The following is a 72,089-nucleotide window of genomic DNA, read 5'->3' on the forward strand; positions in this document are numbered from 1 at the left end:
ATAGCGGTCAGGTTAAATAACTGTTAATATTTCTTCTGTTTTCTCTGCCTTGGAATGAATTATTCATTTGCACTGAGCAGCGTGCAAACAACAATAAAGCCAAATCCACATTTTTGTGACACTCCTGACAAACTGCTGCTGTATTAAAGAAATAAATTACAAGCTCTATATTGCTCAGCTTCATGCCCTCTTCCCTATTTTTGAGGCATTTCAATCAACCTTGCAATCGTCACCAAGCTGTAAGATGTTAAGCATATATTTTGTCTGCCCTAAAGTAGCATTGATTTTGAAAATGTGAGATCTTCTATTTTTTTTTTCCAGATAATGGTCCAACTGGCCATTTGGGTTATAAATTAGGTTTTTCATGGCTAATGTACTTCACATCGGCACTTATTATACAAGCAACAATTATGTCATCACAAGGCTCTGGTACAACATGAAGGGAGCGTAAATGTCAGAATTGATGATGATGGCTCAAAGCCAGCTCATTAAAGGCAATGGTGTGAATAATACAACTGTGTTGCTTTTGAAAGGACCGAATATGTATTATCCACCTATCAGTGCACCAAAGCAGCATCATAAACATAGATCTCTAACTGCAGCCCATTTAAATGATGAAAGGGTGTATATTAATCTATGAAATAGATTTTACCCTGGGGAAAAATTGTTCTCTCTGTGTATGAAAGTTAAAACATTCAGTGCACAGAGAAGCACTTATCAGATGAGCATCCATGACCGGCAGACGCATTTTACTAATGCTTCCTGCTAAGATAAATAGGCTATGGTCATAAAAGATGCCTACCATAATTTGCTAGAAATAAAGGAACTAAAAAAAGCAACATGTATACAGCTTTTTGTAAAGCACAGAGAGTAAATTTTCTAAATTGCTGGACCTCTGTGTTTGATATATTTAATTCAAAAGTCATTGATAAAACATGACAATAATTTTACACACCCGCAAGTGCACACGTGTGCATCCACACAGAACTCAGTGGTTTCGGGGTTTGTTTTTGTTTTTGTTTTTGTTTTATGTTTAGCATTCCCTACAGGTAAATTTGGGCATGAACTATATGCTTTGATCCACCTTCATTTTCAGGATTATAGACTCCAATAGAATGTTCCATGTTGGGAAAACTACTTAAATATTCAAATGGTTCCCTATTCTTTGCATTTTCAACAAGATCAGGAAATTTCAGTTTACATGTATAACTTCAAAACTTACCAGGACAACTCAGCAGACTTTCTTCCATGATACACATTATTCAGGTAACTTTGAAACAAGTCAACCTAACTAGTAATGAGCATCGCTTAAGCCAGTAGTGAGAGGATTTTTTTTCCCTGATATGGTCTTACAGATGTTTCTGGTCCCATCTCTTACCTGGTGTAGCCAATTTACAGATTGCAAGAGAAAATGAAATTTCAAATAGTATGAAAAAATAAAGCAAGAAATAACCACTTATATTTCAGGGGTGGGGTGGGGCAAGGGAAAAGGTAGCCTTAAATAATCCCACATACATTGAACCTCTACACCCCCACAAATTTACAGTGCACTTATCTGCTGAGATGCTAATCTGATTGTATTTATCTATATTTATCTGATCAAGACCCCAAGAATACAAAAGATTAAGATCCCTAAACTGACAACAGAAAGGAAAATATTTGAACCTGGAATTTTAAATAGATGCCTTTCTAAGAACCATTACTGCTCGCCAGAGCACCATGTGGGATCAGATACTGACTTCTGGGTAAGCCTGATTTCTTGCCACATCTTCCTAAAAGAGCACCTTCAACATCTCCTTACTTCCCAGTTTCGTGGGATGAAATCATCCACATAGGTGGTATGAAGTCCAGATGTCAACTTTCATTCCAAGCTCTCTCTACCAATTTATCAGTACCCTGTGTCAATCACAGAGTCAGTTGTTTCTCTGTCTTCATTGCTACTGCCCCAGTTCAGGTTTTCACTGTAGCTCACCTGGACTGTTACTCTAACAACTTAGGCAGTCTTCTTAATAACAATTTTTTTTCCTTTGCTACTTCCAATCCATTATCCATGGATAACTCTCAAAAATGCAAATGGAGTCATGTCATTCCACTGCTTTACTTATTTCAGTGTCACCTAAGTTTGGCCAGTGAATGAAATTTCAGAAAGCTTTGTATGGCATAAAGAAATCTTTTGATGGCCAGTCATCTACTTGCCTTTTAATTTTTTTCCCACCACAGGCCCAGATGAGCCCTACTGTGAGGTCGCACCAATTTTATGATCACTTTATCTATTTTAATTTTTTTAAACTCTTGTCCTCTATAATGCTATCCCCTGTCCTTACAATAGCCTCAATCTTTAGCCCTCCAAGTGAAATTTTGCTTATCGCTATGATCTGAATGTTTGTACCCACAACCTGCTCCCCACCGAATTTATATGTTGAAACCTAATGCCAGTGTAATGGTACCTGGAGGTGGGGTCTTGGGAAGGAGCTTGGGTCATTGGGGTGGAGCCCTCATGAATGGGATTAGTGTTTTTATAAAAGAGACCCCAGAGAGCCCCCTTGCCCCTTCCATCATGTGAGGATACAGTGAGAAGTAGGCCATCTATAAACCAGGAAGTGGGCTTTCACCAGACCTCAACTGGTTACCTGATCTTGGACTTCCAGCATCCCAAACTATAAGGAATAAATTTCTGTTGTTTATAAGATAGCAACTCTGTGGTATTTTGTTATAGCAGGGCAAATGAACAAAGACGCTCATATTTTAAAGTGGCTTCAAATAACATTCCCTTGATGAACAACAGCCTTCCCTGAGCCATTCCCTGCCCCCACCGAGTGTAATGACACCATGGAAGACTTTCAAAAATACAAAATTATTTGCCTTTGTTCCTTGAACTTTATTAGTTCCTTATTTGCTTGAGGATAAACATATTAACTTTTAGAATGGTAATCAAAGTATGCCTCTTATTTCTCTCTTCAGGATAATTACTCATTATTACATATAATATTATATATAATATATATTTTATTTTTATTATATACAATATTATATATAATATATTTAACATGTATAAATATTAAATATTTCCTTTCACATAGATTTTACCAAAATATATTTTCCAAATCTCTCATCCTTATCAATACTTCCTTGGATTTTTCTCATGCTGTTTTACATGATAAAAAACATTTTCTATCTTTGGGTGGAAAAATTTCAAACTCCAATTTACTTGGAACCTTTTTAATAACTAATTTTCAGAATATGATGGGTAAAGTTGAATAGTACAGAATGGGTCAGTCTTAGCACTGATAACAATCCCCCAGAAAATCTCAGTGGCTTACAACAACTTCACTCCTCAAGTCTTTTCTGTGAGCAGCTCAGGGGTGGCTGTTAAATGCCTTTCTATGTATTTTCTCCTTCATTCTAGGACTCAGACTGAAGGGCAAACCCTTATTTGAACTCACCTTTTTCCTGGCCAGAGAAAAAGAACTAAAAAGCTGATGGAAACACACAATAGCTTTTAAAATTGCCTCTTGGCTTCTTTACTCATCACGTCCAGTCACACACATCTGCGGACAAAGCAAAGTCACCGTGGACAAAGCAAGACACACGGACCAACCCAGCATCAATAGGAAGCCCTGCACGTATGATGGCAACGGTCGGTTGAATTCACTGGGGAAACGTTAATGCAATGTGACTCCTTTCACCCCTTAATTAATGTGAAAATTTTATCTCTAGGATTTTTCCCCTTTGAATAAAGGAGTCTTTGCATCTCTAGCCCACCCACGGCAGGACCTGAAACACAAGAGTGTTCGTGAATTGTTTGCTGAATAAATGATTGGATTTTGTTGAGTTTATTTTGTTTTGTTGTTGTTTTTATTTATTTTGTTTAGTTTGTTTGCCACTTATGAAATACACACCATAAATGTGTTTGATTTGCTATTTGTTATTAGCTGTATCTGGTAAAAAAAAATGAAATAAAATTTTGATGGTAAAATTTCTGCACACACTGAGCCAACAAGCTGTGAAAAAAAGCCATGATACAAAGTGAAATGCAAGCACCATAGCATTTTGCTTCTGTAATTGTTTTTTGCTGCATCAGTGTTTTCATGCTTTTTTCCATTGTTTTTTCCTTTTGTCCATTAAGCCTGCCATAAATTTTAGGACAAGATCTGTACTTAAGTAGATGGATAGTTAGACAAAATAAAGCATACGTTCCAGAAAATCTAGAACACCATTTACGGTTTATAGAAGGAAAATAATTCTAATCAAGCTTTTCTTATCACTTAGGGTTGCTTCATATGTTCAATAAATGATCACTTAAAGCCTATTTACACGTGCATTTTGACATTGCAGAGTACAAAAAAATATACATGAACAGAACAAGTTGATTATAATATTCCCCAAACTTCTGGAGCAACTTCATTTTTGTATGTCTATTTTTCTATCAGTCCAGCCTTCACCATGGGATAGAATTTCCTTCCATCTGATTATAGAACTCCATCATTTTTCCTCCAGTAATTTCCATCAGCTGCTTTATCAGTTTTCGCTCGTTAACCAACTGAAGTTCAGCTATAAAATCTGAGAAGACACAGGACCATGTTTATCTTTCTGGCTTAACTGGGAGAAAACAACATTTCTGTGTGACTAGATTTTCACTGTGGTTTTGTTCTAAAATCTTACAAATTTTCTTTCCGAACTGTAACTCCTGTAACACCCATTTCCATTATAGGATCATAAAACACACACACACACACACACACACACACACACACATTTTAAAAGAAAAGCTTCTTTTTCTCCTGGGATCTGAGTTAAGTGTTATACCAATGTAATTTATGACTCATAATAGAGGCTACTTTTTTTTTTATCTTAATGCTGTTGAGTGTAAGCTGGTATGCCTGGGCCTCTATGAACTGCCAGAGCCATTCCGTCTTGGTTGATTTCCTAAATTGGCTATTTTGTTTCTATCCTTCTAGTACAAAGGAATATCTGTTTGCTTCCCTTCCTAGAAAACTCTCTCTAAACCAGTTTGGTAAACAGGGCATCAGCCTTCTGGGTTCTCAAGGATCCCTGCCTGCTTGCTTTCATCTTCCCTACAACATGACATTAAGTGGCCTCTACAACAGACATTGTGTCTTTGGCATAGCACCTGTCCATTTCAATTGCAAAAATCCTTAGAGCAATTCTCTTGGCAAGAACCAGTCTCAAGGACCTATCACTCATGTTGGCCCACCTTGAACTCATTTCATCCCTGTTATCATTCTGTTAATGTCACCTAATGTGCCTCTAAAACACAACTTTAGCCCTCTGATATTTTTATTAGGTTGAAGAGGCTGGGTTGCTCTCAGAATATGAAGCCTTGCAACCCCTGGGGTCAGAAACTCGCCTGCCCCACAAACACGAATAAATTCAGCATCCGAAGCAAAACAAGCCCCCCAGATGCAAATTCTCTAGTCCGCGAGCATTCCCAAGATCCACCCCGGTTGATGTGGTGAGTGAGACTCCAGCTGCGCATCTGACAGCCGTTGGAATCGACAGCACTGGTGGCTGGAAGCCAAGCCGAGACAGATGGGACAGCCTTTTTTAGCTACGGTGGGCGTAATGTTGGCAAAGAAGTTCAGGCGCAATCTTCTCTGTCAACAGGTCTGCCCTCAGAAAAGAAGTAAGGTGCGAGCATGAAGATGAAAGATAATTTGACAGTGTCTGTGGGGAAAAGAAACTCTAGCCTTAATAGACAGCATTATAAATATTATAAGAGAGTTATTAGTGGGAGCAGACTGGAAGAAAGCCGCTGGATTGTAGCAGTCAAAAATGTTATAGCCTCAGGCTTGAATATGAGAGTACACAGCTGAAGGAACTCTGCGTCGAACGTTTGTTCTACAGAACCATGGGAGATGGAGAAGAGGAACGGTGTCTTCTGCTAATGACTTGAGGGAGAAGGGTGTCTCATTACTCAGAAGACTTATCCACTATTTGCTTCTTAGGAACAGTAGTGATGATATCTGAGTGACTCTCTTTGACAAGTGTGTGTCTGGTTGAAATATAGGGAAACGGTGGGGCACGTCTCTCCAGGGGAGAAGGGAACTTGAGAGATCTTAACAGTACCTTCTGGGATAAAGAAAAAAGTCCCCTGGGTCCCTCAGAACACAGCTGTGGGAGGACGAGTGAGAGGACCTCGCATAATTATCTTGCATTGACATTATGCTGACAGGCTTATACACATGTGTGCGGTGATTGATGAGTCACCGTACTAATATGGGGAGTTCAGCTACGTCTCAGGTACCCTAAGAAAATTCTGCAGGAAAAGAGGAGAAACAAAGTCCTATTCAAGACCACCCTCACACTTAGAAGTTACTAAGCAACTTCAGACAAATTTTCTGCCTTAATCCCTCTTAAGTCTTTCAGGAGTGAAAGACCTTGAAAATGAGTGAGATGCATAAGTCATCTGGGGGCTTCAGTGTGGAGAGGAGGCCATTAAAATGTAGACAGAGCCATGAAAAAAGTTCTCCACTAATAGCATACTTAGTCTGTGGCCTACATAGGATAACAAGTGCATAGTCACTCAGGTTGCTGTAATACATACATAGTAGGGAAGGATTTAAGGGCTGATGAATTAGGATATAAATTTTTCTTCTGCAATACTAATGTTTGAATTAAAGTGAAAATATTGGCCTATTAAATATAATCGTTTCAGCCATAGTTCTGAAACTGAGGGAAAAAAAGTGATAATTTCGAACGCAAAATTTTAGGAAATGCCATAGAAAAAGAATACCACTGTTCCTTGAGGAACAGTTTTCTTGGAAACAATGTATCCTGAAGTTATTCTTTTCCACTCAAAATGATGTCTTCATGCATGCTGACCTTTCTAGGAAGCTAAACTAACGACATTGGAGTTTTAGTGGATTTAAAAATTGAATGATGGATGTGAAGAAATTGATCAGTGAGGTTCCTAGTCAGTGTAGTAAGGTGGCTAGAGAGACCAAAGATATGTAAGCAGCAATCACATGAGATATATATATATATATATATATATATATATATATGGTAAGGAATATATAGTTATATACATATATAGTTATCTATAACTATTATATAATAGTTATATATATATATATATATATATATATATATATATAGTTAATCATGTGACTGCTGCTTAAATCCTAGGAGAGTAAACCATTGACACTTAAGTTCCCTTCTCACAAGTCTGGACGTAGAGGCAGATTTAGGAGAAATGTGTTAGATAATTGTAGGTGATGCTCCCCGTGACCAGCTCATACCTCTGCAGTGCCCACAGTAACCAGCCTATGGTGGGCTCTCTGGCAGCAGGAGCTGGCTTAGTCTCCCCGCAGCACTCATCAGAAGTTCAGGGGACTTAATAGCTGTGAAGCAGCCTACAAACAATGACAAACAGGAGGTGGTAGGCAAGCAAAGCAGTTTTTTACTCCTCTTGAGGGACAATTCTGAGGCTTGCTCTACACAGAGCTTTGATTTCCAACAGCAGCAACAGACTCATTAATGTAACACACACTGAGTTACATGGGAATGAATAGAAGTTGTACCAGGTAAAAACATACAAAGAAACAAGGGAACTGGAAAACAGGAATGATGAGAGAAGTGAACGGTGATGCCATAGGCCCAGGATGGGTAGAGGTATCTCTTAGGGTCAGGGAGAGACTGAGTGACCATCTTTCCCTTTCTGCACCTTTACTGCCCTCAGAAACCCTGTGCGACTATGTCATAACTCTGTGACGTGCATCTGAGATTCACATCCAAATGCCCCTTGCCCCAGGCCTCGGGGATCTTCGGATAATAAAGAAGTGTCTCTCTTTTTGAAATTCCATTTGATTTCTTGTCTGGTTGTGTGGCATGCAGTTTCTGTTTGTAATTTTCCACCTTCTAAAGAGAAAACCATCTTCATCAACACTTGGGAAATTGGTGACAATAATCAGGTGAAGGAATGTTTGGCCCAGACCACAGAGCAACTGGACTCTGGTTCTTCTTTCCTCTTCCCACTTCTCCAAAGCAGTTATACTGGCAGAGAGACAGGCACTCTCAGAATGGGTTCGAACATCACCATTCCAGGAGAAAAGACAAATCTTTGTGCATGTGGCAGATGGCTCCATGGTATAATTTCAAACACAGTGATTCAGTGTCCCTGAATTTGATTATCCAGAGGGTTCCAGATACTTGCGGGGAGCAAAAGTGTCCAACCCTTGATCATCTGTCCCCTTCCCATCCCATGTGGGGTAGCCAATCCTTTGTGTTCACGTTGATGTAGAGAGCAGTGTGGAGCCCCTGAGAGCCACTGATCAGAGGCAGGAGCCCCAGCTCTGTCCTGTAGGATTGCAATGCTGTGTCCTTCTTAAGCAGAGGAATACTGAGTGAAACAGCAATTGAAGACCTTGTAGAGGAAGAAATTCTTTGAGTTTTCCGAAGAAGTATTATAAGAAAATACTGTTATGCCCTTATAAATGAACAACAGGTAAGGAATGCAAAGTGCTAGTAATCCGATGTAGGAAGTCATGACTACCATTTCTACACTTTCTCCAGAAAGAGGAGACAGAGTTGAGTCTGAGTCCCTTATTCTTTTATTGTCTTTCAGAATCAAGGTAGAGACAGGTAGAAGGGGAAAAGGGGGATCATTGACAAGTTGGTTTTGACTTGTTTATCCCTGAGCTTTCTAAGGATTACCTGTCATCTCACCTGCCATGAGTTCCTTTGTCCATGGTCTCAGAGGACAGAAATTGCTAATACGAGTCTTTCCAGCGAAGCTCACACCAGTGGTGCTCCATAGGAAGGGAGCCTGGCATACATTGCAGGTTTCCTGTTCTGCCCATTGTTAGAAGAAGTCATCAAGAAGATACACGAGCTGGTCCCTGGTAATTGGAGGTTCTCCACTACCTCTCCTGTCCTTGGGATGTGCCCCCCTTATCTTCCTCACTCCCAGAAGCTGCTCCAAGCATATAGCCTTGAGATAGAAATGTGGTGTTGAGGCTATATGCATTGGATATGTGACTGAACTCCAGTAAGGCCTCTATATAAACGTAAGGATCAGGTAGGCAGGTGCAGAGATGTACTCATCTTATTGCCACTCAAGAAAGATGTCATCAGCAGGTTCCCTTGCTTATTAAACCTGCCTCCTACCAATCTGGAGTGGCCTGCCTCTTTCCTCCCCCTCTCTCTGCCCTCTGCGTAGGGAGCCAATTTCAGATTACACCCAGAAAGTTCCCAGGAGGTTGCCAGCCAAAAACAACCCCACCGCCCCCAAAAAACCAAGGAAGTGAATGAATAAATGGACACGGTCCATGGCTGTTGTCCAAAATGTGATCATGTAGGATGTAGTGGAAGGACTTCCAATTAGTTTTGGACACAGATTTCTGGTTAATGTCTTCCACCAAATGTGTCAGTCTCCCAGGTCTCACGTTCCTCTGTGAGATGGCTCTTAGGAGTATAACCCTCAGGGTAATTGTGAGATTCCTGGGGATAGTATGTGGAATCTACTGAATCAAAAAAAAAAAAAAAAAATCGCTACGTGTATGTGAACTTTACTGAACTTGCCACCAATCATTTCGCTTTGTACTCTAATTTCTGAGGGTCTTTCAGATTCTAATGTAGGCAAGAGTTGACAGACAGCACTGGACAGAAGACACCTCAATTTCTGCCGAGGGGGAACAGGCTCATCTCAAAATTCATTTGAGAACTAGGGTTCAGAGATGGTTTCACTGGCTTTTACCCCAGAGGAAAAACAAGGTCCAGAAGATCCCCTTCAACACATCATATCAGGGTCAGTATTGACTTCATGCTTGGGCTGCAGCTCAGCCAAGTCCAAGAAGATCCCTCAGATTCCTGCAGCTTTCCTACAGCCTCTAAGGGTGTGAGTTTTCTAGACAGAAAAAATCAGACACAGAGACAGCCACCCCAAATAACTTCTGAAATCCCAGGACCAATAACTGTGTCCAGGGCATCCTCCTTCCATGTCCCCCAGAAAGCCTGTGTCCACAGTCAGCACCTCACAAAATTGCACCAGCAGTCCAGGAATCTTAGCCCACTGCCACTATCTTCCACCGTCTTCGTGGATCTGTGTTTCATTGCCAAACAGAAAATGCTCCTCCAACTCTTTTTGAAAAGAAAAAAAAATTTACTCAAAGAATTATCTCTGTCTGGCCAAGAACTCCATTAATGCTCATAAGAGCACATCTTCTGGAGAGCTCTATTTTTTTATAATCAGTGATGTTTATCCTTCATAAATACATGTTTTCCTTCAAAGAGAAGAATAGAATCCTCCATCCATGCCATGGTTTGAGTTGAGGTTTGAGGCTTCCAGGAGCTTGAGAAAGAAAGTGTGACCTTTAGCTTTAACAGACTACATTTTTAGATTTCCAAAAGGTGGGCAGGTACATGGAGGCAGGTTGCACATCCACCATCACGCAGAGTCCTTTCAATCTGCTAAGATAACATAATTTTGAAAAATATAATTACCCTGTGTAATGTTCATTCAGAGAAAAAAGGAAAATGAGTATAAAAATATTCATTCATGGGGGCGCCTGGGTGGCGCAGTCAGATAAGCGGCCGACTTCAGCCAGGTCACGATCTCGCGGTCCGTGAGTTCGAGCCCCGCGTCAGGCTCTGGGCTGATGGCTCAGAGCCTGGAGCCTGTTTCCGATTCTGTGTCTCCCTCTCTCTCTGCCCCTCGCCCGTTCATGCTCTGTCTCTCTCTGTCCCAAAAATAAATAAATAAACGTTGAAAAAAAAATATTCATTCATGTATTCAAGGGCTTATTAAAGTAGAAAAAAATCAAGTGAAGAACCAGTCCTAGGACCTGGCTTAGCCAGTTCTTCCCCAATGACCTACCTTCCTTTCCGTCTCAACACCAGTGAGCCTGCAAGCATCTCTGAGTGACTAACACAGGAGCTTTAGCATATTTGTAGTAACCTTGGCCATTTCCTGGTGAGCTCTGTGCACCTTGGGGAGGTTACTGGGAAAAGCATTCTCCTTTCTCTTGCTTTCCCAATAGGAGGAAGCCAGAGGGTAAGGAGGGCAGAGAAAGGGGTTTGTCTGAGCTGGGAGGGGAGGGAAGGCATTCAGTTTTCAGGCTTAGGCAAGAAATCTTTACATACTTCTAACTAGCATTCAGGTCACTCTCCAGCCTCTGGATGCACACAGAATTCAAAGCCAGGAACGTATTAAAATCACCTCTTGGTCAGAGCCAGCTTGCACAACCTTTCACCCGTGACAACCAGAAGACAATCTGAAGGGGCTCAGGGACATTTTCCTGAAAGCAGGTCTTTTTTGTATTCTAGTAAATACATCCAGTGTACAATGAACATAGAGCAGGATGGGCTTTAAGTGAAGGTGTGGGTTGGAGGCTCTGAGTAGTGCTCTGGTGGTCCCTGGAGGTGGGGAGGGGTCAGGAAAAGGCATAGGAAATATTTGACTAAAAAACATTTTGGATGGTAATGCTCACAACCAAAGCTCACAATTAGGGATCATCATTCAGCTTGTACAGGGCTGTGCTTCAGGGGTGCCACGGATATCGAATGCAGTGGGAATGGACCTTCCTCAGCCCTACACCACACACCTAATAGCAGAGTAACCAAAATGTGTGAATGTTTAGACATCTGTTCTACAACCCTATCCAGGTTCTCACGTGGGAGGAAATTTAGCCAGGTATTCCTGGGACAGAAAGGGCAAGATGCTTCATTAACCGAGGAAGAGTTGCCCAAGGTTAACAGGGTAATTGAGAAACAGAATATGGCGATGTTTCAATCAGTGTCATTTTCCTGCGAGGATGTACCCATGGGTGCAGCTGCACTTCTGATGGTATGGACTGCTGTGTTTGCTGGAGCGACTAAACCATAATCACCATAGTTTAGGAGCTGCCCAAAGCAGGCTGGTGTCCATACTTAGCACAGAGGCTGTGGAACCGTCACACTTTAGTGGACCATATAGGCTTGTGCTAAGAGCTTCCATCACTAATAATGACGGGCCAAAGACAAGGTCTTCAGTAAACATTTTATTGAAGTGTATATCATGGTAAAGAGGAAATGTTGTCCCCAGTATTGACTAGTACCGGGTGTCTTTGACCCTAGTAAAGAGTGATTTCAAATCTGATAGAATTTAAGTTTGAAAAATTAAGTTAGGAGATGCTGCTTTCACCTCAGCATTGTGAAACACATTCATGATTTTCTATTTATTACATCGCTTAATATTTATAACTCCTTGAAGTACCACATATCATTTATTAATTATTATTATTATTATTATTATTATTATTATTTACAGACGAAGAAATAGAGGCACAGAGAGGTAAATGTATACTTAGTGGACTAGCATAAAAGAAGATTCCAGGGATGGAGAACCTTCTGTTATTGCATGGAATCGTCTGAGATAAAGTGAAAAATAAATATAAAGTGACTGTTTTAACCAACACAAGGGAAGTATTGACCCATGGGATTGACAAATCCGACATGAGGGCTCGGTTCAGACAACAGGGTTATTGCAGGGGCTCTACTGATGTCCTCAGGATTCAGTTTCCCTTGATTTCTTGGCTCTGTTCTTTTGAACTTCATTCTCAGGATTCATGTGATAGAAACATGCCTGGCAGCAAGTTCAAAGTGAAACCTTTTCAGGTTCAAATACAGCTGGCAACTCTGGTTTCTACTTCACAAGAGTCCCTACGAGAGTGTCCCTATTCCTTATTGGCTCTGGTTGGGTCACATGTTGTTCCCTAAACTAGTCACTGGAGATCAGATGCCTGTTTTTTTGTTTTTTGTTTTTTGTTTTTTTTTTTGCTGGGTCTTAGTCACATGCCCACCGTTGGACTAAGGGTGAGGGTAGAAGACAAACCCCCTTATACATGAACAGAAACTGAAAAATAGAGGTAATTCCCCTAGAAATGAATTTTGATACTTGTTTTCAAGTATCAGACAAATATAAAAAGAGGAGACATACTTGTTTTTCACTGTCTCAGTGAGCTGTGTTCCTTTTCAACAGCCACAAAATCCTTAATTGAATTGAACTCTAATGACACCTGACTAACAATCCAGATTCTCTGTCATCTCTCTCCAAACCAAAATTAGATCTCTGGAATCCATGAATCCATGTACAAAGATCACCAAATGTTTAGATTATAAAACAAAATTTCCAGTCATTGCTGCCACCAGTTGGGACTAACTTTTCATCTATAAACAAACCGATGATAGACACAAAATCCAAAATTAGCAGAGGGGAGGAAAATTGAGAGAAATAGAGTTTGAGCAAAATTCAAGTTCTATTGTCACTCACATTCACCTCTGCAAGTAAAGGAAAGACGTGCCTGGGTTTATGCAGCCCATCAGGTGCACTTTTCTGGCAACTCAGATAACCTGGCTCTCAGGTGAGTCCACTGCACATCTCAGCGAATGACCTCCAAACATGATAAATGATTATCTGTGAAAGACACCATAATCATGACTTTTACACATGTACAAAATGCACATTGTCGCAGGTTTATTTAACTCACTAATTAATGGGAAAACCAGTAAATGTTCCAACTGTTTAGAGGAGAATCCAAAGTACAACACATATATTAGGAACAAATGCTGAAACGAATTTATCAATAGAAGCAAATGAGTCTATCCATAGGGTAATAACCTATTGCATTCTACTGGGCGCAATTAATTTCCATATCTATGGACAAGAATCATTTATATTATTATCTGTTTTATATAACTCACAGAGATGTAAATAGCTCAAAGCTATGAAAGGTAGAGATAACATAGAAGGTGTTTACTATTCCAGAGAGTACATTTTTTGCCAGTTCACTCTTTCACAATATCCAAGGACACTCCAATATGGCCCCAACATATGTGATGGGTGATATGTGATGCCAATGTACTATAACTCTATTACACTGGGAACCAAAAAAGGGAAATCTCTCAATCTCCAAGTCTCACACTTTTTTTTAGTAAAATAGCTTTCCTAGTTTTTGTCTGAATTCCCTTCCCTAGAATTGTACTGTAAATCCATGGAGATTAGACCAAAATAGTATAAGTCAAAACTTTCCCTGCTCACTACAGTATAAGTATCTAAACTACATAATTCTTTAATTATACATTCTGTTATATTCCCTAGTAAGGCTCTTTTTAATAGTTTCTTGCTTTGCAGAAATTTTTTATAAACGTTATTTACTTATTTGTTTTGAGAGAGAAAAGGGGCGGAGGGAGAAGGGTCAGAGACAGAGGGAGGGAGAGAAAGAGTCCCTCTGTTTGACACTCAGCTCAGAGCCCAATGCAAGGCTTGATCTCACTACCACAAGATCATGACCTGAGCCAAAATTTAGAGTCAGATGCTTAACCGACTGAGCCACAAAGGCACCTCTGCAGAATTTGTTTATAGAAGTCCTTTCAATTACAGTCTGTATACCATATACATTGCATAGTGGCCATATCAACTTATTCCATTCTTTTTCCCCCTGAACATTCATTAATGGAAAAATATACTCAACATTAACATTAGGAGCTGGTATACTTGCTGAACATGTAATGGTATAAAGTCAACAAGTCTAAGAATTGTTTTTCCAGTTCGATTTGTTGCAATAGGTAATGCCATCTTTCATGACATAACTTGATTTTTCATTTTTAAAAACTACTTTGAATTTTGACCAACAACTCTTTAAAATGTTATCCATTGCAAAAAAAAAAAAAGGCATTAATATCAATTTTAATCTCTTTTTCCCAGTGATATACAAGGTGATACCACTGGTCCCCATGTTAGAAGAGTAATTAGTAACACCAATGCAAAAGAATTAGATTCTTTTTTTTTTTTTTTTAATTTTTTTTTCAACGTTTTTTATTTATTTTTGGGACAGAGAGAGACAGAGCATGAACGGGGGAGGGGCAGAGAGAGAGGGAGACACAGAATCGGAAACAGGCTCCAGGCTCCAGGCTCCGAGCCATCAGCCCAGAGCCCGACGCGGGGCTCGAACTCACGGACCGCGAGATCGTGACCTGGCTGAAGTCGGACGCTTAACCGACTGCGCCACCCAGGCGCCCCAGAATTAGATTCTTTAAAGAATGAAACCCATTTCAAGGGACAGTCATGACAATTGTCATAATTATCCACTTCAACTCAGAATTTCTTGTTCATAAGTAATGATCCCTTTAAGAACAGCTTTGACATTTAAAGGGATGAAATTTTGTTATTTCTCCCTAACACATTCAACAAGTTCCCTGAAGCAATTGAGTACTTCCCTAACACTGTTTATACGTCTTTCAATTTGCATAATTATGTTGCTAATGGGATAGTGAACACTATGAACAAGAAATAAATAGATTTCACTTAATAAGTTATTTAAAAAGTCAGTAAGGGTTTTGAGATCTTTTATTCCAAATTAAAGTATGATTTCAGTGTTTTAAATAAACGGAGAATTCTCCCAACTCCATTTGTTAAAGATACCAATGATTTTTAAAGGGAAAGAATTAAAAAATACTGAAATTTATCTGTTTTACAGATGTTTTATCAAATATTAGAGAAATAGCTAATCTCATGCAAGTTGTCTCATAAAACTTGCTACCCAGTTTATTTTGAAGGCTAATATAGCATAGTTTTAAGACCGAGTAAAGGTAATACCAAAAAATCACATATAAATATAGATGCAAGTATGCAAATAAAAAATTAGCTAAGAAAATCCGGCAATATATTTTTTAAATCATATTAAATTATTAGAGTTTATACCAGGAATACAATAATGGTTCAACATAAGCAAAAGTATAAACATACCTCATCACAACAATTTTTTCAGTAGATGTAGGAAAATATATTTTAGGGCATGAATGTTAATTTATGATTTAAAAATGTCTCAGCAAACAAGAGACTTCCTTAACTGGGTAACAGTTATATGCCAAAAATGTATGCCCAATACTCAAGGGGGAAAAAACTGAGGACACTTTTAGGTTGGCTACAAGAAAAAGAATACACATCTTAGAAAAACGTATTTTTTTTTTTTACCTTTAAAAAATCCCCCTGGAAATTTGATTGGAAGTTTATTATATTTATATATTAATTGGGGAGTAATTATACCTTTAGGCATTAAGCCATTCCAAATAAATGATAGGCCTGTCTTGTTTTATTTTGAACTTAGCTGTTATTATTTTATGCTATAAAGATACCTTTTATCATTTGTATATAAATCAGTATATGTTAGGAGATACATTGACACTACATGACAATCTTGTTTCTAAAATTTTTTCTCCAATAATTGTTAACAATCATTGGTATTCCTGCCAGGATTAATTATCACCACAGTGGTTATGAAATGATATCTTTCCTAGTACTTCTTTATTTATCAGTTTTTACTCTTATGTACAGAGGGCCTTTCCCCCACCTCTTTATTTTCTGTGCAGCCATTTTTTTCATATTATTTCTATATATGTTAATTCAGTACAATGCTATAATTTGTTTAAATAAAAACTGTTTTCTAAAGAAATGAAGGAGAAAAAAAGATAGGCTTGAACATTTGCCTTTTTATTCCTTTCCTATACCCCTTATCATTGTTAATTTTCATGGTTATATGTCACATGCCTATATTCCCCTTCAAAATTAAACATTTTGAAAGTAAAGATCATCTTTTTAAAAAAAATTAATGTTTTTGTTATTTATTTTTGAGACAGAGAGAGAGAGAGTGAGCACGGAAGGGGCAGAGAGAAGGAGACAGAATCCGAAGCAGGCTCCAGGCTCTGAGCTGTCAGCACAAAGCCCCACACTGGGCTCAAACTCATCAACTCTGAGGTCAAGACCTGAGCCAAAGTCTGATGCTCAACCGACTGAGCCACCCAGGCACACCAGAAATAAAGATCATTTTACCTGTTTATACCATCAGGGAAGACTTGTCACAAGTAAAGCACAGTGGGTGCTCACAGAATACATAATGAATGATTACGTTTCAAAGAGCTTTGATGAATGAATGGGCACCATAATAAAAACTCCCACTAACAGGGAGGTAGCAGTATTTTTTTACCTTTGAAATAGTTCCACGTTTCTAGTGAATAATAATAGTAGTAACTATATAAAAATTCTAAATAAACACAAAAGGAAAACATGAATTAGAGGTTGAAGAAACTAGTCTTATCATAGAAACCAAGGGCTTGCAACTGGGAAAATTACAAGTACTTAAAAGAAGATTCTTCATAAAAATGTCAGTCGACATAAATTAGTAGGCATAAGACGGCAGAAGAAAGAAAACAAATATTAAAGAGAAACATAGACGGTAGCATTAGAACAGAGCCTACAGCAAATTGCGCTTCCTAGGCTCACTGATGTAATATAAATATTAACAAAGAAAAAAGAACTATTAGGTTTTGAATTTGCATTTGCCTCTTAAAAACCAAAGAAAAAATATGTAAATTGGACATTAGTAAGAACCCCAAAGTAGATGAAATTGCACTGATGTTATCTGTAAATGTTAAATAAATTCAATTCTCTGGGTCAAGAATTCTGAAACTTTTTTAGTTAGGTCTGGTGAAGCCTATGGATCCCCTTTTTAGAATAGCATTGCTAATAAAATACAAACGTTACAGAGAAAATGATATAGAAATGTCATCAAATATTTTAAAATATATATGCATGACAGTAACAATGTGCTTGTTTGTTAACATGTTAGGTAATAAGAAATATAATTATTACATAGGCAAGGTTAATTTTTTTTTCAACGTTTTTTATTTATTTTTGGGACAGAGAGAGACAGAGCATGAACGGGGGAGGGGCAGAGAGAGAGAGGGAGACACAGAATTGGAAGCAGGCTCCAGGCTCCGAGCCATCAGCCCAGAGCCCGACGCGGGGCTCGAACTCACAGACCGCGAGATCGTGACCTGGCTGAAGTCGGACGCTTAACCGACTGCGCCACCCAGGCGCCCCAAGGTTAATTTTTTTTAAGTAGGCTCAGAGCGTGGAGCCCAACGTGGGGCTTAAACTCACAACCCTGAGATCAACACCTGAGCTGAGATCAAGACTTGGATGCTTAACTGACTGAGCTACCCAGGTGCCCCTAAATTTTATCTTTTCAGAGCGATCATTGTGAAAACTATAGGTGCTTATCCTAAATAAGAGCGTGAAACTCAGGAGCGACTTTTGACAAAGCAACACGCATGTCACATTGGACAACCAAAATTTTCAACATTTTCTTTGAAAGTTACAAGGCTTGAAAATATCTATTCCCAAGGATTTATTGTTGCAAATGTAATTAAAGCTTCCGTGGTTCACCTCATAAGATGAGGACTGACTCCTCTCAAGGAACATCAAAATTCTGCAAGACTTTTTGAATTCCCTATGGGACCATGTGACATAATCATTTGGTGGCTAAATGACCACTGGGCAAAGCATTACCAGAGTCGGCCAGTTGGAAACTGTAAGACTCAGATCACATAAAATAGCTATTTGTTTTTGGTTATAGTTATGAGCATAAATTATATATTCTATAATATATATATATTTTAATTATATATGTTAGTATATATAAAAATATATAATTATAAATACACACATGCTCTGTCCTTTGTATTTTATATACGCACAGGTATAATGTGCCAAAAAATATCAATGGTATCTGTTGATACCAATACCACAGGTAATGCTCAATACTAAGAGTTTTTGCCTACATTTGTAATGGAAGACAATGCTAAATTTCCCTTAAGGAAAGTAACCTTACAGATTAGTGAAGATGTAAATAATATTTATTCCATACAAGTTCACAAACATCCTAAATTCTATCTTCAACTCCTTGGCAGACCATGGGCCAAGATGAAAATCCCTCTGGCTAGCCCCAGATAATATATTATCCCAGGGTATTGATAGAACTTACACATGTAGTAATAATGATAGTAATAATAATAATGATAGTAATAATCATAACCACAATAGAAATAGAAAACATTTGAGCATATCGCATAGCTCATTAATCCTCACAATAGCACTATGAGAAACGTATAGGTATTACTTTCATTTCACAGCTGAAAGTGACCTTTAGGTGGAATAACTTATCTCAAATCACACCTAAAATTAGTGGAAATCAGAGTCATCAATATCAATATCCATCACGTACACAATGATGAAAACGCGAAACAATATTCAGATGCAGTATGTATGTGTGTTTGTATGAGCCTTTCAATAGGACCTCATACTGAATGTACGTTGGATGACTGGTCACACTGTAGGAAGGCTCGCTGGAGAACTCAGGATGAGAAGAGAAAAAAAAAAACAAAACCATTACATGAAGACACAGACAAAGGGAGAAGAACCAAGCAACTGAACGACAGGGTGAAAGCTGGTTCTTGAGTCAGGGGTTGTTGGATGATGGCAACAACTCAATACCTTAAAATTACGGGAGACAGGAAACCAAATGTTCTAACAGCAACATGGGGAGATGAACACTTTCCACACCTTCTGTGGGTCACTCATCTCCTACATGAAAAACACAGGTTCCATCGTTTGGAAAACAAGAGATCACACTTCCCTGTTGGACCATGACACGACGCTCTTGAGTTGCCCTGACAGTCAGATCAACGTTTCGAGTTTTGGATGAAAGCCTTTTCTGATTTTTTGATTTTTTTTGCTCACTTTCACATAATTTTATTTATCAAAATAAGATGAATATGTAATAACTTTCATAGATTTTTCTACCTACTATATATGTATTTATGGTATTCATTACCAAGATGCTGGATAGTTAAGCATGTGCCACATTCATTAAACATTTCACCACCTGCAGGAGATGTTAAAGAAATTACTCTAAACTTTGATGGAGTCAAAGAAATTACTCTAAACTTTGATAGAGTCACCTGGCTGTCTTCCTAATTTAGGAGTAATATAAAAAGTAATTTGATCATGACCATCACTTGAGCTGGATGTGTAAGGCAATCTTATTTGTTAGGAAAAAAAAAATAACTTAATGATAATTATTGTGTAAACAGACAGTACACCAATTTTAACAGCATACGAATGATATGCCTCTCTTGTTAAAACACCTGAACCTAGTTATGGCTCTCTCGTTATCGAATCTCCAAAGACCAAACAAAAATAGTGATGTTTTTCATTATCCTGATTACAACCCACACTAAATAAGAATGTGCCCCAGGATATGCATGATTTGTGATGTTTGAAGTCATTTAGAACCTCAATTTTAAATTCAGAGACCTATAGTTTTGCTGGGAAAAAAGAACAAAACTAAAAAGATGTGTTCCTTATACATCCCCAAAAGTATTGAATGTGTCTTTTTTTAATAAGTAATCTATTATTCACATATAAAAGAGTGCATGTTAAAATACAAAGGAGAGAGCATATATTTCACACATAGTGAAACACATTTGAGGCAAAATGAAAATGAAAATTTTAGACCCACATTTTTCATAGCTAATTTATATACCTAAAAAAATTTCTGCAAATAAAATATAATGCTTCAAAAATTCCAGATAGTTAGAAGAAGACTAGAAAATGGAATTATCTAGAATTATTGCCCCCACAAATATGAGTTGATAAATTACTGGATACACACATTATTTAGTAATGGGTATAATCAGCAAAAGAATTCAATTAAAAAAACTTTTTTTTTGGTTTAAATGATTCAGTCTAGGAATAGGGTCAAAAAGTAAAAAAAAGAAAAGTGAAAGAAAATTCAAACTCATTTGAACACTGATATTTTTAGCCATGTGCATTTATAACTTTTGATGTTATAAAGTAAAAAATAATAAATGTGCTAAATTCCTCTTCTTAAGACTTCAGTCCTAAATCTTCCTCTTCTGGTGACATGCCCTGATCAACTGTATTGCCAGAGATTATCCTTTTCTTAAACACAATCACCTAGAGCTATAGTTAGGGGATTTGAGATTTCTTCAGTTGTCAAGAACACACAGATGTTGACACCTTATACCAGGATAGTAGCTGTGGGGTGGTAATTAGTAGGTAGAGTATGAATATATTTTGAAGGTATAGCCAACAGGATTTTTTTTTTTTTTTGAGATGGGCTGTGAGAGAGAATAACAGCAGGAAAGATTACTTACAATGTTTTGGGCCAAAGTGATTGAAAGAATAATTTTTCTGGGGTAGAAAAAGTTGTGGAAGGGAAATTACAAAATAGGAAACTGTAGCAAACTTTTTATAGCCCCCCAAACCTCCTTGGCACTTCTGCCTTTGAGAGGTGGGGCTATGCCCTTCCCCTCGAACCTGGGTGGTCTCTGTGACTGTTTTACCTCATGAAATATGACACATGTGATGCTGTGCCAGTTTCTGGGCCCATACCTTAAGAGATTGGCAACGTCTCCTTTGTCCCTCAGAACACTCAATCTTAGGACTAGAATCCCCGTGTAAGAAGTATGTCTACTCTAGGCTACCATGCCACAAGGAAGCCCAAGCCATATGGAAAGACCATGGAAGATGAAGCACCTTGGAGTTGGATGGAGAGACAGAATCAGAGAAAACAAAGGTGCCAGACATAGACATAAGAGAAAAAGCTATCTTGGGAGAGGATCCATCAGTCCCAGACACCCCAGCTAATGTCATGTGGATCAGGGATGAGCCATCCGTCTGATGATCCCTTCCCAAATTTCTAATCCACAAGACCCTGAACAAGATAAAATGGTTGTCTGAAGACACTAAGTTTAGGAGCAGTTTGCTGTACAGCAATAGATGATCAAAATAAGAATCGAGAGTTGCATTTTACACATGCTAATTTTGAGATGCCTGTAAATACTCAGGTGTCAATGTATTTCAGCCTTTAGATATTGGACAAACATTTTTCTGAAGGCTAAATGAGATAATGTATGCAGAAAGCCTAGTTAAGAGCCTCTTTATTATAAATCACTCAACAAATTTTAAATGGTTTTCAATTTTTTTAATTTTTTTTTTTTTTCAACGTTTATTTATTTTTGGGACAGAGAGAGACAGAGCATGAACGGGGGAGGGGCAGAGAGAGAGGGAGACACAGAATCGGAAACAGGCTCCAGGCTCTGAGCCATCAGCCCAGAGCCCGACGCGGGGCTCGAACTCACGGACCGCGAGATCGTGACCTGGCTGAAGTCGGACGCTTAACCGACTGCGCCACCCAGGCGCCCCGGTTTTCAATTTTTAAAGTCACCTAATAGCTAAAGGAGAGAGGAGATTAACTATGTTGCTAATCAGGATGCTATATGCATTTTATAATAATTAAATCATGCAAAGAGGTAGAGGGAAAAAGAAGAAATGAAATAAAGGATGTATATATTAATGTCCTCTTTTATAGTGGATAGTGAGTTAATGTGATAATTCATAAAATTAAAGTTCATGTATATTAAGTCTTTAAAGTTAATCTCTAGAATAACCTGCAACAGTATTTCTAAAATAGGGAAGAAAAAGAGAACAAAATTGGTGGCTTATTGAAAGCATGATAATTCATTCTTTATATGGCAGAGAATCAATGTGTTCGTGTAGTTTTCTATTGCTCCCAAAATAGATGATCGCATAGGAATGAGTGTGTGTCTAATAGGAAACAATATGTATTGCATAATCCATTTACAGAGAACATATTAAATATACACAGTTGACCCTTGAACAAACAGCTTTGAAGTGTACATGTCCACTTACATGGGGGTCTTTTACAGAACAGGACTCTAAGTGTGTTTTCCTTTTCTTATGATTTTCTTAATAACTTTCTTTTCTCTAGCTTACTTCATTGTAGGACTGTACTACATAATACATATAACACATGCAAAGTATTAATTGACTAAGTAAGGTTTCCTGTCAACAGTAGACTATTGGCAGTTACACTTGTGGGGAATCAAAAGTTACCCTTGGATTTTCAACTGCAGAGGGGTGGTCAGTGCCCCTAGCTCCCGCATTGTTCAGGGTCAAATGTATTTTTCATAGGCTAGAAATAAATTTTGAAAAGAAATGCAATAAATGAGTGGGTTATAGGGGAAAGAGCAATAGGGAGCTTCCCACTTTGACTTTCCTAATGTTGAAATTTCAAAGGAATTCTTACAAAATGAAACAAATATACAATTGCAGTTATTACTGAACACATTTCCAAAACATATAGCAACTGTCATCCAAAGAGTAAATAAAAATGCCCACTTTCTACTTAAAATCATGGAGTTTTATTTAGTTATAAATGTATCTTTAAACTAACCAACTCTGGGGGCACCTGGGTGGCTCAGTCGGTTGAGCGTCAGACTTCGGCTCAGGTCATGATCTCACAGCTCGTGAGTTCGAGCCCCACATCAGGCTCTGTGCTCACAGCTCGGATCCTGGAGCCTGCTTTGGATTCTGCATTTCCCTCTCTCTCTGCCCCTCCCCTACTTGTGATCTGTCTCCCTCTCTCTCAAAAATAAATAAACATCAAAAAGATTATTAAAAAATTAAACTAACCAACTCTGTGATAACTAAAGGCTTCTATTCTTCTGCCTTATAATGATTTCTGATTCCAGTTTATCCAAAGTTATTTTAAGCCATCATGATAGAAATCGCCTCCGTTAAAAAATTAAAAGAGCATAATATGCTATATTTGACCTTTCTGAACAGACTGGGTATCTCAACTCTGTCAGAACTAGAAATTCGGACAAGTGGAGATAGTGGATTCATTTTCTCCTTTCCTTCTTAGTTTAACTCAAAAACTTCCCTTTTGACCACCATTGTCACCCTCAGCCATGAGCAATACATCATAAATCATATATAAAAAGAGAGAAAGCTTTCCCCAGGCTGCAGTACTGTACCAAGGCAAGTCTATGCTAGCATAATGAAACAGAGAACTATTTTCATTATTCAAATCTCGTGGGTCCCCAAGTATATTTCCCACTAAAATATTTAGATAACTGAGTCAAAATCGACGTGTATTATTGTTTAAAGTGCCTGAAATGGCATACATTCTCTGCTTCCTGTCCTGTCTCACCTCACATCTTAGCTCATGTATAAAAATTAACCTCCTTTCAGTACTCATGTAATCTCATGCAAAACTTGTACCTTGTGCCATCGCTCATCTTTTATTTCCATTGTAAATACTATTCCTGATTATTTGGTTTATGTTTTCTAACCAGAAGGGACTAGAAACAAACAGACAAATAGATGAATCTGCAGTCTTTACTGGTGAAATGCCCTGAGGGAAGAATCACTCAACAGTCCTTTAGTGGCACCTTCAGAATTGTTTTTCAAAGAACTAAGTCTTTGAGAATTCTGTCACTAGCTCAAAGTCTAAATATATTTTATGAGGAAAAATAGAGTTAGGCAAAGGAAGGCTAAGGCATTTTATTGCACTGAAAAAAAAAAAGTTTAGTTTCAGAAAACACCACACCGTCAATGTTTTATTAAAATTCCATCAAACTCACATTGTCTTTCTCGGCTTCGCCTCCCTTATCTTTGCAGCATATGCCTTGTAACCTACCATGTGTCAGATGAACTCCATCTGTCAGCGTCCTACGGGAAGTTTGAGACATTCTAATTCATCACCAGCAAGAAACCATGAAGCATTTAGTGCATCCTTCCTCTGGGGACTTGACAAGGGGGTAGAGAGACTGACCAGAAAGGTCATTTCCATTTCTTGCTTTTATGGTAAAACATTGAATGTTGGTTGTGTTTGCTTTCTTGCGAGTGTTAGGCAGTTTAACAGGCAGCCATTTTGGTATAAAAAGGGTAATAACTGGCCACTCAATATAGAGAGTAAAATATGAAAGCTGTATGAGTCTCTGATAATAGATACCATCCATTTCAAGTTTATGGGACCCTGACAGAGGTTCCATGACTTGCACAATCATGTTAAACTGTTGCTCAAGTTAGGGAGACTAAACACTAGGAAGGAAAAATAACCAGAAAGAGAGTCTGAATTGCTTTCATAATTCTTGCCACTTCAAAACAAACCACGGGAACAATCCCCATGAATTTACTAGCTTCAGGGTTCTGATGGGAGCCGTAAATGGAGATTCTGACAAGGAAGAAGAATCACACGTAGAATCACACAGCAATTACAGGCATTACTAACTTGAAATAGAAAAATTGAGCCCAGCTGCTGGGCGCTGACCACTGGGGAAGAATCTGGGTTTCTGTTGTGTACAGCAATTCTTGGCAACTCTCATCGACATCTAATGCATGTTTCTATGGCCAGTAATTAGAAACCAACACTTTCCAAGCAATTGCACTGAGGCTGGGGTCAAAAGACCATGTTAGGACAGCTGAGCTAGCTCGGCTGCCTTTCCCGAGGACAATTGCTTTTCATAATTAAGCTTTGAACAGTATAATTCGAAAAGGAACTGCCCCACTTCCTAAGGCTCGTTCTGCTACAGTCAAAATTTCTTTTAATGGGATTTTCTTGGAACAGAGACAGAATACTAGCAATATGACCAGGAAGCCATATTGGAAAGATTGGAAAATCTATTTTCACTGTTTTTTTTTTTTTTTTTTTAATGTATGTTCCTCCCTCTCTATCCTACCATTTATTGCCAATCTTTACCTTGTAGGTTAAATTTATGAGAAGCACTCCTCACCACCACTTACTATCACCAAGCAGATGCATCTTTTCTATTACCTACTGTGTGAATTTAATTAACAACTACACTTACTTTGTATCTACCATGTACCACACACTGGTCATATGCTGAGAAGAGCCTGGTCCTTACAGGTAGTTCCAGAGTCCAGCTCCACCAGGCCCAGGGGTTCCCGAGGAAGGACGGCGTCAGTGAAAATAAAAGAAAACTAAAATAAAAAACTAGAAAATAAAAAACTAAAATAAAAATGGACACAGACAACCGCTGTGAGTTGATCTGGCCGATTTATTGTAGCAAACGTGGCATTATATTTGCTAGTGATTTCCTTGTAGCATACGTCATCCGTGTTTTTCTAACATTACCTAATTTTAAAAATGTTCCTATGTGTAATCAACCTTTAAGAAATAACATGGCGATTTTCTCATAATGTTCCTGCATACTCTTTGATTATTGATTAATTTCTTACATTATTCCATTATGCATCTGCGTTTATCTATAATTATCTATAGTCTATAAAGCATTTGCTTTGCTGTTCGCATGAAAGGCCCTCCATTTCTCAACACCTCAAGTGGAAGAGTTACTGGGACATGACCTCCTAACCACATGAGGCCAGAAGAACAATGTGTCTGCCTCGGTCCGAGGTGCCAGGAAGGGGCTGAAAAAGCCTTAGAAACCCATGCCTCACACATTCTCAGAGAAACAATGCACCTAGGAATTAATGAAACATTCTGTACCTTAACCAACTAGGTTCAGTCATCATCTGAAATGCCTCCAGGGGGCCAGGCGGGCCTAGGGGTTGAAGTCACCTGTGCCCAGAGATACACTCCTTAGTTGCCGGAGTAGGGCTTTCAAATCCATATGTCTCTCCTTTGTTGGCCACTTCTGCTGGCAAATGCATGAGGTTATCCTTCCTGTAAGCAGAGGAGTCTCCATAAGACAGGCAAGGGCTAAATGTAAGGCCGCTCAATTTCTCGCGGAACTTATTTTCTTCCTTAATGGTTCTTTTCCCAGGGGGCCTGCTGAGGTCAATTCCCCAACAGACAATACCCCAGGTACTTTTATTCAGGCCAAATTACCTAAAAGCAGGAGTACAAGAAGCTTCACTGTCGGCGGGCCACCTTGCAGTCACCAATCCGTCCACAGCCTGGGCCTTGCCATCAGGCTGGGAGAGCTCGGCTTCCAGCACGGTAGGATAGAGAGCTCACAGTGGGACACACAGAGAAGTCAGCATAAAATTATAACATATAAGCACATGCAACGTGGTTCACACAAGGTTGAGGGCACAGGCACATTTTGAACGTCAGAAAGGGTTTCCTGGGAAGAGAACATTCAACTCTGAGACAAGGAGTAATGAGTTAGAATCGTCTGGGTGAAGCAAGTGTGGATCCTTTCTCAGGCATTTTGAACAGTATGTATAAGACACTGAAGGTGAGTGAGAATTGCCATATTCCAGGACTCACTCTGTTAGGACTTTTTCTCAAATATCTCTCTTGCAATTAGCACTTCTTCTGTTTCATCCATTTGTCCCTCCTTTGGAACCATTTAATCCATCACACATACCTTATATTAACTCACAAAGAGAAAAATGAGAGAGAGAGAGAGAGAGAGAGAGAGAGAGAGAGAGAGAGAAACCTTCTGACTTCCACACTAAGGCATTTGATGTTTTATCTTGAGTCTGGACAACCAGTGAAGGCTATTAAGCAACTAAATATCATGAATTTGACCCCTTGAAATTTGACCCCTGGCTGCTGTGTGCAGCATCGCTTAGAGAGGTGAGATGGAGAGCAAGAGGACTTATTAGAGGCTTAACTGTGGCCTTACCTAGGCAATGGCAGTGGGGACAGATACTAAGCAGAGAGCAACGAGAAACATAACAGGACGAGGGGCTCGGTCAGATGATTGGGTCAGCCTGTTGCGCTGAAACGTTAAACGTGGACATCTGATGAACTTTCAAGTATAGTTGTTAGACATGGGTATCTGGGGAAAATTTGGTTGAATACTTTAATTATTTGGCCTGTGAGGTCCAACCTTTAAATATTGACAGTTTGCACACAGACACATACACACATACACCCTTGGAGGTACTAGAAACAAAACCGGGGAGAAAGCTATATGAATAGTATCTATTAAAAATGCTATTATAGGGGCACCTGCGTGGCTCAGTCAGTTAAGCACTGACTCGATTTTGGCTTAGGTCGTGATCTCACAGGGTTCATGAATTCAAGCCCACATCGGGCTCCATGCTAACAGTATGGATCCTGGTTGGGATTATCTCTCTCCCACTCTCTGCCCCTCCCCTGCTAGTGTGCTCTCTTTCTTTGTCTCTCAAAATAAATTAAAAAAAAAAAAAAAGAGTGCTACCATATACACCAAATTATATGTTTTAAGTTAATTCTTCTCAGTTCTTATGCTGACTTGTCGCTATTTTATACCCCTGGCTTCCCTAGAAAACAATTTCCATGAGCATACAATAAAAAGATTTGACTACACTTTGCAGCTCTAAAATTCTAAGTGTCTGATTCTCAGACCAAATTTTCAATCCAGAGAGAAAATCCTATTATTAATTTAATAACAGGCACTCCTATTAATGAGCACTCCAACCTGAGTTACCTGTCAAACCCCATGATTTAAAATTCCAGGCAAAATTGGGCCCCTGTTCTTAGAGAAGAGTAGGGGCTCCCTTCATGGCTCTTTTTGGATTCTCCAAAAGTAGTCCCTAAAATAAGGTTTTGAGAGCATGTCAGTTATTTGGAAGGGAAAGAAAACACTAAAAAGGAAACAAGCAAAATCAGACAAAGAAGGAGAAAGCCAATAAAGTAGATGGTTTAAAGCCAGCTCCTACTGTGGTTCACCAGAGCTTAATCCCACTGAGGAAACATGGGAGACAGGGCCATCCCATCGGGAGAGTGAGAGAGCCAGGACAGTCACACACTATCTCCTGTTCATCATTGCTTAAGGGCTATGCCTATAACACATCCAGCCAGATGCGTGCATGCCAAAGGGTTCTTCCACAGCCACAGAAAGTCTTCAGACAAAAAGAAGTAGGTGCTGGAAGTCCGGAAGTAGCCAAGTCACAGAGTGTGGGGCTAAAGGTAAAGCCAGTTGTTATCTGCTCTACTGAATTAGTAGGGAAAGTCTAAAGTAAAATCTTCGTGAGGCCAGAACCCTAAGAACCCCATGTCCTTAGGAAACCGCAGGGTAGTTCCTGTCAACTGGAGACCCTAAGATTGGCTAAAATGTTCCTTAGCCTTTCACAGGACAATACATAGTCCTGTGACTTACATATATTTCTTGGTATTTACCTTTACCTTTTCACAAGTGAGAATGGAGAGATCTGAATGGTAATTAAGATTTTTTTAAAAAAAGAATATTATGACCAATATCTGGAAGGCAAAATAAGACTTGTTTGGATGATTCACACATTTTTCAGATATTTCATCAGCACTATACATTTCGTTTCTTGGTAATTTGTTGATGGAATCATATTGTGATATAAATACATTTGTTTCAAATTTACCTAACCTATAAGCCTAGTTTGGGGATAGAAACCTGGCAGACTAATTAGGAATGTCACTTTTACTTCTCCAACTTGTGAAGTTAATTTAGTCATTAAGAGAGAAAAAAAGAGTTTTTGCTAGTCTGAAATGAAAAAAAAATGTAACAAGTTCAAAGTCTTTAGTAATTTTGCTGTCACTAGTATAAACAGTTTTCTTCTATATTTAGGATAAAGTAAATATTTTCGAATAATTTTCTCAAATCTCTTAGAGTTCTCAGGATAAATTATATTTGGTCCTTTTTCAAAAACAGGAAATAAATGATGGACCCTCTCTTGTTTGATTTTGAATATCACTGGTTTTTTTTCCTTTATTTTTTAAACATAGTTACATAACAAAGTCATGTCTCTAACAATTTTTTTAAGTAGACGTGGAAGAGAAAGATTCTCATTTTTTACTATGTCCTGAGTACCTAGCCTGGTGCCTTATGAATGGAGTTCAAAAAGGTTTCTTAAAATAGTGCTAATACTTTCAACTTTTTTCTCAGTTTGGGCTCTCAGAGGTTTATGTCTGGACAGTCTCTGGTACAAAGAGATGACTGATGGCAGTGTCTCATCTCTGGGAGCCCAGTAATCATTTATTTGTACATGTATAACTGAGGAAGGGGAAATTTGTTATGTAATTCTCCTATAAAACAGGGGCTGGCAATCTAATACATCTGTTCAGTATATGAAATAATGGTAATTGATGACCATGGCTTGACCTATTGATGACCAATGTTCCTGTAACATTGTTTTAAAAGCCCTTGGTTTTGTAACTATAGTGAATTAAATGACATTACCACCCCCACTGCCAAAAAAAATATATGTCCACCCAAAACCTATGAATGTGACCTTATTGTGGAAAAGGGTCTTTGTAGGTACAATTAGATTAAATTAAAAATCTCCAGATAAGATCATTTCAGAATATCTGAGTAGGTCCTTATTACAATAGCCAGTGTCCTAGTAAGAGAAGAGAGAAGAGAAACACACAGAGAAAAAGTCCCTGTGAAGACAGAGGCAGAGTTATGCAGCCACAAACCAAAGAACATTGGAACTACCAGACCTAAGAGGGACAAGGAAAAATTCACCCCAGAGCCTTTGGAGGAAATGTGAGCCTTCCGATACCTTGATTTCAGACTTCTGGTCTCTGGAACTCTGAGAGAATGAGTTTCTGCTGTGTTAAGCCACCAAGTTTGTGGTCATTTGTTAGGGCAGCCACAGGAAACAAATACAGGCATTATCTTTTCTATACAAGCTATTTGCATTCTCACCAGTGACCTTTTGACAGGATTTTCCATTTTCATAGCCCTGGAAAGCTACGGAAGGTTGTTACTGTGATGCTGGCTTTGACCTTTTCGATCTGAGAAAATATGGCAACATGAGCAGTGCTCCCTGTATCTGTTTTCCTTGAATTCTCAGCATAGAGTATTTCACTCCCTTGCCCACCTTCAGCAAAGAATGCCCATTTGGCTGGGTCTACTGATAGGAAAAGGAACAGAAGGGAGGTACCAGGAGACAGTCCCCTGTGTTCTTTTTCACTGTTCCAGTAACCAGGCGCCTTGGCCAGCTTGGGCTACTATAACAGAATACCACAGACAGGGTGTTTCAAACAAACAGACATTTCTCATGGTTTTAGAAGCTGGAAAGTCCAAGATAAGAGGGCCAGCATGATCGTATTCTTGGCAAGGATGTTCTTCCTGGCGTGATGACAGTCACCTTCTTGCTGTGTTCTCAAATGGCAGAGAAAGGCAGCTCTGGTCTCCCCTCCTCTTCTTACAGGGGCACTAATCCCATCGGGGGGTCTGTCCCTCATGACCTCATCTAAACCTAACCACCTCCCGAAGCCCCTATTTCCAAATCCACACTGGGGTTTTAGGGCTTCCACATTTGAAATTCGGGGTGTGGTGGGGGGGGGGGACACAAACATTCAGTCTCTAACATCAAAGCAAGCAAATACTGGAATGAAGGTGCCACTGTACCAAAGCAGTAGATTACAGCTCTAGATCAACTCTCTTGGCCAGTAATGAACTTGATAGGAGCAAGGAATAAATGTATTTATTATATACTGTGTTTATACAGATCATTGTGAGGTTTGCTACCACAGTATACGTTAGGTCACCCTGACTAAGTGAATATATGAAGCTAACCAATATATATATTACTAACCAATATATCATGCATAACATATAAAAACATAAAATATGGAAAAGTTTAAACAAAAGTGAATAATCAGTCGCTACCAAGGACCTGAAAATTTAATATTTCTTAAATGTTTTTATTATTATTTGGTTCAATACTCGGTTAACATATTATGCTTTCGAGAAAACATAACAAAAAACCTTACTATTTCCACATTCTAATTCCTGGATCCTATGAGGATGTTACTTTATGCAGCAAAAGGGAAATTGCAGATGCGAGTAAGCAAGTATCCTGAGAAGGGAAATCATCCTGGGCTATCTGGTGGCCAATGTCTTCCCAACAATGCTTATAAGAGGGAAGGAGGAGGTCAGAGAAAAGAGAATATGCCCCGCTACCTGTTTTGAAGATGGAGGGAGAGGCCACCAGCCAAGGAAGGCATGTGGCCTCAAAAGGCCAGAAAAGGCCAGAAAGTCTCTTACCCTCCTAAAGCACCCAGAAAAAACTCAAGTCTGCCAACACCTCAAGTTTAGCCTAGTGAAACTAAGTTTGACTTCTGACCTATAGAACTTTAAGAAAATAGGGGCGCCTGGGTGGCTCAGTCAGTTAAGCATCCAACTCTTGATTTCAGCTCAGGTGAGATCTCATGGTTGGTGAGTTCGAGCCCTGTACCTGGCTCTGTGCTGACAGCACAGAGCCTGCTTGGGACTCTCTCTTTCCACTCACATGTGCTCTCTCTCTCTCAAAATAAATAAAACTTCTTAAAAAAGAACTTTAAGATAATAAATTTGTATTATTTTAAGCCTCTACATTTGTAGCACTTTACCAGAGTAGCAATAGGGAGCTAATACAGATTTTAGCTTTTTTTTTCTCTTTTCTTTTCTTTCTTTTTTTTGTTTTTTCTTTTTTTTTTTTTTTTTTTTTTTTTTTTTTTTACTTACATTGCATTTAGTCTTAAAAATTCTAGAACTTTGCCTACCCTCACCTTCTGAGCAGTTTAGTATTTCAGTTCACTCTGTGTGCTTAAAATGTTTTAGAAACTTTCACTTTAAAATCCTTCAATTGACAACCTATAGCGTATCATGGAAACATTAGTTCTAGGATGATTTAAATTCCACCCATCTCATGATATGAAGGAGGACTGGATTGCCACTGATCTCACTCTGTTCCATATGCATAGAGTTCCTGTAATTTTCCCGTGTTTTTTTTTTTAATGTTTGTTTATTTTTTAGAGAGAGAGAAACAGAGCATGAGCAGGGGAGGGGGAGAGAGAGAGAGGGAGACACAGAATCTGAAACAGCCTTCAGGCTCCGAGTCGTCAGCACATGGCCCAATGCAGGGCTTGAACTTACAGCCGTGAGATTGTGACCTGAGCCGAAGTCAGATGCGTAACTGACTGAGCCACCCAGGCGCCCCTGTAATTTTCCCATTGACAGCAGAAAATAAGGGGCAGGTGGAGAGATACCAGGCTATATGCTCAAGGGGGGCTAAAGCTAACTTAATATTGTAAAAAATAGTCCACTGACAACAATCCTTTATTTTAACCAATTTTCCCCATCCTTATAGGAAATATGTAAAATTAAAAAGGAATCGGTCTTGTTGTGGGTTTTGATGTTTGATTATATTTTTTAATTTTTTAAAGTTTATTTATTTTTTTTTTAATTTTTTTTTTCAACGTTTATTTATTTTTGGGGCAGAGAGAGACAGAGCATGAACGGGGGAGGGGCAGAGAGAGAGGGAGACACAGAATCAGAAGCAGGCTCCAGGCTCTGAGCCATCAGCCCAGAGCCCGACGCGGGGCTCAAACTCACGGACCGCGAGATCGTGACCTGGCTGAAGTCGGACGCTTAACCGACTGCGCCACCCAGGCGCCCCTTAAGTTTATTTATTTTGAGAGAGAGAGAGAGAGAAGGAGAGAGAGAGCAAGCAAGGGGAAGGGCAGAGAGAGGGAAAGGATCCCGAGTAGGCTCAGAGCTATCAGTGAAGAGCCGATGCAAGACTGGAACTCACAAACTGTGAGATCAAGACCTGAGCTGAAACCAAGAGTTAGAGGCTTAACCGACTGAGCCACCCAGGCACCCCTGATGTTTGATTATTATTTTTAAGGACGGCTTCTTTTTTTTTTTTTTTTAATGATCCCTGACAGAGACAAATATCAATGACTGCAAGGAACGAGGTACCTGGCCGCTGTTTTTAAATGTTCGAATCCAATGGATTTTCATATGAGCTGGATCTTTCAGACTGAGAAGCTACAGCCACTTTTGTTGGCACTTCTGCAGGTGGCCATGTGGTGGCTCTGCCTGTGACAAAGCCAGTGGCACTGTCTGGAAGCTAGGTAACATGTCTTCCTGGCCCCACTGCCTTTCTTCTGCTGTCACTTTCCATTGGGAGACACTATCAGGAAACCAACGAGCAAGGCAGTCACTCGCCTGGAGTTTTGTCCTCAGGACTGAGAAGGAGTAGCGAGGGTCCTGCTGATGGTGAGACACAGCGAAGGTCTCCGCGGCCAACAGATCACATTTACAGACAACGATAAGCTCTGTCTAAATTAATTGTATAAGTTTCCCCAGTCCTCATGTTTACTTTGTTTCTAAATCACCCATAGAATGGAAATGGGACAGAAGTATTTCTTCAAAGCTTTTACAAATCTTAAAGAATTTTTTTTGGTGGGAGGAGGGCACCTGGGTGGCTCAGTCGGTTAAGCATCTGACTTCAGCTCAGGTCATGATCTCACTGTTTGTGAGTTTGAGCCCCACATTGGACTCTGCACTGATAGCTCAGAGCCTGGAGCCTGCTTTGGATTCTGTGTCTCCTGCTTTCTCTGCCCCTCCCCTGCTTGTGCTCTCTCTCTCAAATAAATAAATAAATAAATAAACATTAAAAATAATAAAAAGTTTTTTTTTTATTTTATAAAGATAATATTGAGGATATTTGATTTAAAAAATAAGTTGCTTTCAAAAGTTTGTGCTATTGTTAAAATTCCAGATATCACTGAAAATTTATGGGAATTATCCAATCATATAATAAAAAACTTTAAATTACCACTTTGATCATCCGCAGCTACTTAGACCAAAAAACTTGATCTTGATAAAATAATGAGTTAATTAATCACCCTGACACGTTTATTAGGGAGTCACCACCAACCAGACCCACCAAAATGGTGTCAGCAGAGGCACCCCTGGTGGTGTTTCTGGCAGGCTCTGATATTACAAAATGCCAGGATGAATGTCACTTTCCTGTTTTGGTCTCCCAAGATGCAGACGTTTTGACCTAAGAGCATGGAGAGTATTACTGTACCATATTTTATTTCAAAGTTAATTTCACTCTTTTCTAATGCTTCTTTAAAGTAGAGACTCCAAAAAATAAATCAGGTTACTCAGAGGATAGTTTCAAAGCTACTTAGTACTGCTTTTTCATTTAATAGCATGGCATTGCGTTGAAAGATAAAAATGAATATGTGTTGTTCATTTCTTCACCACAATATATGTTTTGAGAATTTTTGCATTATAATCGACAATATCATTTTTCAGACAAATCCGGATGGAACATTTGGACTTCTAGGCCGCATTCATTTTTAGGCTGACCTCCTAAAATCAAATTTTAATAAATTATGAAGATCAATCTTTATAGAGATATGCTCCAAATCATGCCTCACCTGACTTTGAAAACAGGAAAAGAGGTCTCACATAAGTACAAGAATTATAAACCACAATAAATGTTCCACAAGAGTCATTAAAATGGGAGTTTGGGTTTAGTTCTAAACAATTCCCCATTGTCCCTAGTATTCTCTCAATTTTTTGGATTATAAGCTCTACCCAATTTGTAAATAAAGCTATGTACCAAAAGCTATCTCAGATATTAGTTAATTTGGGGGCCTGGGTGGCTCAGTGGTTAAGCGTGGACTCTTGATTTCTGCTTAGGTCATGATCTCATAGTTCATGAGTCTGAACCCCACTCTGAGCCCCACATCGGCTTCTGAGCTGCCAATGCAGAGCCTGCTTGGGATTCTCTCTCTCTGCACCCCCCCCCCTTCTCAAAATAAAGAAATAAACTTTAAAAAAATCAGTTAATTTGAATATGTCCTTATTGATGTATATAACAGAGTTTAGGTACCTCTTTGACCTAGTTAACTTTATCAAAAGTACAATGTAACAGCTTAAAAATTAAAATTTCAAATGTTATACCATTTGAAAAATAGCATAAAGTGTGTTGTCAAAGCAAATTATATATATAAGTAAATTTTATACAGATATTTTATACAGATAGGTATAATTGATTTACTGAGACATAAGACATTCTGAATTGTTTAAACCTCAGTATAGAAATCACAAATAAAAGCACAAATCATTTTAATGCCTGCTGAATTAGCATTTTCTAACTATTTTCCAATACAAATAATACAAGTAAACATTTAGTCTGTGTCCAATCATAATAAAAAAAAAATACTTCTATCTGTATCACCTTCTTTGCTTACTCTTTAGCAAAGATTATATTCTGGACCCTAAATTTAATACAAAGTTCCCATAGTACTTCACCTGACATTGCACATGAGTATATACCTATATATAATTGGATCACAAGAGCCTGAGATACTTCTCTCTGGGGAATATTCAATGGTACTTAAAGGAGCCGTTAAAAGCCAAGAGAAAGGAGCAGGGCCCATCGCACTGAGGGTTCAGGAAGTGTGTGTAAAAAGGGACTTTACTTATGAAGACATTTTTAGATGTTCTTCCCATTTCTGCGGCTCACAGGGAACACTAATTCAGTGGAAGCAACACAACTCCCAAAGAGAATGAAAACAAAACGCACCAATTTGCTGCAATGCAAGGTAACTGTGTCGGGAAGTTGTTCTGAAGTTAACTAGAAACTAAAACAATCTGTGATTAGTAATGAGCATCCTGTGGCAAGAACCTGGCATCACATTGTCGAACGCTTGAGAGAAAACAGTGTAGGACATTCAAGGGTATATTAGGCACTGGAAAACCAAATTTATTTCAGACCAAGAACTCTTTGCCTAGCCAAAATGATTACGTGTCAGCACAAGCTATTTAAAGAGAGGAACAGAAGAGTGATTTTTAAAAACCTAAACATTGTATATCGTGCTGTTTCTCAACATTTCTATCTACCTTTTTTGTGATAAATTAGACATCTCAGCCCTCCTCCAGCAACGCCTGGATATTCTGATAACTCTAATGAAGATTGCACTTACAAATCATTACACTGTGTCTCCCAGCCAGAAAAAAAATATTTCTGTCTAGCTTTACTTTCCGTATTATGAAAACTATCATTTTTTTAATTTATTTTTTATTGTGTATTCCTTTTTGAGAGAGAGAGAGACACACACACATAGAGCATGAATGGGGCAGGGGCAGAGAGAGAGGGAGACACAGAATCTGAAGCAGGCTCCAGGCTCCCAGCTGTCAGCACAGAGCCCAAAGTGGGGCTCGAACCCACAAACTGTGAGATCATGACCTGAACTGAAGTCGGATGCTTAACCGACTGAGCCATGCAGGCGCCCCTAAAACTATCACTTTTAAGTTTTGCAAATACAAAGTTATAATATTTAATATGCTTTGAGAAATTTCAAATGTCCCTCTTCACCACTGACTTACAGCCCAATAGACAGCTCTCCCCCACACACATATAATTTCTTATCCAAACTCTTATCCTTGGCACATAGTGTAATAGCTGGTCCCAAAAAATGTTTGATCAGAGTAAGAATGTATAAAGATTAGAAAGAACAGGTCAGGGGTGCCTGGGTGGCTCAGTCGGTTAAGCATCCGACTTCAGTTCAAGTCATGATCTCACAGTTTGTGGTGTTCGAGCCTCAAGTCTGGCTCTGTGCTGACAGCTCGGAGCCTGGAGCCTGCTTCGGATTCTGTGTCTCCCTCTCTCTCTGCCACTCTACCGCTCACACACACACACACTCTCTCTCTCTCTCTCTAAAATATAAATAAACATTAAAAAGTTTAAAAAGAAAGAAAGAAAGAACAGGTCAGAATATATGTGTTTTTCTCCCAGTTTGCTATTAATTACTCACATGAAATTGGCCTGTTTGCCTTTTGAAAAATGAGAGGATTGTACCAGAAATCTGTAAGATCTCTTTCACCATGAACATTCTGTGAGCTTGGGCTCATTATTCATCATTACGATTTTGTGTGAAGCACACCTCTTTAGAGATGGGAAAATGTATACCTTGATAATTGTGTGAAGTTTAGAAGAAAATCTATAAAAATTCCAGTTATACATAGCAGATATCCCATACCTACTTATCTTCTTGCTGTCAAAAGTCTTCTACAATGATAGTCAAAAAGTTACGATACATAAATCCTCAGAAACAGAAAGAATGGGAGCAAAAGCACCAGTGAACAAAAGATTTCAGCAAGTATTTGAAAGGCAGCAAGCTGATAAAGTGGTAAACTTTTCAGAGATAAGAAACCTGAAGTACATCCAGAGGCCAGAACTGGAGTAAAACAAGCTGATTTGCCTTTTGGAAGCATTCAGTTCCAGCAAAGTGTAGATGAGCTCTGTGTCTGAAGACAGAGAAACTGATAGAAAATTCCCTAATGGATATATCAGACTCCCCAGGCCTTTTCTAGAAATTGTTGTTTCAAAAATTGAGAAAACTGATAGAGACTACATCAATCAAACATGCAAAATATTTACATGCTATGTGTGTCATATTACACATCAGATGAAGAGGGACAAGTCAAAAAAAATGGGAGACTGATAATCTATCAAACGAGGGATTTAACAAACCAAAGTGGCAAAGAGGAGTTTCAGGATAATAACTTTACATTTCAAAAGAGAAGCCAGTCTAGATGGAATCAGGAGAGAAGCTTGTGCCAAGCAGTACATCTCCAAAGGGAAAAATGGCTTCAATAGATTAGATACTATGTTTGAATATATGTGAGAAAAAAAAAAAAAAAAAAAACACAAATAGGCATATGGTAAATTTTATATAAAATAAATAGAATAGGTACATAGAAAACTAAGTAAGTTTAAAAAAGCAATTTTATGTCAAAAAAATTGAGCAAGAAAGTAAATAAAATCATAGCACACAACCTCAGGCTACACTGAAATACATGTCATGATGTTCCCAGGGGCATAATAAACAAACAGCAAAATATGGCATCTCTTCACTTTATAATTAAAAAAAATGATCAAGAGCTGAGGAGCAGATGGTTGATGTCCTCCACTGAAATGGAATATCGTGGTCCTTCGAGGACCGCACACCCAAATCTCCATCATTGGAAGAAATTAGGAATACTGCTCCAACCCTTTTAGTAAAGGACACAGAAGGATGAGCCTTTCAAGAAAGACATGGAAAGGGCTTTGCAACAGGAACCGTTTGGGGTACCAGCTGCCGCACTACCTAGTCTCTGTGACCGCATGGATCCAATGCTGCCGGATGCATCCATCAGGCATGGATAAAGATGCTGTATACTATCTCTGGAAAACCCCAGCAGAAGAGGTGCACAGAGATGCCGGAGACCAGCTCCAGCAAGCAGGGGTTCCCGAAGGAAGAACGGCATCGGTGAAAATAAAACAAAACTAAAATAAAAAACTAGAAAATAAAAAACTAAAATAAAAAACTAAAACTAAAATAAAAATGGACACAGACAACCGCAGTGGGTTGAACTGGCCGATTTATCGTAGCAAACGTGGCATTATATTTGCTAGTGGTTTCCTTGTAGCAAACATCATCTATGTTTTCCTAACATTACCTAATTTTGAAAATGTTCCCTTGTATAAACAACCTTTAAGAAATAACATGGTGATTTTCTCCTAACTTTCCCGCATACCCTTTGATTATAGATTAATTTCTTACATTATTCCATTATGCATCTGCGCTTATTTTTAATTATTAGTCTATAAAGCATTTGCTTTGCTGTTCGCGTGAAAGACCCTCCATTTCTCAACACCTCAAGTGGAACAGTTACAGGGACATGACCTTCTAACCACATGACGCCAGAAGAACAATGTGTCTGCCTCGGTCCAAGGTGCCAGGAAGGGGCCGAAAAAGCCTTAGAAACCCATGCCTCACACATTCTCAGAGAAACAATGCACCTAGGAATTAATGAACCATTCTGTAGCTTAACCGACTAGGTTCAGTCATCATCTGGAATGCCTCCGGGGGGCCAGGTGGGCCTAGGGGTTAAAGTCATCTGTGCCTAAAGGTATACTCCTTAGTTGCCAGAGTGAGGCTTTCAAAATCCATACGTCTCTCCTCTACAGGCCCTCTTTGCTGGCAAAGGTGCGAGGCTATCCTTCCTGTAAGTAGAGCAGTCTCCATAGGGGATGGCAAGGGCTAAAAGTAAGGCCGCACAATTTCTTGCGGAACCTTATTTTCTTCCCTAACGGTTCTTTTCCCAGGGGGCCTGCGGAGGGCAATTCCCCGACAGACAGACAATACCCCAGGTAGTTTTAAGGCCAAATTACCTAAAAGCAGGAGTACGAGAAGCTTCACTGTCGGTGGCGGCCCTGCAGTCACCAATCCGTCCACAGCCCGGGCCCTGCCACTCAGGCTGGGATAGCTCGGCTTCCAGCACAGAGATGCTTATAGCTCTGGGTCAAGGCTAGGCATTCTGCACAGACCTATTCTGTGTTGGCAGAATACAGCACAAAGCAACCCAGAAGCTCTTCTTCAAAGGAGAATATTATCTGCAAAAGAAAAAAAATAGTATAACTTTTCTCTAAAATCCTGAAGGTCCCAAAGTCTCCGTAAAACATCCTTGTCTGGCACAAGTATTTCAAATGGCAAAGCAACTTGCTTGACAGGTTGGGCCCACTGTAGATTCTTCCCTTGCACAGGAACTCGCATACAATTGTCAGTGTTTTGCGTTGTTTATAAATGGATCAAAGCAGCACACAAGAAGGAGGAATATGCCACCTATAACTTACAGCGCCATATTATGTAATATACCTCTTTCTTGCTTTTAGGACAGACCAGATATAATGGCTTATCTTTCCTGTTGCATCTTGATCAGATTCAATGGCTTGTTCAACATACTTGAACCACTGGAACTTTCAAAATTTAACTAAGGTAGCAGGACTTTGAATTTTCAAGGGATTTGTTTCGTGTACTCTGGAAGATGTATCTCTTCTAAAAGTGTTAAAATATGCATGTGTGGGATTGCTATATCTAGCTGCTAAAAATAACTTCTTCCTGATAATCAGGTCCAATTGCAAGATATTATCAATAGAGTGGATTAGCATGATAGTTTATGGAACAGGGAGACGATAGGGGTCCTTGAAGACTAGATAATGACAGAAGGCTGGAAGTTGGAATACCTACAAGGTAGATCAGTGAACAGCCAGAATACTGAAAGCCCACTCTTGGTGATCTTTCTAAAAGGTATAGAGAAAAAAAAAAGAAGTTCTCCAGATCAATAATTGCATACTAGGTAACAAAAACTATGTTGATTTGCTCTAGTAAAGAAAACACATCTGAAGCACCATTTGCAATTAGAGTTGCTGCATGATAAAGTTGATGATAACCCGTTGTCATTCTCTAAGATCATATATTTTTGGCATAGACCAGGCAGGTTATTAGAATAAGAATGTGGCAGAAATCACTCTCCCTGCATCCTTCAGGTCCTTAAAAGTGACAATTTCTGCAGACCCTCTAGGAAAGCAGTATCGCTTTTGGTTAACTAGTTTTCTAGGTAGAGATATATCTAGCATTTTCCATTAAACGGGTTCTACTATAATAGCTCTGACTCCACCTATCAGAGAACCAGTATGAGGTGTCTGATTTTTGCTGAGTGTGTTTATACCAAACTATGCATTCAGAAACTGGAAAAAGAACTATTAGAAGTGTTCAGGAGCCAAACGTATCCACTGTGAGGGGAATCTCAAAAAAAGTCCATTATTTACTTGGCCTTCTGTACCCCTAACCCAACTGACTGACCATTCTGGATATTTTAGGAACAGAATCAGTATAAAGTCAATTTCAAGTGATCCTCAAAAATTGAGGGAGTATATCCCTTTCCTCACTTCACAGTCACCTGGTAAGTAACTTAATTTTGAAGACAGGAGGTTGAAATTTCCCAAGTGGCTCACTGGGAGTGATGGGAAGTTGTGCCACTCCTATTTCTACACCTTGGTGTGCAGACCCATGTATTCAATCTTTACTAGGCACAGCTTGAAATACTAGTTTTTGATGTCAGACTCGTACTGCATCTTGGAAGATGGCAACCCACCATGTAAGGTATCTCCTCCAACATCCCACCTCAGCAATGCCTTCAAAAAGGGAGTGTATTTCCAGTAGCTTTTGGATGATGTAGTAAGACCAGTAGATTCTACCATCCTGTGCCCATTGCCCACCTCCTTTGAAATTTAGTGAGCCCCTTGGTTTAAGGTAATATTACCCATGATACTGTCCCAATGAATCACTCCTCTTAAGCCCTTCAATAGTGGTGCCAGCCAACAAGACAAACTGATAGCTGGAAACCTGTTGATTCTAGTAGAGATTAGTGACTGTTGATTCCAGGGTAGAAGAAGCATAACACAGTGTAATCAATTTACTGCCAAGTGGCTGGTATGTGATGGCAAGTTTTCAGCATCGGTCTCTATTGCTGGCAGGTTACATAGGTCAGGGAGCAGGAGTTGTGCCTGAGACTGATTCTTAGGGAGATAGGAGGTGTTTTGACAACAAAAGGCATAATGCAAGTTTTTCAATGCATAATGTTAATAATCTGACTCCTGGGCAGTGATGATTCAAAACCCAGTACATCTAGTATCCAAGGTTGCCAGGAAGCCCTCCTTTGTTATTTAGAAAGGAGGATCATTGGTAAAATATGAGAGGCATATGTGCTGTCATGCTCACATTGGCTTTTCCAGATTAATCTCCAACCTTCGCTTTGGTTTCTGAAGCCTCCCTACATCACCTGCCTCAATGGACTACTTTGTCCACAAATTGGCTTTGGATAAAAGAGATCCCAAGACATAGATTAGAAAAGAGGAGTAAGCTTGGGATTTTTATCCTCACAACTCTACACCTGCAGGTTCTGTAAAGGGCTCTCTCCTTTCAGGTGGCAGAAACCAATCACCTTACTCTTTCTACCTTGAGTGTCACCCCCCCTGCTATTTCCAGCCAGTACTACATTCTGTGTATGACCTTGTGGGTTAGCTCACCCAGACCTATGCAGATGGTGCATTTGTTCAACTGTCTTCAAAGTATCCCAAGTATCCTAATTTGTGTGCGCCATTTTTTTCTGCATGGATTCCTAGTGACATAACGTATGGAAAAAATGGGGGTAGTAGGTTTTAACGAAAGTGAAAAAATGGACACCAAGAGATTCTTTTCAAGTGACTAAGAAAATGAATAAAAAGTTCCTAGTAAAAATGTTTTGTTGATACTGAGGCAGAGAACCTAAGCAAGTGATAAATCCCAACAGATGTAATTAACAGATAATATGTAATCTCTTTTTAAAAAGACTCTAAGATTTGAAGCTCCAGGAACACTAAATTAAAATTAGATGTAATCTACTTTAACTGATGTTGTTAAACTCACTAATTGTGTATATTCATACTAGAGGAGTAAAGCAATTAATTTTCAAGTATAAATCTACACCATCCTCTACTTCACCCCAAACAGGCAAATATTTTCACTGTTGTCTTCATCCGCATCCATTTTATGCTGTATCAGTTATTTATTGCCACAGTCATGGTAGAGAACCAACAATACAAAACATCACTAGCTTAAACAATGGCGGTTTGTTACTAATGAGTGTGGTGTCCGCTGCAATGAGACCAAGTGGTTCTGCTTATCTTGGCTGGTTTTGTGCATAGGACGGCTGGCTGGCTGTTGGGTGACTCAATCCGCTCCTCATGCTTTGTCACCCTTCTGCGGGCTAGCCATGACAAGTTCTCATGTCAAGGGACGAAGTGCAAACAACTTAGAAGGCCAGCCCAGAATCAAGAGGAGTGACACTGGTCTCCACCTCTTTAGTGACAGGAGAAGAAACTGTGATGTCAGAAGGAGGAAAGAATGGGGGCACTTAGTTCATTTAATCTGCTCTGTGTGCCTTTTCCACACCCACCTCTCCATACAAGGAGAGGCAGTGCATCTCTTTTCTCTATCCAAGACTCATGTCTCCAAAATAATCATTCCCATTTTAGAAAATAAACACTGCTGGCCCTTCTGATTGCAAGGAACAGAGAGCATGACCAGAAACATTAAGAAATGGGAGTTCAGGGGCGCCTGGGTGGCGCAGTCGGTTAAGCGTCTGACTTCAGCCAGGTCACAATCTCGCGGTCCGTGAGTTCAAGCCCCGCATCAGGCTCTGGGCTGATGGCTCAGAGCCTGGAGCCTGTTTCCGATTCTGTGTCTCCCTCTCTCTCTGCCCCTCCCCCGTTCATGCTCTGTCTCTCTCTGTCCCAAAAATAAATAAACGTTGAAAAAAAAATTAAAAAAAAAAAAAAGAAATGGGAGTTCATGGGGCGCCTGGGTGGCTCAGTTGGCTGAGCATTGGACTCCATCTCAGCACAGTTCTTGATCTCAGGGTCATGGGTTCAAGCCCTGTATGGGGCCCCGCACTGGACGAGAAGCCTACTTAAAAAAAAAAAAAAAAAAAGAAAAGAAAAAAGAAAAAAGAAAGGAAATGGGAGTTTACATTCATGGGAGCCTGGAAGGAAATGAGTAGCCTCAGGAAAGGCATGGTCCATCCATATGCCATGCACTGATGCCAGACCTCAGGAACTTGGGCTTTGTGCTTAGGTAGCTCTGCTGAGATCCCCTGTTCTTTTCACACACTAGAATGCACTTCCCGGAGGTACAACATGTCCCCACTCCCCACACTACCCAGTGGCCTTGATGGAGCAGGGGACAGCTTGCAAGAGTCTCCTGAGCAGGGTTGTCAGAGTGGGACTTTGTAAGTTAGACAGCACTCAGGTGTGTCAGGAGTCCTGAAACCATCTCCAGTTATAATGTACAGGCTTCTCCCCATTATTAACATTTTCATCATGAAAACTGCTTTCCCCTTTTTATGACTCAAAACTGCTGTATGAAATGAGCGACACGAAGAGGAAATATAAATTCCTGTTGCATCTAAACACAATGAGGAAATGTCCTTCCTCTACCAAATAATACTTACTATAACAATAGCAGGCATAATGATAACATTTACATTTCCTTGGTGATTTTACAATTTTTGTAACACCGCCACACATTTGTTTTCTTTTTCATCACTGTTGCTAGCTGCAATTCTTCTGTGGCCTGTCCATGCAAGCGTGGGCACGTCTCAGGCACTTCTCCGACTACGGTTTCCAGTGATGACATCCCAGTTAGACCCCTATAGGCTGGAAGGCTCCCAAGAGACTCAGAGCCATATTGGCCATCCCAAAGGGGGAAAGTCCATGGGTGGACTTGAGAAGGTTTGGGGCTGAGGTACAGTATATTTCATGTTTGCATTTATTATGAATCACAAACATTTTCCATTAACATGAGTAGGATATTTGTTGAAAGTTAATATGTCAGCTCACCCGTGCCCAAGAGTCTGAGAGCAGAGACCAAGAAATCTGAAATTTAGTGAGTTTCCCTGGTGAATCTGATGGCTCTTTCTATCCTACTTGGCTCAACAAAATATTTGTAAAGTGAGTGAGGGTGTAGTTTTTCCAGGCCGCTGTGTATACTTGGTGTGTAACTAGCCTCAAAGGTTATTCACTACTTATCTAGGCCCTACGAAGTATTTCAAAACATCTGAGATGAAAATGGACCTCTGTTCCCTTGTTTTCAATACACACGGAATTTTGTCTTATTAAAAAAAGAGATAATCTTGAACAATACAGATCATTTGATCTGCATGTAACTATCAATTTGAATGCAACTTCTTTAGCTTGTTATTTACATTTAAGGATGCAATCTACAAACTCAGATTTAGTGGGAATGCTTCCCTCACAGAGTTCTTCAGAAGGGAAAGAGGCTAAACATCCTCTGGGCATCTAGTCCATGGGAGGGACTCATTGTACCAGAGATGCCCCAATGTAGCGGTCAGCGGGTTGGGCTCTTGGGGTCACCTGCCTGGATTCATACCGTCTTACCAGCTTTGAGCTATATGTCTCTGGGCAAGCTCCTTAATTTTCTGCTTAAATCTTTTTATCTACGAACAAAGATAGTAATGGACCAACCCCGAAGGGCACTTAATATGAATGAAGGGAATTCAGATGAGCAAAACTCATGGAGTTAACACATAACAAATGAGTAAATGCAACTCATGGAGTTAACACATAACAAATGAGTAAATGCAAAGTAAATATAAGCTATTATTATTCTTTTATAATTACGAACTCCATTCATTATTAGTCAAGGAGTTGTTTTAATGTTAGTTAAAATTAAATTGACTTATTTGGTTTAATTAAGGATGACGGAAAATGCATATGGTACTAATATATGGTAAATTGGTTTAAGGCTATATTTTAAAATACTAAGTTTTATTATTATTACCATTATACTCTTTTACCTGAATGGAAGATATGATATTACTTACCATCCAGCGGCTCTTGCTGGATCCTCCCTCATGCCATGGACTCTGAAAGGAACAATCCAAATGACAGCCCTGCCTTAGTTTAAAGCTAGGTTCTCTTTTCTGCTTATTATGGATCTTTGATAAGAAATACAGTTGCTGAGAAGTCTGTTTTGCTTGCTGTTTGCTACGAGCATTGTGAAGCCCTTCCTGAATGTAACCCGCTGTGCAGTAGAATGGGTTGTAAACCTTCCTAAATGTAGTCTGATAGGTAATGGAATGAGTAATTGTACATAAACTAACCGGCATTTCTCGCTTCTGTAAACCTGCTTGCTTAGCACATTCCTCACCTACCCTACCCTCTTCCCCCTTCCCCCTTTTTCCTCCCGCCACAAGTAACGGACAAAGCCTTCCCGCCAAAGGACAGACAAAGGACGCCCAATCAGAGAACAACAAATGTCCTTACTTTAAAATCAACCAATCAGGCCCCTCATAATTTGAAACCTCCCCTGTGCTATTTGTCTCTGTCTATAAAAACGCTGTACCAACCCTGATCGAGGCCTCTTGCGTCACCGGAGAAGAGTGCGCAGGGGACCAGGTTCGAACTTGCAATAAACGACCCTTGACGCTTGGCTTTGACTCACGACTCTGGTGGACTTTTGTGGGAGGTTTCGGAACTTCGGGCATTACAGACTCCTCAAAGACCAGGATTTTTCAAAAATCCTGAAAATAAATTACACAGTTTAGGATTCCATAGTTAAATGATGCTACTCCCTATCAAAGAGAGGAAAAATCAAGGACTCTTCCTTACCTTCTGTTGAGAGGGTTTTAAGATTAACTTCCTTGTGGCTGGGTTTCAATCTTTTCACCACAAAATACCTCCGGGGTAAGAGCTATTTTGCATTTTAACTAGAGGTCTCCTTAACCTTCTGTCTGGCATTTGAAGAACTCTGAGAGTGGCCTATTAAAGGGCAAGCAATGGGGGAAAGGAAGGGAAGCCTTTCCTCTGTCTCCTATTCCTGCAGCCTTTTAGGAAGGGAAGAAGGATGGGCTCTGATGAATTTTGTGCCTTAGAGTTTCAGCAATCCCATGACATGCTGCACTGCTTTCTTTTTATGATTTCAGCTTCGCTCTTGCACTTCCTTTACACACTCCTCCAGTGGAAAGCTAACCTTTAGGCTTTTATAGACTGATACTGTTCAGAGTCAAAGCAAAGTTGGCAAAGGCTAGGGTGGCATTTGAAAGGAAGATCATACCAATGGCGCTCAAAGGACTGGTTCTCTGAAGTCCTAAGCGTATCTTTTGAAACCAGCCTTCCCTGCATATCATTTGTTACTAAAATGCTAATACTGTTAGAGCTCCAATTGTATTCCAAGTCCCCGGAGGCTTTATGTACGCTGTCCTCACACTGTTCACAGACCTGATTTCCTATTGTTGGACAAAGTGTGGAGATTTTATTTGGATTTTATAGCCACTCAATCTACTCGAGGGCTGTTTTGCTGATTGATACAAGTTATGCAGCCAGAAGGTGATCACTCATAATAAGTTTTAACCTAAAATATCTAATATGTTTCATTAAACATATTGGCCATAAGATTAGATATTATACTATGTTCTACTTTATGGGAGGAGATGAGATTGCTAACTGATAATCCCTGGGGCTTTTGGATATAGAGGACAATTTTAGTTTGATTTTCAAATGACCTGTTTGATCAGATCTGATCAAATCACCTATCTTCCCCTTGCCATTAGATGCACATGTCAGTATGAAGTCATAGCTTTCAATGCTACTTTTTTTGGCTTTGTGTGCTACAAGTCTTAACCACTTACAGATATCTTTTTTTTTCTTTTCTTCTTTTCTTTTTTCCTTTTCCAGTAGAGATGGATTTGGCATAGGAACAGGATGAAAGATGCAAATTGAAAGGTGGTTATAGCAAAGCAGGATTTTCTTTCTCTTTCATTCCATGTAGGGAAAGAAACTTTGAGTGAAAGAGTAAAAAAGAACAGGGGTGCCTGGGTGGCTCAGTGTCTGACTCTTGATTTTTGCTCAGGTCACAATCTCTCCAGGTTCGTGAGATCAAGCCCCGAGTTGGGCTCGGAGCCTGCTTGGGATTCTCTCTCTCTCTCTCTCTGTGTGTCTCTCTGCCCTTCCCCTGCTCTCTCTCTCTCCATCCCTCTCTCTCAAAATAAATAAATAATTTTTTTTAAAGGGTAGAAAAGGACAGTGTCTTTGTTAATAGCACATCAGCTTTATCCTGCTGGAATGGACATCACTACCATTGCCTGTGTCCCAGCACAGTGAAAAAAATATGAATGACTAAAAGTTTATTAGAGATAAAGTACCCCTCATTCCTATCTTCCCCAAAGAATCAGGAAGATCGCACGCTTCCCTGCTTTCTTATCTGGAGTAAAGCCTAACCCCTAGGCCCTGAGCTTAGTAAGGCAAAGAGAGAGAAATAATATCTAGTAAATCCAATATGAGGAGATAAAATATTCACACAAAAAAATGGATATGAGGATAAAAAATGACTCTAATTAAAACAAGTACTAAGTCTCTTGTACTTCTGTCTGAATTGTTGATATATATAAGATTAGCTAATAATGATGCTCTTTTATTATAATGGATTGTATCCACACGCCCACAATACACCACATACCTAATAAGGGGCAATATTTAGAAGCTACTGAGCAAAATGTAGTGGGACAGACACCAGCCTCTGGGTTAAAAGGCCAAGGTGCTTTTCACTCGTTCGTTTGTTTGTTTCTTGCTTTCAACTTATAAATACTGTGAAATGGTGAGAGTAAACTCCTGTGTTCTGGGGAAGAAAAAATAACAATCTGCTCAAAATGTTTTTGAAAATCTAACAGACCTCTACCAATGTAAAGTAGTATCATTAGCAAATAAATCCTTATCTTCAAAAGACTGACTCTTGCCACAAATTGCCCCCCCCCCCCCCCATCTAACTGCCACCAATATTTCATCTTAAATTAATCCGGCTCTGTGTTTTTCACAGTGGAAATCATGAAACTTCAGTTCTGACTTTCACGGCCTATGGCATTTAAGCACCATGTTGCTGAAACTCTTCTTGGGAATAGTTCCCCTCTTGCAGAGACCTCAACCTGCCAAGACTGAGAAGGGGCCTCTCACTTAATTCCCTAGAACATCTCTTTTATCTAACCTGGATGTAGGCAAAACAAAACAAAACAAAACAAAACAAAACAAAACAAAAAAACAAAACAAGAAAAACACTTACCACACATTCTTTTGAAAAGCAGAAAGAAATTCAGTGAGATCCCTACTTCTGTTTGATGGAGGGTTGCTTATGAACTTTGCTAGATGGAATCCAAGCTCCCCCTAGAGAATTCGGGTCTGGAGCAAAGACAGTGTGGCTGGTATGCGGAGTTTGTTCTGGAACCTTTGACATTTGAATAGAATCATGCTTGAAACTTCACACCTGGGGCATGCCATCTGGCTGAACTTCAGGGCAAAAAAAGGTATTTACAATTATTTCATTTTGACAATATGGAGTCTAGGTTAAGTAGAGGCTGCAATTTAAAAATGAATTAAAAAATGGTGATTATGTGAGAGGATGGAGGTATTAGCTTACACTCCGGTGTTAATCATTTTATAGTATATAAGTGTATCAAATCAACCAGCTCTGCACCTTAAATGTATACAGTCTTATATGACAATTATATTTCAATCAAGCTGGGGAAAGTAAATATATAAGTAACAGATGTGATTTTCTTTACCTGACTTCTACACCAATTCAAATGGATTATGAGACTTGAGAAATATAAAGCACTGTAAAGAAATAAGGTCTAAGATTTATTCTGGTAATTAAAAATCTGGCTTTTTAAAGGTTACAATGTTATCTACTTTTAAAAAATGCCCAGCATAACCTATGAAAATAAAGGCTCAGACCTCCATTTGAGAGCTTATAGGGTCACCTACAATAAAGTTTTTATTCTACTTTCTTCCCTGTTTTAAAAATACAGATTTGAAATTATAGCCATAGTTATGCCTTTCAAATGCATGCATTTTAAATTTTTAAAGAGAAAATTATTTAATTTTCGATGATGCATTATTCAGTTGTTTAGGCTTAGCACCGTCACATCTTTTGGATTTTGGCAAGTTTTTAAGACCACACTAACAATCAACCACTAACAGATACACTGGGCTGACTACAAATACTAAATGCATTTGTATTTCTTTAAGTTTTTATTTAAAGGGGCGTCTGGGTGGCTCAGTCGGTTGAGCGTCCGACTTCGGCTCAGGTCATGATCTCGTGGTCCATGGGTTCAAGCCCCGCGTCGGGTTCTGTGCTGACAGCTCAGAGCCTGGAGCCTGTTTCAGATCCTGCGTCTCCCTCTTTCTCTGACCCTCCCCTGTTCATGCTCTCTCTCTCTCTGTCTCAAAAATAAATAAATGTTAAAAAAAAATTTTAAAAATAAATAAAAATAAAAATAAAGTTTTTATTTAAAATGTACTTTTTGGCCAAATCAAAAATATTTTAATTTCCTTAAAATTCAAACTGGGGGAAGGCCTCTGCCGTTCAGACAGCTCTACAATTCAAATCAATTTTGTCCATATAAAAAGGATCACTGATAGTTCAAAACCTTGGGAATTTCTTAGGTGAAATCTGAAACTGGCCCTCATACACTGAGGACAAGGAGAGATTGAAGAAAGAGGCAGATCACTCCAGAATGACAGGTAGGTGGGAGGTTTAACAAGCCAGGGAACTTACCTATGAGGTTTGTCTTGTATTGCTGCAGGATGAGTAGATCTCCACACCCATCAGCAGAGAATCTTGAGTTTCTACAAAGGCCTTAATGGAGTTCAATCATGTACACAGTCCAGATGGTCTTAATAACACATTACTGTCTCAAGGCTGTGTCCCTGGAAACAGCTTTCTCTGTGGGAATGATGGGCAGAATGTACATTCCAAGGACAGGGGAGAGGGTGAAGTGTCTCTGATTGCCTGCATCCAGCTTGCTGGTCAACCAATGGTCATCCTCTTGGGACCTCCAACAATCATTTAGCATTTGTTTACAGTTTGTTTATTTGTTTACAGTTTACAGTTACTAGCTATCTCAACTTATTTTTTAAAAAGAAGTGGAATAGGGGCACCTGGGTGACCCATTTGGTTGAGCATCTGGCTCTTGATTTCTGCTCAGGTCATGATCCCAGGGTTGGGGGATTGAACCCCATGGAGGGCTCCAGGCTGACAGTATGGAACCCGCCAGGGATTCTTTCCCTCTCTCTGTCCCCCCACCCTTCTCTCTCTCAAAATAAGATAAATAAACTTAAAAATAAATAAATAAATAAATAAATAAATAAATAAATAGAAATAAACAATTTTTAAAATAAACTTTAAAAGGTTTAGTTCATCCATGTTATCACCAGAGAAAGAGTACATCACTAAGAAGTTGTTTTGAAACAAACATAGATATTATCAGTCAGAAATGATTATCAGTCAGAAATGCAGTAGATTAGCTGCATTAATAAACAGCCCCCAGATTTCAATGGCTTAAGCACAGCATGGTTCCCTTCTCTTTCATGTTTCATGGGTGTTGTGATTAACTAGAGACTTTGCTCCTTAGTCCCTCTGGATCTAGGCTAATGAGGCAGCCTTATCTTGAACTCTGGGGGTCATTCTGAGGTGTACAGAAGGAAAGAGGGTGCTCCTAAGAACCTTGGGTCAAAACTTAAAGGCAGACCCCAGAAATGATACACACCATTCCCAGTCTCCACTCATGGGTCAGAAATGGGTTTGTGGCTCTATCACAAAAAGTTAGAGCATGAACCAACCTTATGCCCAAAAATTAGGGAAGAAAAAGACATGCATTATAAATAACCCTAAAGACCAGCACAGTCTACCCTTCTGATCGGCAAATATTTGTTTCACTGTTTACCTTACAACTGAAATACACTTACAGCCTCTCTGAATGAGAAAAAAAAAAAAAATTTTAAAGATGTTTATCCAAAAAAAAAAAAAAAATTAAAAAAAAAAAAAAAAAAGGGGCGCCTGGGTGGCGCAGTCGGTTAAGCGTCCGACTTCAGCCAGGTCACGATCTCGCGCTCCGTGAGTTCGAGCCCCGCGTCAGGCTCTGGGCTGATGGCTCGGAGCCTGGAGCCTGTTTCCGATTCTGTGTCTCCCTCTCTCTCTGCCCCTCCCCCGTTCATGCTCTGTCTCTCTCTGTCCCAAAAATAAATAAACGTTGAAAAAAAAAAATTTAAAGATGTTTATCCAGCCATGCCATGAGACATAAAGGCTTAGCAGTCTGAGTGATGTACAGTAATATTTATAACAGGAGGTATGCTCATCATTAAGCTGCTATCTTTCAGCTTGAATTTTACCTGCTGTACTGTACTTTATGACACTGAGACTCTGCAAACCATCTTTTCTCTTTTGCCAGCTGACTCCCAGTTGGGCTTTCCCTCTGGGGATTCTAGGAGAAGACTGGAGACTGGAAGAAGAAAAAAAGATACATGATGCTTGCATTTTGATCCTGCAAAATCACTCCAGTAAGAGTGCTGCGGTACATCAGTGGGAGATATGCCAGCGACAGCAGCCAATAATGGTTTGTAATTTTTCAGCGCTCTTCAAAGGAAACACTCACTTTGTCCCCTCAGAGACAATAGAACCGGCGAACAAGGGCGAGTGCCAGACCATTGAGGTTTGCACTCCATCCACAGAGAGTTCCTCTTCCACATTAGAGGGCTGAATCCAGCTCAGAATCCAGTTCTGCAATAATCCTGACTTTTTCTTTCTGTTTCCAACCCCTGAAAGTGGTAGCTGCTTCCATTTCATACTCTTTGTGATAGCTTTCGTGTTCCCTTTCTGCCTTTTCACCTACAGTGTTTCCTATTGAATTCCCCATTAAATAAGTGGTGTGGTTTTTGTCTCCTGACTGATGCAGTGTATACTGTAGGCTGAAACCATCTCCTCTTGATCCAGAGAACTATGTACTCAAAAGATAAGCTATTTGTCAACAACCCACCTGTAAACAATTGTGGGTCAGGAACAAGATATCTGCAATAAACTCTCTTATTTAGAAGGTGGAAAGAACATGATATACTAAGCAGTCGAGTTCCTGGAACTAGGCATAAATTTCTAAGGGAAGGGAAATGTTCATGACTATGCCCTGGTTTTAGCCCTTGCAAGGGGGTTTCCAGCCCATTGTTTTATTTAGCCCTTTGCTTCCAACCTCTGGAATGTCCTTCATTATTCTCTTAGGCCACCTCTGAAGAGGATGTTCTCCAGAACATGCCCTTTGTAATAGTCTGCGACCTGTAAGAAGCAGATGCCAAGAGAGTATTACATGTGCAAAAATTTATTTAGAGAAATGCCAGTGGAAGAAAATGGAGAAGGTGCTAGAAGAGGCTGGGGAACCTTGAGATCATATACAGGCCTGACCCCAAGGAAAGGAAAAAGAGAAAGAACTGAGGAGGGGCGCCTGGGTGGCTCAGTCAGTTACACGTCGACTTTGGCTCAGGTCATGATCTTGTGGTTTGCGAGTTCAAGCCCTGTGTCGGGCTCTGTGCTAACAGCTCAGAGCCTGGAGCCTGCTTCCGATTCTGTGTCTCCCTCTCTCTCTGCCCTTCCCCTGTTTGTGCTCTGTCTCTTAATAATAAATAAATGTTAAAAAAAAATGTAAAGAGAAAGAAGTGAGGAAAGACGGAAGGAAGGAAGGTTGATGCATGTTGAAATGCATGACAATTCCAAGGAACTTTTGACAAGGACACCAGTGAGTCCTTGAGCCAAAGTTTCCCATTAGACGGGTCTTGCTCCTGGGAACGAGCCTCCCCGTATTCAGTCATTAGTGGGGAGCAGCCTGTGGGAAGTGTAGCCCAAGCACACATGTGGTGATGGTTTTGGAGGGACCACTGGAGCCATTGGTAATTATGCTTTCTGCAGTTAATATTTTGAAGAACATATCCTCAGGGCCACCGCATTCTCTTTTGGGACTTACCAGGTTCTCAGGTTGTTTTCTCCCATATAAATGTGAGAGTTCAAGGTTATTCAATGGTCAAAACAGTAAAATGTGAACCAGGTCTTCTCTTTGTTAGTCTGTCTGTCTCAAATACTTGCCTATTTCATTTTAGTTAGTAGCGCGTCCTAAGAACCACACCCATACTTTTTCCCAAGACTTTTTCTCCCCCTCTCTCTGAGTATAAATGCTGCCTAATAGGTTTCCAGGAGAAAAGCACACTGTGGTTTCTTTCCCCTAAGTCACTTTCTCCAAGGAAAAGGCTTCATGAGGTGCACCCAAGCCATTCAAAGGTTGAACAATTTGAAAGCTGGATCTTTAATTTGATCCTTGCATTTAGACAGTGGTTTCATCTGATTTTGTTGCTTAATAAATTTTTTTTTTTGTCTTTTATTGTTTGGGGTTGAAAAGCAGTTACTTGTTCCAAACCTACAAGTGGCTGAATAGCTACACTGCTTTCTTCATTCCTGCTTGCAAATCAGCCAATTAGGTTCTCTTTCTTTTAGTGCCTTTTCAAATGGGATGACAAACCTATCTAATAACAATCTGCTTTCAAATTTTTCCATTAATGCTATCTGTTCATTAGGTACATTATATGCATTCCAAGTTTATTCAGGTAACATTGTCACCAAATAATTTGCCACCACATAACAAGGATCTTTTTTTTTTTTCTGAATGATCAGGCATTGGCCATTAAATATGTGTCCATAGTGACTTTATATATATATATGGAGATATATATATATATACATATATATGTATGTGTGTATATATATATATATATATATATATATATATGGAGAGAGAGAGAGAAACAGAACCAGTAGGATTATATATATATGTAAATATACTTATATTTAATTATTTGGAATTCTTAAAGAAAAGAAGAAATGACATAGAATCAATATTTGTTCAAACTGAAGAATTGTTTAAAAATAGAGGAATAATAGGTCATCGGGGAAGTGCATTTCAAATTTCATGTAGTTAAAAATATCCCCACCTTGGGGCACCTGGGTGGCTCAGTCGGTTAAGTGGCCGAATTCCGCTCAGGTCATGATCTCACGGTCCGTGAATTCGAGCCCCGCGTCGGGCTCTGTGCTGACAGCTCAGAGCCTGGAGCCTGTTTCAGATTCTGTGTCTCCCTCTCTCTCTGCCCCTCCCCCGTTCATGCTCTGTCTCTCTCTGTCTCAAAAATAAATAAACGTTAAAAAAAATTATAAAAAAAAATATCCCCACCTGGATAAATTATATTAAAACTTGAAAATATTCAAGTAAAGATAGGGTCATATATATATATATATATATATATATATATATATATATATGGCTTACTGGTTCTGCTTCTTTGGAAAATACTTACTGATACAGCCTGCTATTCTACAACTTATCCATCTGACTATGGATTAGCTGTCAGGCAAGGTCAGATTTTTTTTGATAAATATCAATAATCTTCAGCAATTAGAGTTAAATAAGGCTTTAAGCCTCATCTTCTAATACCTGGTTATGAGGTTACTAGGTGATTTTCTATAATGAAAATATGTTTTAGACAAAATCAACTATTTTAGTTTAGCAAGAAGGCACAAAAGCAGTCTTACAATCTATTTTTAATAATCTACACCAAAGACTCACTATTTATCTCAGGCACTCCAATAATTCCCAGGATTGAACGATTCATTCTAAGATGAATGAAACAATATTTTGATGGCAGAATCATTCTGGCTTCTGGGACCAGGTGACAGTGTCTTCAGGAAACTAGAACCTATAGACCTAATGTACTGCTCACTTGTCCTTGCTAGATCCTCCTAGGTTGCACATAAAAGGGCAGAGTTGACCACACCATCCCTCTAGCCGCCCTCACAACTTGCCACAGTCACAGTCAATTCTCTAGTTAGAAAGTATTTTCGGGCGCCTGGGTGGCTCAGTCAGTTGAGCGTCCGACTTCAGCTCAGGTCATGATCTCACAGTCTGTGAGTTCGAGCCCCACGTTGGGCTCTGTGCTGCCAGCTCAGAGCCTGGAGCCTGCTTTGGATTCTGTGTCTCCCTCTCTCTCTGCTCCTACCCTGCTTGCAGTCTGTCTGTCTCTGTCTCAAAAATAAAAACATTAAAAAAAAAGTATTTTCAACAATCCTTATCTTATTGTTAGAATTCACTGATAACCCCAAGTTTTCAATCCCTAATGCTAATTCCTGAGATGAAGATTTCAAATTAAGGTGTTCCAAATGATAGCCACTCCTAGGATAGAAATTACACCTGTCTGGACATAAATTCCACAGACTAAAATAAACTGTAGTTAAATATCATGCAGAAATTTAACAACACATGAGCTATTAAGTCTAGGATATCCTGTATCCCAATACAAAGTCAATAATAGGCAGGCATGTAAGGCATTGGCAGTAGAAAGAGATATATATCTTACTGTATTAAATAAGCCAATAGAAGACAATAAAGTAAAATTACAGAAATACAAGTATAAGCACTTATGCCTCTGAAATCTCTCTTTTTTTTTACATACTTGATCTAAGCAGAGCTATCTCATAAAGTAGTTCCATCTTAACAGTTCAGATATCTTTGAGTGCCCATCAACAAAGGACAGAAATCCAGCAACAAATTAAATATATAAAGTCCCCACCCTTGTGGGCCTTGTATTCTAGTGGGAAAACCAGTGGGGAAAAAATAGTATGGTATAGTATAATATACTAATGTGATAAACATATTCTAATATGTTACAGTGATAAATGGGTAAGGATTCTGTTTTAGAAAGAGTAATAATTCCAAGGGTTTGTGAATGACAAACTGTCTTCATCTTTTGGCTCCTGCAATGCCTCTGATGTGCCCTTCTATTGAATATTAGTTAAATAGTTAACTAACTAGTTAGTTAGTTAGTTAACTAATACTCCTTGAGTACTTGGAGACATTATACTACTGTCTTCTAACATCTTTTTGTTGTTGCTGATGAAAATTTTATCAGAGTAATTAGGAAATATTTGTCTTTTTTTCATATGATATGTCTTTACTTGGATATTTTCAAGTTTTCAATATTTTCAGTTTATCCAGGTGGGAAATTTTTTTAACTACATGAAATTTGAAATGAACTGCTTATTTCTCCTTTAATTTTAAACAGTTCTTCAGTTTGAACAAATATTGATTCTATGTCATTTCTTCTCTTCTTTAAGAATTCCTATTATATAAATATTGAAACTTTCCAATTTCTGTTTTCTCTGCTGCCTAATATTTGCATTTTAAATATGTATATGCACGTGTGTCTGTATGTGTGTGTGTGTGTGTGTGTGTGTGTGTGTGTGTGTGCATGTGTGTGTTTGATCTTTTCTCTTACTGGACCCTTAGCTAACTCTTAAATATGATTTCTTTATTTATTCTATCATTGGTTTTATCCAGCTTGAAGTTTATCAATCTATTAAGTTTATTTAAATGAATATATTTCCCATTCTAGTATTTATTGGTCATTTTTATATTCGCCTATCTTATGTGTCACTACTTTATTTTGCCTTATATGTTACTGATATTTTGTATGAATGTAAGATTCATGTTGAGAAAAGATCTCTCTCTCTCTGTCTTGCAATCTCTCTCCCTCTCCCTCTCCACAACATTTCTCCCTCTGTCTCTGTACTCCCCATGGCCCTGGTTCAGAACTAAATCTATTTTTGAGGGCTGAGGATTCTTGTACCTGGTGTTATTGAGCATATAGAGATCAAGCTCCTAAGCCAGAGAACAGCATTACTTAAACATATGTTATTTTGTTATTTCCTTTCGCTTTCTGGTCACAGACTGTGTCACCTTAGGACTGAGAGTCCTAGTCCAGCAACTGATTCTAAGCATTGAGAGTTGATTAAATGGAGCTCTTATCCTCATTTTCCCAAGAAGGCTAAACTCTCAGTGCTCACATGTTGTGCGATCCCAGTACCTCACAGCATCAGCTAGGCACAATGTTTTCCAAGTAAGATTTTTGTTATTTGTTACACAAAGTTGTTTGCATTGATTTTATCGTATACGTCTCTTGAATGTTCTCTTTTAAATTTCTATCATTGTCATTATGCATTTGGAGCAGGAAGAGATCCACAATATGGAATCTTGTTGCCATCTTGGCTTGAATGCGATAGCACCTTCTCAACAAGCCAAGCCCTGTGGCTCAGGGCATTTTCATTGTCGTTTCCCTTTTTGTTGTTACGCTTTCCAGACTTTTTTTCCATAATTGTGTACCTCTTTTGACACAAGAAAAGAAAGGATGAATTTAGGATCTGAAAAGGAAAGGTACTTTGCAAATGTTTAATTTATACACATTCTGGTGAATTTTCTAACAAATATCCCTTAGACTGTTTCAATCCAGAAACAAGAGAGAAAATTGTCAAGTAGGTTAGGACATCAAACTAGCAGAGAAGAAAAAAGAATATTAAAATAAGGAAGCCAACTACATTTTCTTACTTCATTAAGTTAAAATATTTCCATATAATTAGCAATTGCCACTTCTGAGCGCAGTACAAGTTAACAGTCATTTTCCAAGCAGCAAAGGTAATTTTAGATACAGTTTGATGGGTTGTTTGCAAATCCACAAGCTTAGCATTGAGTTTTGAAATCCTCTACTTCTTTGACACTAACGTGTCAGCCTGGCCTGAATTGTTCGCCAAAACCATAACCAGGGATATTTGCATAAAAGAACCACGTGAAGAAAACAAGCATTAACAAGAAAAAGAAATGGAATTTTCCTCACAAGCTTTAAAAAAATTCTTCAGAAGATGCTAATCAAATGTCATGAAGATAGCTCCCTCCATGGGCCAGTGTATCAGATTTCATTATCTGTAAAGTTTATTTCATCTCAAGTAGGTTTCCACCTTTAACTTAAAAAAATAAAATGTAACCATTTGTGTTTGAATAACCACTGCATACTTAAACAGCTTATGCCATTTTTCTGAGTATTTTCAAATACCTAAAATCTTGAAGAGAATCAAAAAGAAGTGACTATTTGTAACATAATTCATTAATCACAAAGTAAAGAGATACTGTCATTGAAACCAGTGAACTAATTTCTCCGTATCAATCATCTACTGGTATTCTGAAAATATGTTATTCACTGAATCTTTAAACCTAAAGCTATAGTCCACTAATGACATCCATGTTGAGAGTACAGTGATCAGTTCTCAATCCTCAACTTACTGGTCCTGTCTAAGCAAAAATACACCAGGAAACATTGGACAAGCAAGGAAGACTTTATTCAAGAATATTAAGGGAGAGGGGCGCCTGGGTGGCGCAGTCGGGTAAGCGTCCGACTTCAGCCAGGTCACGATCTCACGAGGTCTCGCGTGATCTCGCGTGAGTTCGAGCCCCGCGTCGGGCTCTGGGCTGATGGCTCAGAGCCTGGAGGCTGTTTCCGATTCTGTGTCTCCCTCTCTCTCTGCCCCTCCCCCCGTTCATGCTCTGTCTCTCTCTGTCCCAAAAATAAATAAAACGTTGAAAAAAAAATTAAAAAAAAAAAAAAAGAATATTAAGGGAGAAAAAAAGAATATTGCAATAGAAGAGAGAGGCCAAAACTAAAGCCTCAACTGTACTGAAACAAAAGGTGTAGTAGTTTTAATCCCTGGGGTGAGCTAGTGGAAAAATAGTGGGGAAAATTAGGCATGAGGTTGATCAATGGGATGTGTTGAGCATGCCGAGTGATTCCTGAAATCACAAGTGTTTTCTCTTTCTGATTAGACCATCTGTACTTGCTTTTCAGCACCAAATGGAAGTCATGCTCCTATCTTCCCAAAGCAACTGGGAGATAGGAGCACCACCATCCTTAATGATGATGCTCCAAAGGGATGGCTCCCAGGTCCTTGAGGAAGACATTCCTGGCTTGTGATGGTGGCTAGAAGTTTTTCAAAAGATACACATCTCAAAGAGACAGAGAAAGAACTTACAATTACAAGTTTTCTAAAGTAAATGCTTTAAGGAAAGGGAATTCAAAGGCTTAGAGTCAGGAAAAATCCTGTCTGAACTTCAGCCAAGCTGAGAGCAACTTTAAGACTCTTGATCAGCAGGATTTGACACAGCTGATCTTTTCCTGCTCCAGTTCTGACTTGGAGGGACACCCCCATGGCCAGTTTTCCCTCCACCTCATTGAAGGCTGCTTCTGTGTCACTCCTGCTGGACTGGGACCTCTCTTCATGTATTAGTTTGCTACGGCCACCATAACAAAGTACCACAGACTGGCTGGCTTACACAACAGAATTTACTTCTCACGGTTACAGATATGGGAAATGCAAGGTCAAGGTGTCACCAGTTTTTCTTCTGAGACCTCCCCTGGTTTATAGATCGCCGTCTTCTCACTGTGTCCTTATATGGCCTTTTCTTCTTGTGTGCATCCTGGTGTCTTTTCCTCTTATCAGGACACCGGGCCTATTGGATTGGGGTCCCACTTTATGACCTCATTTAACCTTTATTACTTCCTTAAAGGCCCCATCTCCAAATACAGTCACTTTGGGGCTTAAGTCTTCCACATTGTGAATTTGGTGGGTGGATGCAATTCCATCCATAACACTTCACGAGCTTAAAAAGGTGGAGTATCATATTCTCAGTCCTCTGGCCCTTCTCTATTACCATTTACTCTTTCTATTACTGCAGGAAGTCCTCTGGATAGAAGTGAATTTTTTAAATTGATGGCACCCAAATTTGTAACCTTAGCCTTGAGCTTTCCCTCAAATTCAGAAGTCCTCGAGCCAAATTCCTATGTGACACCTCCATTTAATATTTAATAAGTACCTGAAACATAATATGTAATATGAATTATTCATTTTCTTTTCAGGTGCACCTTCCCAGTTTTGTCCCATCTCAGGAGACAGTAACTCCAGTGTTCAATTGCTCGAGCTAAAGAATCTTCTAAGTCATTTTTCACTTTTCTCATTCCCTCATATCCCAAAACCACTTTGCTTGCCAATCCTCTTAGTTCTACTTTCAAAATATATCTTCCATCCCACTTGAATCCAAGGAGAAAAGGATTTGTCTCTAGTTCTGTGTTTATTTATTGTGTGAACTCGGGTAATTGCATTAAACTTTATGCCTCAATTCCCGTTGACCTAAAATGGATTTTAGAATATGTACCTCATAGGATTGTGGTAATACACACAGTGCCTAGCATATAATAACTGCTTGATAAATGGCATGCATAATCATTGTGTACTTCAAGAAGTTTCTCCAATTTGGGACATGATATAAAGTTCACCAACAGTGTGATCACTTCTTCTGTTTTGTTTTTTCCTCCCTATTTCCCATGGGAAACTTTGGTCAGCAATCATGTATACTCAAAACCTGAAATGGCTGAGCATAAGTTGAGTTTATTGTGGAACACTCTAAAAATTCCTGCTCTCAATATGGCCTTCCTAAAGCTGACAATTCACTCTTTTTAACTGAGAAAAGGCAACAGCCAGATTTAAATGTATATGTAGAAGTAGACTTGAATCACGACCACAACTGTACAGTTTATCTTCTGCCAAACTAAACATTCAGGGAATATCATCTTCACTGCATCTCACAGTTGCTCTACTGTCGTCTCTGGAACCTCCCTGCATAGAGACCACATAGGCTATTGACACAAATGCAGGTTGTAAAGGGAGGCAAACCATCCACATCAGCCATCCCTCAAGAGGTATCGTGCTCAATTACCATTTTTCTCTCTTTTTCCCCACCCCTGCCAAACTTTTCAGGGCTCTGAACTCATGACCACGTTTGCATGTATGGATTTGTAGTTTATAAGTGCTTATTGTAAAAGGGAAGGTGTGTGACATTAAAAGCAGAAACTCAAAGACCTCTATTTCCAATTATAGGATTGTGCAGATAGAAATGTTAAAAAATGGAACTCTTCTTGGAAAATACTTAATAAACTATAAAGACTGATGAAATGTCAGGTACCACTTCCTTTAACGGGGTCATCCCACACCATTGAGTTTCATGACATCACCCTGTCTGGGACAGGTTACTTCTACGTTCTTTAGTGTCACTCTGTCGACTGGGTGCCCTTGTGGCTCACTCACGCATTAAAGGAAGTGCGACATATTACCAAGTACAAAACTGAGATGAAGTGAATGAGTCATGAATTCTCAAACTCTCATCTTCTGAGCATGAGTTGGGTACACTACTAATAATGTGAACTCGTGAAAATAGAGCAGCCATTTGTGCCTACAAAGGTGATATTTTTTAAGGTTCCCTCATTAGACTTGGTGGTTTTTCTCCTCTTAGTTTTTTCTCAGAGACTTGAAACAGGAAATCAATGACCTTTTTCCTGGGAAAAGTAGAAGTCATCAAGGCCTTATCAGTGGCGGCTTCTTGAACATAGAAGAATCTCAGGGTCTCTTCTCACTTGGATATCTTATAGCAGAACGTCACCATACTCTTCTCTCCTTACCTAAGCTTTCCAAGCCAAGCTTAAGTCTCTCATCCTCCTTGATGCTTCCTGCATCATTCTGGCCCCTAGGATCTGAAAGCCTGTAATATCTTGCTGCACTTCTATCTATTTTTATATCCTTTTTTGTTGTGTAGGTTAATTTTTCACATGTGAGTGCCTTACCACCCATATCTGCTAGGAGTTTAAGGTAGCAAATGACAGAAACTCAACAGCAATTACTTATATTTGATAAATAATGATAACTGGAAGAAAGCAGGAGAAACTATTTTCTGGAGAACAATGTTCAGGTAGGTTACAATGCTAACTATGAATTATCCAAAACACTAATCCTGTAGAGTAGGTACTATGATTATTACCATTTTACAGATGAGGAATCCACGTCTTAGTAAAGTAGAATGAGTTAGTTCAGGCTCCCAGCCTAGGAAACAGCAGGGTCTGCATGAAACCCAGGCTTCTCTGACCCTTCAGCATGATGGTCATACTGCCAAACCAGGTGGTGTGGCTTAGGGACTGGGAGTTCATGCTTGGACATCAAATGGCCAAGAATGTGTTTATCATCTCTACCAATTCACATGCTGTGCCATTTTTGGATTGCCCACAACACTGCACAGAGGAACCACAGAAAAGTTTTATCTAATAGCGGAATGGATTTGTGTATTGTGATTTGCTATGCTGATACATCCTTAGAAATTGAATTATTAGCTTCTAAAGTCGTAGGTAAGAGTGAACATAAAAGAGTTAGATGTCTACCTCTAAAGGTGATATGGAAAATGGAATCTTAATCAGGACAGCTAGAAATGTTCTAATCAGTCTGATCATCCTTTCGGATTGAATATGCCATTATGATCTGTTTATGACTTTTTATTTCAAAATATCTTCTCCAATGATATATTTTCACCATGTTTCTTTTTTTTTTTTTTCATTAAGCAAAAAAGAAAGAATATATTTGTTTACTAATGAAGTGGAAGGTGATTCTGGCATGTTGAGAATTTGGCCTGGAAGCAGATGGTCTGGGGAAAAATAATTTCGAACTAGTGTTAAAGTTTTTACTTCTCTTTACATGAGTCAGAAATGGCTATAAAAAAATGGGATGATGTGTGTTTTAGAATTAACACAACTGGGCTCATATTCTCTCATATCTATTTCTTTCCCACACAAACTTTACATAAAGGCCATCAGATTGCAGCCTTCTATCTTCTCTACTCTGCCAAAATGTAATCTTGTACGCATCTAGATACAGCCTTGTAGTACCTTTGCTTCAGTATCCAAATTCCTGAGGAGTGGGTGATTATTGCTCTCAGTGTATCCGGGGCCAGATTACTGACAAGACAGACAGGACACATACGTAAGCCATTCTTCCTTTTTTGTTTAACTGCTCTTCTCAAAGAACAAGAAATTAGTAAAAGCAGGAAAAAAAAATTACCAAACTACTATTATTACCAAATGTGGGTTTGCTTTTTGTTTGTTGCTAGCAATATGTATCAACAGAATCGATGTTTCGTCTGAAATTAACAACATTTTGGCACAATGTAAAGGATAACTGTTCTCTTCTTCACAATCTTCAATGTATAAGTAGGTGCAATTTCATGTACCATAAAAGGAATTAAGATAAGATGCTTACACATAATATGCTCATCCTAAGAGTTCATTCTTTTTTTAGAAATGTTTATTTTTGAGAAAGAGAGAGAGGGAGACAGAGGATTCGAAGCAGGCACTGGGCTTTCGGTGCAAAGTCGGGGCTCAAACTCATGAACCGTGAGATCATGACCTGAGCCGAAGTCCGACGCTTAGCGACTGAACCACCCAGGCTCCCCTAAGAATCTATCCTTAATACAAATGGAGCCAGCATGATTTGGCTGGTGTCTTTGTTTTGCCATTTCAAAAAGGGGATATTTTTACTTGCTTCTGTCCTTCATAGTTGGCTAAAATGCTTTCACTTCGCTTGAGATAGCATATTCTAGCAATATTTTTTTTCAAAAGACATGATACATTAAACAAGAATTAGTTGTAATAGACTGTCTTACAAGAGGGCTGACTTCTCCCAAAATGTAATCTAGAGTAGCACTGTCCAATAGAAATTACAGCGATGATGAAAATGTCTTCTATCTACGCTATCCAATATGGTAACCATTAGCCATGTATAACAATTGAGTACTTAAAATCGTCTAGTGTAACTAACGAGTAGAATTTTAAATTTTATTTAATTTTACTTAATTGATATTTAAGTAGCCTTACGCAGCTAGTAGCTATTGTACTTAACACAGTTTTGGAGGAAGTCATCTTCTGTATTTCACTAAGTCCTTATTCAAAGCATAGCTTCTGTATTGCATGAGTTGTCTGCATTTCTATCTCCACCACTTTAATCCATCTCCCACCTAATCACTCAAATATTCTTCCCTGATTAAGCATTCAACAGATGTTAATTGAGAGACTTTTATGTAACAGGTCCTGTGACATATAACAGGCATAGATCTATCATCAAAGGCAACATAGTCCCCACACTCATTCAACTAAAAATTCACTGAATAAGGAATACACAAAGTACTATGACTCACCTCTCCAAAATTCCACATCAAAGCTTCTCAAGTTCATTCAGTTTTCTTTATATATTTGTTACCTTCCCACTCAGCACAATAAATTTACTTTCTTTTCTGTTTTCCCAAAAGTTTTCAGCATGAGAGTGGTATTTTAAAGGTAGTAGGGTTTTCCAAAAAAATTGGTCGATGAATATTTCCCTTAACTTAATGGTTTCATGGTAAGTCAATGGCCCTAGTTTCTTAAGAAGACAGTAACAATGAGATAAATGCTATGGTAGTCACTAGTTCTGCAAACTTTTCATCTCTCCCTGTGGTAGGGCCCCTCTCTAAGGAATGGAAAACAAAATAAAACAACAACAACAACAACAAAATCTCAAGGCAACCTGGCTATACCCCTAGGTGACATCCCTCCCGACCTTGTAACATGAGACCACTTAATCAGATTGCACGTTTGCGTGATATCATATATGGGAGACAAAGAAATAGAAAATGTATAAAAAACTACACCACGTGGCACTCGGGGTTCAGTTCTTCCAGTATGTGCCGCCACGAATAAAGTTGCTTCCTGGAAAGAAAAGCCTCTGTGTCACCACTCTCTGTGCGACAATCCTGAGGCATTCCTACCAGGCACACGGGAGCATTTCAATTCCTGGTTCCAGTCTGGTGGGGCGGAGCCATGTGACTAATTTCGATCAGGAAGTTTTTAGAAAAAAAAAAGTCTGTAACTTTAAGCCAAGGATTCTGTTACCACTGTTACAAAGCCAAGGATTTTGTTATCACTGTTTGTTACCTTCAAGCCTCTTTCCCTATGTTGCAGAATGTAGCAAAGGTACAGAGAGAGTCCTCCCCCGGGGTCCCAGAGTGACGGCGTGGGTGGGGCAGAGCAGAGCCACCTGCTGACCCACAATGCACACAATAGAGCTGGCGAGAAATAAAGCAGGATTCTTTCATGCCACTGAGATTTGGGCATTGTATATTACCACAGCACAACTCAGGGCAGCCATACGAATGCCGTTGTTGTGACTGATACAAAATGCTGGTTTTGTTGACTACACGAGGTTTTCTGTCAGAGCAGAAATAGGAGACATGCGTATTCTCTCACCCGTGCAAAAGTGCACTTACAAAATGGGTTTGTAAGGATCTAATACCTGTCCTTTCTCTCTGCCTTGTCTGTACTAACACCCAGGGCGCATTCCCACTTACCCAAATTCCTTTTCCCATATCATCTAACCTAAGACTTTATCTCTTCCTTTGTCAAACATGTTTCATATGGAAACACATTGCAGCCTATATTTAGTAGAGACGTGGTACCGTCCAGCGGAAACTAAGTTAGCTTTGAAAATAATCTGTCAAATCTAATAAACATTGCAAAAGCCCTGCAGTAAGACAACGGTGCTTGATCCTTGCATAATTTTAAATTGGCCAAGTAATCCGCAGTCATCTGAAAAGAAAACCAAACAAATAATAAAATCTACTGGATTATTCTAAAACTATATAGAGAATCATTTATTTAAATATTTTTTTAATTTTTTCTACATCTCAGGTACAATCAATAATATTGTGGGGGTGCCTGCATGGCTCAGTCGGTTGAGCGTCCAACTCGTGATTTCGGCTCAGGTCATGATCTCACAGTTGTGAGATCAAGTCCCACCTCAGGCTCCATGTGGAGCATGGAGCCTATGTAAGATTCTGTCTTTCTGTCCGTCTGCCCCCTCCCCCGCTTGCATGCTTTCTTTCTCTCTCTCTTTCTCAAAATAAAATAAAATAGAATATTGTGGCAAGTAAACAATATGTAATCTTAGTTGGTGTGAATCTTAACAAGAAACAATAGAAATGCCTGTTATTTAGTTAACATATTTGAACAACGATTATACAAATATTTCTAGTTGCATAAGTTCAGAAGGATATTTTTACACACATAAATTATATAAATATATGTAACACTCTATAAAATGTATACATTATACAAGTAAATATATTGGTATTTATCCATCAAATTTATGTTGCATAGACTATGCACCATTGTCATCAGCAGCAAGAAATTAAAAGGAATGATTCTTTTTAGAAATCACTTAGGGTCATGCAAATAGCTAATGCTAAAATAAGAGCCCATTTTTATGTTCTGCGTTTAAATTCCTTTCCCTTTGTATAGAGGAAGCCATGGGTCTCTGATCACATTTTTTGGAAGAAAAATATCCTACCTTGTGTGCAAGTGTTTTCTTAGAAGCCGGTGGAGGATTGATCACCTAGGTCAGACAGTAGATGTCACTGACTCTGGTAGACAGTAGGGTCTGGGCTGGGGCAAAACCATGAAAAACATAAAAACTGCTTTGATGTGTGTGCACTGCTTGTTTTCGCTCTCTGCCTCTGTGAAGCGTTCCTTTGTCCTCTCCCCGCTTCTACTTTCCAACCACATCCCGGGCTCACTTTTCTTGTGGTCCGTTTTCTGTGGGTCCCCGAATAGATTGATCATTCACCACATTGCAGGAGTGGACATTTTATATATATATATATATATATATATATATATATATATATATATATATCACACATATATACATATATATGTATATATATACACACACACACATATATACATATATACATATATATTTTTTTTAATACAGAATTACAGAGCTCTGTAATTCAAATACTCCACAAGCAAAATCTTACGTAAGAGCAGTCAGATTTTGAATAAAACCTTCAAGACTAAGGACGACAATGACGATGATGATGGTGATGATGACGATGGTGATAACTCTACAACATGGTGCTTTTACTACTCTGCTAACCGTAGAGAAAGATATTTTGACATTGTTGAATAGATTTAAATGCCACCGAAGATGTTTTGTGATCTTTCAAATAACGCCAAATAATAGATGCTCACCTAGCCCTCTGTGAGGCTGACTGCCATACACAAATGTTACCTGAGTAATGGTATTTATACTAGTATTAGTATAGTATTAGTATACTAGTATTAGTATTAATTCCTCCCCAAGAGTCTGACTCCCAATGTCACCACCACACACGATGTCTGAAAAGCGCTACCTGTGATAGTGGTGATCCCTTTCGTTGGAGAAAGAAATGGAGCTGGCTGAGGAGTTGTGGGAAGTCCTATTTCTCTCTGTTATTATTTTGGCATCCCGGAGGATCTATAATGTAGGAAATAGGATATGTAGTCTCAGTGCAATGGATGAATGAGAAATTGCAGAATTTGGTCTCAAAGAGATCTGAGTGTAAAACCCAGCTCAGCCCCATTCTCATTGTGGGAGCTCAGACAAATTATTTCACCGTCCGAGACAGCTTCCTCATTTATAAAATAATTTTTTAAGTCAAAACAACACAAAACTATTTCATAGATTTGTTGTAACAGTTAAATACAATAGAGACAATAACAGTGCCTAGGGCAGAGAAATCATTCTAAAAGTTCATTCAAATAATACCTGCCCATTTCTCTTGTTACTTTAAGGTTTTCCATTTTAAACCTATAGTATTGGCTTAATTTTGATAAAAATTGCTCTCCACTTAATTCTCTTTTGAAGCAGTTCCGGAAAGATTAAAGATGACAGGTTTCCTGGCTGCATGCAATTTTGACTGTCCAGTCAATTAGCAGCCAGGTTCAGTTGTATATAAATGTTGCTCACAGTTATGGGTTGGGTTCTCTAACCCCAGAGGGTGAATATAACTCTTCTTTCAAAATGCAACAAGCGTTTTTTATGTGCTGAGATACCAATGCTCTGTTTTTTTCCAATGAGTGGAGCTGTGTCTGCCCTTCATGGGTGAAACGTTTCATAGAGTTATATAGTCTGCTTTCAGGGTGTTGTTGGAAAACAAACTACTTAACTCTCCTCTGGCGTCTGGCCCCTGATGGGTGAAGGAGGCTGGTAATTAGGGGTATATAGGATAGTGGGTGGCCCCGGGAGGGTAACTAGGGAGGGAAAACCAAGCCTTTCAGCTCCAGCTTACTACTTCTAATACATACCAGGTCAGCAATGATCAAAGGTGTGAGGGACTTCAAACCTTCTTTTCTGGTTCCTGCTAGATGGAGAGTTTATGTCAGAAAAGCATCTCCTGAAATGACATCCCCAACACAGAGGCCATAATTTAATTCACGTGGAAGAACAGCCATCATTTCATTATTACAGGCTGTCACCCACAATCAGGGTGAAGACAATCCTGTAGGACTCCCTCTGCCATCCCAGCAACACATGCCGCAGAATTACCAGAGTGGCACTTGATAAAGGGACTCAAGTGTGTGTCATCTAGCATGTGGACAGTGAAGTGTGTCTATTTAATGAAGACGTTGCTACCAAATGTTTGTATGTTGTACCTTACACAGTAGATAGTTAACACCCAATGTGAAATAGCCCAGCTGTGTGTCAGCGACTGTCTGTGACTCGAAGACATGTGGGTACAATTTCTTTTTCCTTCTGTGTTTTCCAGTATCAGGCATTATTCCAGGCTTCTGCATCTCATTTTCTAAGGAAAAATGGTAACTTTCTCTTGTTATGTTTTTCCCATAAATTTGGAGATTTTGTATAATTTTGGAATTCCTATGATTATTAACCCTACACATCAATACCCTTGATGACAATGTACCAAATAGAGCTCTTGTCCGGTTGGAAATATTTTAGTGTTTAGCAGTGGTCATTCTTTCGTGGAAAGGACATTGATGATGGCAGGCCTGAATTTGAATTTCCACTCAATAGGCATTATCATATCTATTTAGAAACATATGCCTATTACTTAACTTTTCCAAACCTTAACTTTCGTCACTTGACAAATGATCATTAATGATATCAGTCCCATAGGGTCATTGTAAGAATTTAATACATAGTATCTAAAAAGTGTTTCTTGGGGCGCCTGGGTGGCGCAGTCGGTTAAGCGTCCGACTTCAGCCAGGTCACGATCTCGCGGTCCGGGAGTTCGAGCCCCGCGTCAGGCTCTGGGCTGATGGCTCAGAGCCTGGAGCCTGTTTCCGATTCTGTGTCTCCCTCTCTCTCTGCCCCTCCCCCGTTCATGCTCTGTCTCTCTCTGTCCCAAAAATAAATAAAAAACGTTGAAAAAAAAATTTAAAAAAAAATAAATAAATAAATAAAAAGTGTTTCTTAAAAGGCACATTTCATAAAAGATATCCAATAAATGTCACTCTCTTTTCTTCCACTAGTGAATATAGAAATTATTAAAACATTTTTGCAGCTGTATTGTGCATGAATCCATTTATTTTATTTTTTTAATGTTATTTTTTTAATTTTTTTATTTTTTTTATTTTATTTATTTTTGAGAGAAAGAGAGAGACAGAGCATGAGCTGGGGAGGGGCAGAGAGGAGGGAGACAATCCAAAGCAGGCCCCAGGCTCCAAGCTGTCAGCACAGAGCCCCATAGTGAAGGAAGCCTCAAAACCACAGGGGCTCGAACCCACGAAATGAACCTTGAGACTATGACCTGAGCAGAAGTCGGAGGCTTAACGGACTGAGCCACCCAGGCGCCCCTGTATGGATCCATTTAAATGTAAAAGGCATTGTGTCTGTGGTTTTGAAGTTTCCTCCTCTGTGGGAAGGCAGGCCTGTCTAAAAAGGGTGAGACCCATCAGGAGAAGAAAAATGTCTTCTCATTTTGAGAACCACAGAATAGAGAGATTGAATGAAGCACAAACAAACTGAAGGAAAGTAGGTTGCTAGGTTAGCCAACACGAACTTTTTATGAATGACTGACAAAATTATAGTAGCTTTTATATTTTACACCATATACATGTGCCAAATTGCCCACTTCGTCAATAATCAAGTGCATAAAAGCAACACACAATAATTGCTTAATTATTGCTTAATTGCTTAATTCTCAGGAATTCACGCAGTTGGGAACAACCACCTTAGGATAGTGGGTATCCTGTAGATGCCATGTTGGTACCGTGGCTCCATCAGTAGTGGTAGCCTGTTGTGTGGCCTCAATGAGCCATTTAATTTATCTGTGACTAACACATTAGATTAGGTAAATAATATTCAAAATCTTTTCTAGCTATAAATCTATCTGAATATTTGTTATTATTGATGGGAAACGTAATTAACGATAATTTTGCTGCTTGCTTTCTTGTATTTCTTTTGTTGGGGTTCACTTGGGAGTAATTTATATCAGAGTCTAAGCAGCAATTCACTCATGCAGAGGTATTAGAGTTGAGTTGTCTCACACTGCGTCATTTATTTTGTCGCTAACATCGCCCAATAATTTTCAATTTCAGAAATGTATACTATCAATAGCGACACAGTAATAGAAGAACACAGCCTGGTGTTCCGGTTTGATTTTATAGCACAGACAGTAAGATTAGTGCTCACCTGACAAGTAAGCCCAATAAATTTTGACAAGAAAGTCACTAAGAATAAATACATGCCCCCGTATTTATTCTGTTCTGACTATAAATACATTTTTAAAGAATATAGAACATTTTCCTTGACAACATCCTTGACGTTTTAGCTCCCAGTTTATAAATCATATAGGAATTTGACAGTTGCAATATTAAAGTGTCTGTGTAGCATGTAGAAATGGAACATCCAAACCAACCTTGAAACTAAAGAAAGATAATAGTTACATGAAATGGCATCATTGTAACTTATTAGAAGTTTTTGCCAGTGTACAGGAAACTTCCAGAATCAATCAGGCAAAAGATAGAAGTCACTCAGTGACTTAGATATATATTTCCCGTTCCTTTCTGTTTCATAGTTTAGGTATTTCAATTAATTGAACATGATTTATTATTTTTGGAAGTAGAATGCTATTGGCTAACATAAATTCATTCATGACATCAAGCTGTATTAAGCATCTGTGGGTAAAAGAGTCTATACTAAGCTCTTAAGTATGTGCTAGTATAAATTAGACATAATTCCTTGACCTGAAGGAATTTAGTGTCCAATAACCACAAACACATAGACTGTTAATGGACTTTCAGATTCATCTTATATGGTGGGTATACCATCCAGTGCTCATACATTGGTTACCCACACTCATAAACACTGAAAATTCATATTTCCAGGGTGGGCTGAGTTACCTTGTATGGAAGACAGTGCTACCCCAAGACCAAGAGATAAGTGATAATTGTAATAAATTAGTTGTATAATATCATTCTTTGTTGTCATCAATTTGTCTAAAATTAGGCGCGTGTTACTATTCTAATAAAATGTAAGAAAAAAATTTATTGAGGAAACGTACTCCTATTAAGTCATAAAGTGTGAAGAGTTTGAGATTTTGCCTACTTTTAAGCTAACAAGCCCTGCCTCATTTTAGACACATTTTCTCATAGAAAAGCATAAGACTTCTGGGCAGAGAAATGTATCATGTAATAATCATGACAAAATGAAAAGATACCTTGTACCAGTTCTCCCATTACCATTCGCCCAGGGCATGGCCAGGAGGACCACACATGCAGATGCACTCAGTTGCACCACAAGAGAAGAACTCCAGAGCCTTGAGACTTGAGTTTCTGTAGGATAGTCAATCTGCCTATGCTCCAATTAGTAGATGGAGAGACCTTATCTTCACTCTGTGCTGTGAACAGATCCTGTCTGGTAAGGGTA

Source organism: Puma concolor, chromosome A1 (genome assembly GCF_028749965.1).
Source record: "Puma concolor isolate L17-30 chromosome A1, mPumCon1.1.hap2, whole genome shotgun sequence".
In the NCBI taxonomy this organism is placed as follows: Eukaryota; Metazoa; Chordata; class Mammalia; order Carnivora; family Felidae; genus Puma; species Puma concolor.